The sequence below is a fragment of the Lathamus discolor genome, chromosome 2 (genome assembly GCF_037157495.1).
Source record: "Lathamus discolor isolate bLatDis1 chromosome 2, bLatDis1.hap1, whole genome shotgun sequence".
NCBI classification, from domain to species: domain Eukaryota; kingdom Metazoa; phylum Chordata; class Aves; order Psittaciformes; family Psittacidae; genus Lathamus; species Lathamus discolor.
The window spans coordinates 79,411,271-79,483,359 of NC_088885.1; the positions used below are offsets into that span (position 1 = coordinate 79,411,271).

The 72,089-nt window shown below is 38.5% G+C and overlaps 1 long non-coding RNA gene across 1 annotated transcript; it reads right to left on the bottom strand.

Moving 5' to 3' along the window:
• Nucleotides 1-2,614: 2,614 nt before the first annotated feature.
• LOC136009270 (uncharacterized) lies at nucleotides 2,615-33,113 on the bottom strand. Its single transcript, XR_010610452.1, has 3 exons — nucleotides 33,062-33,113; nucleotides 4,134-4,239; nucleotides 2,615-2,672 (listed from the first exon to the last, which is right to left on the bottom strand). It is a non-coding gene; the product is annotated as an uncharacterized LOC136009270 (long non-coding RNA).
• Nucleotides 33,114-72,089: the final 38,976 nt, after the last annotated feature.

The window sequence follows — 72,089 nt, forward strand, 5'->3', positions numbered from 1 at the left end:
TTAAGCTTTACACACTGCTCATTATTATAACCACTTTGCCATAAAGAGGCAGTCTTTAGCTATGAGAATAATCCAGGTATAAGCTGTGATGATATCTGAATTCTTAATGAGCACCACATCTTTGTTTGCTCTTCTCCTTCCCTGTCATCTGAGTTACATCACAGTAGCTTGAAAAGCAATTATAAATAAAGATTTACAGAATTAGGTCTTTCATTGCTTCTCATCAAGTTATATTTGCTCAAGAGTAACCGGTAACTGTGATCTAAGTAATTGTGTTCTGTATTTCGTTGAAATTGTTTAAGTCAATATTCCTGAGTACTGAAGGATAAGGCATATTTCTAATGTATTAATAAATTTGCTTCACTTTTAGTTTCTGTGCCCAGTTTTAGTTCACAGAACTGTATCATAATTATGCAGCTACACAGACAATTTTAGTTATAGTGAAATGGTTATTTCAGAAATGATTGATAACCTATTCAGTACTTAGCATCCGTGTGCTAATAAGAAATTTGAATATTTAGCTCCTGATTTTAAAAAAGAAACATGCATTTCATGCATTTTGTATGACTATCATCTATTAATTCTTATTTTTTAGCCTTTAAGCAAGTAGGTAGAGCATGAATAAAATACAAGATTCTAGTAATTCCTACTTGTATTTACATATTCACCTCTGCCTGCTATAGTACTTCAAATAGGCTGGCATTTTCCTCGAGCAGAGATTTGATGTGAAATCCAACCTGTGACTCTACCGCACGTTATCTCTTGGGATTTCTGTTAGGCCTTCGACATAGTCCCGCATAGCATCCTTCTCTCTAAACTGAAGATACGGATTTGATGGATGGACTGTTTGGTGGATGAGGAATTGGCTGGATGATTGCATCTGTAGTGTAGTGGTCAATGGCTCAGTGTGCAGATGGAGGTCATTGACAAGTGGTGTTCCTCAGGAGTCTGTACCGGGACCAGTACTGTTTAATATCTTCATCAATGTTATACTGGGTTTAAGAGCAACCTCAGCAAATTTACAAACACCACCAAGCTGAGTGGTGTGGTAGACATGCCTAGAGTTGGCATGCCATCTGGAGGGACAAGCTCAACAAGTGGGCGCAAGTGAAACTCACGAGGTTCAACAAGGATGAGTGCAACGTCGTGCACCTGGGTTTGCACAACCGCCAGTATCAATACAGGCTGGGGGATGAAGGGATTGAGAGTAGCTCTGAGGAGGACTTGGGGATATGGGTGAATGAAAAACTGGACATGATGTGGCAGTGTGCACTCACAGCCCAGAAAGCTAACTATATCCCCAGCTTCATCAAAGGAAGTGTGACCAGCAGGTTAAGTAAGGTGATTCTGACACTCTGCTCTTGTGAGACCCCACCTGGAGCACTGCGCCAAACTCTGGAGCCCGCAGCATGTGACCTGAGTCCAGAAGAGGGCAACGAAAATTAACAGAAGGATGGAACACCTTTCCTATGAGGACAGGTCATGTGAGTTGGGGTTGTTAGCCTGGAGAAGGTTCCAGGGAGACTTTATTGTGGCCTTTCAGTAATGGGGCTTATAAGAAAGATGGGGACAAAGTTTTTAATTGGTCGTGTGGGAAAAGAAGTAATGGTTTTAAACTAAAAGCACATAGATTCAGACACAAGATAAGGAAGAATTCTTTTACTATGAGGATGGTGAAGCACTTGAACAGGTTGCCCAGAGAAGTTGTCCCATCCCTGGAAACACTCAAGGTCATTGAACCAACCTAATCTTGGGTGGAGTTGGACTAGGTGACATTCAGTGGTCCCTTCCAATCCAAACCATTCTATGATTCTATGATATATGCTGTTTTGATAGATAACATTATTATTTAATAAAATTTAGCTCTCTTTATGGTTATTTTCCTTTATATTTGAGCTAAGGAAAAAAAAAAAAAAGGCAAACCAACTTTCTTTAAACAGAGAAAGATCCCTATTAGATACTATTCCAGGACGGCTTTAGGAAATCTTTACATTTTAAATCTTTTTTGACAGCCTCTTAGAATAATTTGGCTATTGGTAGGGTATAATTATATCAGTCTTCCATCAATTTTCACTTACACTGCTGCAGTTCACCAGAATTAAATGGATTATATGTGATCATTAAGAACTGCTAAATTTAATGCCATATTGGGAGGTAAATTACCTTAGTCATATTTTAAATCTCAGTAAGAGCTTTAGAAATGGTGCAACTTGAACTATATAACTCAGCATTGGAGACAGCCGAGTGTTTTCACCTGTAACCATGACTGGGTCATTTGAATTCTGTTTGTGCCTCTGAACTGCATGCCAAAGTTTCTGGAGTCTTGTTCTTTTGGGTGATTTACGCATTTTAATGTTCTTTCTAATACCATTCCTCTGCTGCCTCTTTTTTTTTTTCCCCAGCTGCTTCTGATATATTTTGAACTTGATGGGATGCAAAACTTGAAATGGCATATCATAGGGGAAAGCGTTGCAATGCTTTTCTTTAGCATTTTCAGACTGGACATACTAATCTCTATTAGCAAGAATGCTTATCCCAGTGTAGCAGATGCTGTCATCTGATTTCAGACAGAAATTGTATTTCATTCAAACTGAATGGTCTTTGAGTAAGAGATGCCATTTTTCTCCTCCTTCTGCTTCACAGCAGAAAACAATTCTTTCTACGGACATTTTCTGGAAAAAAAGAAAAAAAGAAAAAAATTAGCTTCTCTTGATTTTACTCTTCTTTTGTTAGATTGAACCTATAACAAGTATGGCGATACTTTGTGAATCTGAGAGCATAAACGATCTTGAACTTCAGCTTTGCCTTCGCACAGACATTCTGTTACAAAAAATATGATTAATTACAACTATCTTGTGCATTTCAGTGTAAGCGCCACTAGTTTTGTAAAATCCTCTAACCTACCTATGGAAATTAAATTAGTAGAAAGCCGAAAAGTGTAAAACCAAAAATCTGAAAAAGATTTAAATTCAAACAAGACAGTGAGAGTAAATAACAAGACATTTCTGGGAGAAGAATTCATATAGGGAGTTTATATAGCCGATTTTAGATTAGCATTCTAAAACCCTGTCTATATTACCTATATTTTCATCCTAAACTTGCATTCTTGTATCAAATTCAGAATCACAATTCAGCCCTACAAATGGGAAGGGAAAATTGAATCTCATTCATTTGCTGATAAGAACCCTATTCCTTTTATATATGACATTTTTCCTTCTTTCTAATTCACTAATATAGAAGGATTCTTTCATTCAATTAAATTAAATAGGGAGTGATGCTAATAGGCTTAATAATACTTTGAAAAATGCTTGTTGATACATTATTCTAATATCTTGATAATAAAAAAAAAATAGAATAATTTTGGGTTGCTTCTGTCCTGGGTTCAGCAGTAGCAGTCATTTTTTCTCCTTAGTAGCTTGTGCAGTGTTGTTTTTGACTTTCGGCCTGGGAACAGCACTGATATATGCTTCTCATGTTTGTTTGACCAGAAGTTTAAATAAAATATTCTGGTTTAACACACCATCCTGTCTCAGAACATAAACAATGTCACTTGTAAGATATTACTCTAAGCTGCACAGAAACAGAAGACACCTTTGTGGGATCAAGGTGGGGGAAAGATTTCCAGAACTGGAAGTGGTTCTGATTATACAAGCTTTAGGTGTCACCAATCACAAACCACACCTACTTGTCAGAACATAGCAAACACAAGTGTGTGAAAGCACAGAGCCTCACAGTGATACAAATTTCAGTTTGAGCTACACTACCTTGAGAACCCTTGTGATTTTTTTAATATTTCTACTATTATCATCTATAATTGGATGTATGGTTACTTTCCACAGCTGCTTATTTAATAGCTACATTATTTGTTTACTTTTCACATCCTTTATACTTCAGCTCCAGAGAGAATTGTGAGTTTGAACCAGTCTGTTTCTGACCATCACTATTAATCCTTAAAACTGGACACAGGTGCCCTTTAACAGCCCTCCAAAATCCTTACTGTTAGGAGTGGGAGAGAGATCTGACACAGGTCTTTCTGAAGCAAGGCTTAGCACCAGCATAAAAGTCATAGTCTAAGGCTAGGCTGTTTTGGAGCACCTTGCTCTATAGACAGGCCATTACTGTTGAAAATTTACCTTGCTTTCTTTCAGGTTCACCTGCGATAAAGGGGATTTCTCAACCTTGCCACTGTTTTACTTCCATTTTCCAAGTTGTTATATGGCTTCTCAGGTTGCAAACTTCCTATGATAGTTGAAATAATGTAGTCAGTTTTAGTAAATACTTGTTAAGCAGATAAAAAAATTGCGGCAATGCATCAGTCAAGAGCTCTCCAGAGGAGTTTAATAAGCACACCATCACTGATTGCTAAGACACCTTTACAATATTGATTAAGAAAGATTACAAATAATCTCTAAAAAATATACCTGGTTACTATTTGTGAAAATTCCATTGTACGCCATGTAATTTGAAATCCCTTTTTCTTCCCTTTGTTGCCTAGAAGTTTGATAGTAATCCTCATCTTTTTCTGAATAGCCTCTGAACTTTAGAAAGCATCAGCAATCTGTTAGCATAGCAATTAGTGTAAGACCAAAATCAGTGGGTGACAAACAGCTGTTGCTTGTAGGAGGAATTACCCTGAAGCTTTTATTTCTACCAATATCTTCTACAAATTTCTAATGTATTTCCATATGGGATTGCACTGTCATTTCAGAAAGCTGACCTGGAATGTCAGAAGCCAAAGCTGTGACCCATGACAACATCTCAACATGAGCAAAACAGAAATGAAGTATTAATGATATTACTGTCCACACTGTCCAAGGTCATAATTGAACATTAGAAATGGGTTTTCAGCTCTGTACTTGATGATGTTGTTGTAGTTGAAGGGTTGTTGAGATTCACAAATGTTCACACTTTCAATATTTTTCTGCATGATTTGAGATTCTATATATTCACAAAAACTCTAAGTGCCTAACACTTTTACTCATGCAGTTATTTCAAAATTGTTTAATGATGCTGAGTGGAACTACTGGCAGAGGACAGCTTGTTTATTTATTCTTAACAAAACTATTCTCATGCTTTGAAATCGGGTATATTGCACTTTTCTGTGATAGCTTACTGTTTAACAAATGTCTGTTTTTTCCCATTTCATCTTCTATTTTGAAAAGGTACTAAAATGTTTCCTGAAATTAATGTCTCATTAGAACCTTGGCAGGTAAAAAAAGTAAAGTGTTGTTATAGTTCTGTTCTAATAGCATAATGAAAACTATTGCAGAAAAAAAACTGGTCAGTTTAATCCACCGGTATTATGATTCTGAAGTGGCAGATTTTGAAATATTCTAATCATCTCACCCATATGTTTAAATGTTCTTTGGCTTTAGGACAGAAAAAATACATTGCAGCTGAAATACTGCTAAATAGAATGATCGGAATATTCTTCATATAAAACCTGAGCCACTGACAGTTAGAATTTAAATTCCATCTCTGCCAACTGACAGTCCATCAGAATTATTTAGGGATAGAGTCTGTCTGCCTCTGTATGGTATTGAAGCATTTATAGGAATAATAGAAAGGAAAAAAGACTGATCTTTCCCTACCACTTAAGTCACTATTAAGTCTAGAAAGATCTGCTGTTCCTAGAATCAGGAATTCTCCTGTACTACGACTATTCACTGTGAGGGTGGTGAGGCACTAGAACAGGTTGCCCAAAGAAATTGTAAATGCTCCATCCCTGGCAGTGTTGAAGGCCAAGTTGGAGAGTGCCTTGGGTGACATGGTCTAGTTTGAGGCATCTAGTTTGTGGCATCCCTGCCCATGGCAGGGGGGTTGGAACTAATGATCTTAAGGTACTTTCCAACTCTAACCATTCTAGGATTCTATAATACTATGAAGAAGTAGGCTGTAATTTGACAATATTCCATGGTCTAAGATTCTTTTACATACATTTCCCCATAGCTACTGTCCAAATACTAGAAAAATACAGGCAAAGACCTGTTTTATCCCTGTTATACAAAGGGAAGAAACATGCTATATTCTGTCAGTATGCAAAAGCATAAAAACATGTAAAATAACAAACAAATATTCAAGGATATTTTAGAAACACGATGTTGTTTAACCAAACATATAAAAAAAGAATTATTATTCAGTTATGAAGTTGTTCTATATATGTTTTATATTTGTAAGAAACCTTTTTGCAGCTATTTCTTTAATGTTTGTGTTTTGTTATTACAATGTAAATCAGTTTTATTGAAATGCAAATAAGATTTTATTAGGAAACAACACAAAGTTTAAGTCAGTAGCAGTGTTATTTCTTTTATTTGAAGCCATACTAACTAATCCTCACGAGGACTGGAATTTTTTTAGACTGTGTTACTTGTACACTTTTTCCTCCAGCAATACCCATTACTGCAAGAATGAGATTTTTAATTCAACAAACACTGTGTAAAAAGTGAACAGCATAGTGCTACTTTGACCTTTTCAGTGTTCTTTGTTTTAATGGGTGCTGATGTACCCTGCTTCCATTGCTTTTACAGTCTCTAAGGATAAAAGAGAAGATGGTCAACCAATCAAAATACATTACCTTTAAAATATCTGAGTGCATTTGAAGGCTTTATGGGGTTTCATCTTCTAGTTATTAATTTTAAAGATAAAGAAAAATTGAACAAACTCTTACTAAAAAGGCTGTTCAGGTTTTTGTTGGAAAAGGTTCCTTGCAAATAATTTGCAAATTAAAAAGCACTTTCTTGCAAGAAACATGTTCATTGTAACGAAAATATGAATGAATTTGTTTGAAAGAGAAATGTGTACAGAGAAGTGAAAAAAATAAAGTTGAAGGTTATAAAATATGAAATGACAAAGTGAATCTCAAAAGCTTTATTTCATGGTGGTTGAAAAAGCCATTTTAAGAGTAGTCTGTCAGCTTGAAATACAATTAAAGCTTACGTTGTATCTATGGCATTACTCTGTTACTATAATGTAAGGAAGAACATTTCATGACTATGTATCTCATGTTAAATGTCCCTTTTTTCAAAAATTAACAGATTAATAATAGAACAAGCTTTATTTTTGAGAATGAGTTTCATTTCTTCTTACGTCAAGCATTTAAAAATATATCAGATTAAATGCATTTTGAAAGTGCCTGATTTTATTCATTGGCTGCAAAGCTTAGATACAGTTGCCAACATTTCAGGCATTAAAATTAGGCATGAAAAATTAGGATGAATGATAACTTTTTTATAATGAAGTATAGAAGATTAGAACATAGGTCATCAAACCCAGGTATATTTCCATTCTAATATAAAAAATATTTGTTTTTCCCATTAATTTCAGTGGAGGTGTGTTTCAGAACCTCACCACTATAATGGATATAAGACGTTCTTCTCATGTCCTGCCAATGTTTTTTTTGACCAAATTTTCTCAATAAATTCTCACGTCAGTACAGTCTTTGCTTTCCCCAAAACAAAACATGAACATACGAAACGCCTTTGTTCAAGTCAGCAGTCTGCTTTTTCTGCTTCTAATGCTTAAACATACTCTGAAGTGTCTTCTCATTGTACTTTAGCTGTGATTCACCAAAGCCACTCAACATCGGCTCAATGACCAAGCGGATACCAGTGACAAGTGACATTTCTCAGGGGTCAGTATTGGGACCAATGTTGTTTAAACAAAGACAATATGGAGAGTGGGATTGAGAGCACCCTCAGCAAGTTTGCCAACGACACCAGCCTATGTGGTGCGGTCGATACACCGGATGGAAGAGATGCCATCCAGAGGGACCTTGACACACTTGAGAGATGGGCCAATGCCAACCTCATGAAGTTCAACAAAGTCAAGCACAAGGACTTGCACCTGGGTCAGGACAATCTCAAGCACAAATACAGGCTGGCAGAGACTGGCCCGAGAGCAGCCCTGAGGAGAAGGACTTGGGGGTGTTGGCCTATGAGAAGCGCCACATGAGCCAGCAATGTGCGCACGTAGCCCAGAAAGCCAACCATATTCTGGGCCACATCAAACGAAGTGTGGCTAGCTGGTCAAAGAAAGTGATTCTCCCCCTCTACTCTGCTCTTGTGAGACCCCACCTAGAGTACTCTGTCCAGGTCTGGGGCCACCAACACAAGAAGGACATAGACCTGTTGCAGTGGGTCCAAAGAAGGGCCACAAAGATGATTAGAGCATTGGAGCACCTCTCCTATGAAGACAGGCTGAAAGAGGTGGGCTTGTTCAGCCTGGAGAAGAGAAGGCTCTTGGAAGACTTTGTAGTACCCTTCCAGTATCTACAGAGGCCTACTAGAATGCTGAAGAGGGACTTTTTACAAGGACATGCAGTGATAGGACAAGGGAGAATGGCTTTAATCTGAGAGAGGGTAGATTTAAGTTATATATAAGGAAAAATTTCTTTACTGTGAAGGTAGTGAGACACTGGAACAGGTTGCCCAGAGAAGCTGTGGTTGACACATCCCTGGAAGTCTTCAAGGCTAGCTTGTATGGAACTTTGGACTATCTAGTGAAAGGTGTTCCTGCCCAAAGCAGCAGGGTTGGAATTATATGATCTTTAAGGTCCCTTTCAACCCAAACCATTTTATGATTCTATGAATATTGTTGATGTCATTGTCATAGAGTATTATCAATAAATATTTTTTGTCAATGTGAATCCTTTTGAGTGTTCTTTGATCTACCCTATTCTAAAAAGCACTATCATTGTATTTCAAAATAGTCTGCATATAAATTCACCATACCGCACACAAGTTTTCACATTTTGCAACAAACTAATCATCTGGCACTTCTGAGAAATAACACCATCCAGAGATGAGCGAAGGGCTTCCTGTGTGGAGCGCTCACAAATTCCTTGGTACCTGAGCAGTGAATCAGACTGAATTTTTTATATATATGCATATGAAAATTCAATGAAAATTCCATTATTTAGTTGTCTTTGATTATCATACCATTGCCAGAAATCTCAGCTTAAATCTTAACAATGTATGATGCATCTCCAGTATGTGGCAAAGACCCCAGTAAGACACTGGGTGGTTTTAAGCTCTTTATCATATATCTAGCAAAATTTTAATTGTGTAGAAATTTCTCTATTAGCTAGTTTACCTTTTGATGTGTAAAGATTCTCCACTTGAACTCTATGAAACTAAGTGAAGCCATTAGACTTACAGTAAAAAGATATACAATCTGATCTTATCTATTCCTCTTGAAACAGAGCTATAATTAATTTCTCTTAATTGCCATTTTGAAACAATGCAGGAGTGCCACAATAGTTTCACACTAAAGGCTCTTAAGGTCATTTGCAATATTTATTTGTACTAAGAGACTGTGTTACCTCACAGCAATTTAAACTTTGTTGATGTCATCTACCTGGACTTGTGCAAAGCGTTTGACACTGTCCCACACGACAACCTTCTCTCTAAATTGGAGAGATATCAATTTGATGGATGGACCACTCGGTGGATAAAGAACTGGCTGGATGGCCGCACACAAAGAGTTGTGGTCAATGGCTCGATGTCCGGCTGAAGACCAATAACGAGTGGTGTCCCTCAGGGATCGGTGTTGGGACCGGTCTTGTTTAACATCTTAATCGCTGACATGGACAGTGGGATTGAGTGCGCCCTCAGTAAGTTTGCCGATGACACCAAGCTGTGTGGTCCGGTTGATATACTGGAGGGAAGGGATGCCATCCAGAGGGACCTTGACACGCTTGTGAGGTGGGCTGATTCCAACCTTATGAAGTTCAACCACGACAAGTGCAAGGTCCTACACCTGGGTCGGAGCAATCCCAAGCACAGCTAAAGACTGGGCAAAGAAGAGATTCAGAGCGGCATGCAGAGAAGGACTTGGAGGTGCTGGTCGATGAGAAAATGAACATGAGCCGGCAGTGTGCTCTTGCAGCCCAGTAAGCCAACCATATCCCGGGCTGCATCTAAAGGAGTGTGACCAACAGGTCGAAGGAGGTGATCCTGCCCCTCTACTCTGCTCTTGTGAGACCTCACCTGGAGTATTGTGTGCAGTTCTGGTGTCCTCAACATAAAAAGGACATGGAACTGCTGGAACTAGTCCAGAGGAGGGCCACGAGGATGATGAGGGGACTGGAGCACCTCCCGTATGAAGACAGGCTGAGGAAGTTGGGGCTGTTCAGCCTGGAGAAGAGAAGGCTGCGTGGGGACCTAATAGCACCCTTCCAGTATCTGAAGGGGGCCTATAGGGATGCTGGGGAGGGACTCTTCATTAAGGACTGTAGTGACAGGACAAGGGTAATTGGTTCAAGCTTAAACAGGGGAAATTTAGATTTGATATAAGGAAGAAGTCCTTTACTGTAAGGGTGGTGAGGCACTGGAATCGGTTGCCCAGGGAAGTTGTGAATGCTCCATCCCTGGTGGTGTTCAAGGCCAGGTTGGACGAAGCCTTGGGTGGCATGGTTTAGTGTGAGGTGTCCCTGCCAATGGTGGGGGAGTTGGAACTAGATGATCTTGAGGTCCTTTCCAACCCTAACTATTCTATTCTATTCTATTCTATTCTATTCTATTCTGTTCTGTTCTGTTCTGTTCTAAACTTCTCCTTGTTAAATGCATTGACATTCCTTTAGAACCACTGTCAAAATGATTCAAGCTTTTACCTTACCTCAAGTGTTTCTGGTGACATTACCTGTCCTGTTAAAATTTTAAAAGAATCAAATCAAACCTTCACACCTACACTGCTATAATTAAATATAGAAACAAGTATATATTATGTGAGTTCTACCACTGCTACATTACATAACTGATGATTCTATAACAATACCTGTTCCATGCAGGACTAAAATATGCTACTAGTGTCAAGAAACCACATATGGGAGAAATTTTTAAGCAGCCATCTCCTCAAGAATAAAGCACTTCCAGAGATGTGGCAGGATCCCTGCACAGGGATAGGGCAGAGATGGGTAGGATTGCTGTAGTACAGTAAATATATTGCCATCACTAGCAGAAGTTCCCTGGCTCTGCAGTGCTCTGGAAGGGCAGGGCCTGGGACCTGGGCCTCGTCTGGGTGGGGCTGACTGCCCTGGCTGCCTGAGAGTAGGTAACTCTCATCTCCTCAGGGTGCACTGAGGCTGTGCAGTACCATCAGTGGTGTAGCCTGTGCTGAGGAAATGTATAGAAATAAACCTAAGTGAGCCCAAGACTAAGGAATGCAATTCCTAGAGCATCAGACTCCTCTCTGTGAACCACTGAGGATGCTGAAATCTTGTAGTCCTCCTCTTCACCTGAAACTGCCCACTTGAGGACCCAAAGGAACACCCAAGGGGTGAGCATAACACCCAGAAAAAGTTATAGATGTTAGCAAAGTGTCTGGTTTAATAATTTAAAGGCTACTATTGTCTCTTTCTGTATTAGTCTGGGTTATGATTATTAGTGTTATTGTAATTAGAGTGCTGATAACTGTTCATTATATTTTGATTAGATTTATTTGCTAACAAATATTTGACTCCATACAGAAGTTTTATTCTGTTTTTGCTCCTGTCAAACTAAGTGTAACGATACTTCTCATTCATAAGTCACACACACCTAGGTGAACAGAAAAATCAGCCTTTACTACCTTCTTTCCATGTGGTGTGGTTACTGTCTGTCTGCCAAACCATCACATGCCCTTTTTGGAGTCTTCAGCTACCAATGATTTAAATTTGCAAGAAACTGTTAAAAAATCATATCTGTTAAGAAGTTCAGCTGGAACCAGGGGTAGGATGGGAGAAATATATAGTCTAAAGGGAAAATATTTCAAGTATTCTATGCATAAGATGCATATACATATATTCCTGTATCTGTAAAACAGCTAGTTACACTACACTTAATAATCACTATCACCCTGAGAATGTATCCCTGGAAGTGTTCAAGGCCAGATTAGATGAGGTTTTGAGCAACCCGGTCTAGTGGAAGGTGCCTCTGTCACTGGCAGGGGGGCTGGAACCAGATGATCTTTGAGGTCAGTTCTATGATTCTATGAGTCTATCAATGTTTCTCCTATGTAAGGGGCAAAAAATAGTAAGTTTTTTTCTGTAAGTAGGCCATGAAGCAATTAAAATAAAAAAAAAAAAAGATTTTATGATTCTATGAAGTAAGAAAAAGGCAATATCACATTAAGTATGATATAATGCAGCAGAATACAATAGAAACTGGGGTACTCAGTTACAGGAGTTACAGCTTTCACTTAATATGAATTATAATTTTAGTTTGTATATTATGCTGAAATTTCAAAAAAGTATAGTATTCTTATTAATCATCTGAAGAATTAGGATTGCCTAATATTTTTTAAGGCTACTTCAGTAGCCTCAAACAGACATGATGGATGTTGTCCAATATGCTCAGACAGGTTGAAGACAAAATAGGGGGAAAAAAATCAACCATAAGACAATTCTTATGCTTGGCCTTCCTTGCAGACTAAGTATATAGAACTGTGAATTGAAAAATGCAATTAATGCAGCAAAACACCACAAAATAAAAAAGGTATCCTACAACTGTTATATGCATGAGCTGCTTAGTCTAAAGCCAGGCTGGACTGCTACACATTTTAATGGAATACAAGGTCGACTAACTTTTTTATTCAATACCAAGTAGAATTCCAGTTTTCTTGTGTCTCCTTTATCTTAATGTGAATGTAACACACACCAAAGCTGTCTTAAAAGATCAGTGCAGTTCCCCGAAACGAGAAGTAAAAAGAACCATCTGTCCAAGTCTCTGTTTTCCTTTTGAAATTCATTGTCAATTACTAATACCATAGGATCTTTGAGTTAGGGTTTAGCCTGGGGTTTGATTTTTGAGATTTACCTGTTTTCCTCACTACAACACTTTATGTCAAAAAGTCACAGATGGTGCAGTAATGCTTTTATATTCCTGTAGTGTCATCTCAGAGACAAAAATAGCCTTAAAGAAAAGTTATGGGCCTTTTGAAACTTATTAGAACTGAAATACTTTGCCACCTCCATTAAGTTCTTCATATCAGGTCCATAGTTAAAGTCAAAGTCATGTCTACACACAATTTCAGGGACTGCCAGTTATTTCTCCCCGAATCAGTGGTTACAGTAGAGACTTGCGCAAGAGTTACTGCATTAAGGGTTGTCATGTATCTATTGACTTTATGTTTAAATGGAAGAACTGAAAACTGTTACATTTATTAAAGTGTAGTGGAAGAAATGAAAGCAGTTTGACTAGTCTTTCACAGAAACTGGGCTTGTGTTATCTCATCACCTTTTCTAAAGTATATCCTTAGAATGTAAAGTGTCTCTACTGTGTTATAACTGTTATGACAGCTTTCACAAACTACATTCAAGAGCTAAACAGAACGGGAACATTGGCCTCTCATATGTTCTGCATCTTTGGCTTTGTCCTCTACATTTATGCTTTAGATATCTAGTTTTAATGTGATTTGTTTCAGATTGCTCAGAGACAACATAATATGGGTAGCCCATGTCTGGTGCTCTACAAAGCCAGAGAAATAAATCTTACCTATTATGTTTGTTCAACACTGAGGATTTAATACTTTTAAATAAATTAAATAAATATTTTTAATTAATAAGCAATTTAAAATATTTTTCAGACATAACTGTGTTTTGTAGTCAGATACTGAATGACACCCAATTTTTCTGCATTTGAAACCATGGTTGAAGTTGTGCCTACTGACACTGAAAGCTCAGCGTATTATAGAATCATAAAATCATAGAATAGTTAGTGTTGGAAAGGACCTTGAGATCATCTAGGTCCAACCCCCCTGCCACAGGCAGGGACACCTCACACTAAACCATCCCACACAAGGCTCTGCCCAACCTGGCCTTGAACACTGCCAGGGATAGAGCATTCACAACTTCTCTGGGCAACCCATTCCAGTGCCTCACCACCCTAACAGGAAAGAATTTCTTCCTTATATCCAATCTAAACGTCCCCTGTTTAAGTTTTAACCCATTACCCCTTGTCCTGTCACTACAGTCCCTGATGAAGAGTCCCTCCCCAGCATCCTTGTAGGCCCCCTTCAGGTACTGGAAGGCTGCTATGAGGTCTCCACACAGCTTTCTCTTGAACAGCCCCAACTTTCTCAGCCTATCTTCATACGGGAGGTGCTCCAGTCCCCTGATCATCCTGATCATGTGGCCCTCCTCTGGACTTGTTCCAACAGTTCCATGTCTGGTTTATGTTGAGGACACCAGAACTGCACATAATACTCCAGGTGAAGTCTCACAAGGGCAGAGTAAAGGGGCAGGATCACTTCCTTCGACCTGCTGGTCACGCTCCTTTGGATGCAGCCCCGGATATGGTTGGCTTACTGGGCTGCAAGAGCACACTGCTGGCTCAAGTTCATTTTCTCATTGACCAACGCCCCCCCAGGTCCTTCCCTGCATGGCTGCTCTGAATCTCTTCTTTGCTCAACCTGTAGCTGCACCTCTATTTTGGCATTGGATTGCTCCAAACAAAAGCTAGCAGTGCAGTTGGCTAACGTATGTTGCAATGATAGCATCAATTTGCCTTTGATCACTGTTACTGAGAGTACTCTTCATGGGTTTGTTTCTAGGCTGGATATTAACCAGTTTTGTCTTTTATATGTCTATATATAATAGAACTAAGGGGAGGGGATGTATTATTAATTTATTGTTATGCAGGTGTGCTGGTTTTGTCTGGGATAAGGTATAGGGTCAAATTTCTTCATGGTAGCTGTCACGGAGCTATTTTTTTGATTTCTGCTAAAAACAGTGTTGATAATTCAAGGATGTTTTCATTACAGCTGAGCAGTGCTTGCACAGAGTCAAGGCCTTTTCTGCTTCCTACACCATCCCACCAGTGAGTATGCTGGGGATGCAACAAGGAGTTGGGAGGGGACATATCTGGGGCAGCTGACCCCAAACTGACCAAAGGGATATTCCATATCATATGACATCACCCTAGAAAGCTGGGAGAAGAAGGTAGAGGTGACATTCAAAGTCGTGGTGCTTGTCTTCTCAAGTAACCTTTGCATGTGATGGGAGCCCTGCTTTCCAGAGATGGCTGAACATGGGTCTGCCAATGGGAAGGAGTGAATTAATTCCCTGTTTTGCTTTGCTTGTGCATGCAGCTTTTGCTCTCCCAATTAAACTGTCTTTATCTGAACCCACAAGTTTTTCCACTTCTACTCTTCTGATTCTCTCCCTGATCCTACTAGGAGGCAGTGAGTGAGTGGCTGTATCCTGCTTAGTTGCCAGCTGGGGTTAAACCACATCAGTAGGTCTGAAAGTAAGTAGTGGTATCCACTACTTACAACTATTGTTGTGCTAAACCACAACAACAATATACAATGAGACTATTTAGTTTAGTATAGGGAAATAATTCAATGCATTTCATTCATTCATATACTGCTGGAATTTTATGGTAAATAATTATACACCGCTTTTATTCTGCAGCTAGATAAGTGGTTATGTTTATTTCTGCACACTCAAGTGGAAAATGTGCAACCTGAACCCTATCCGGAGTATCTCCATGATGTCCTGAATATGAGTTTCTTTGATAATAGTAATGTTCAAGCGTAATGTTCAAGCACCTTGACATATGTTGATAAATGTTTATGACAGTGAATATGATTTTTATCTTCTTCCAGACTCAGGTACATTTGGTCACTACTTAATGTTATTACATCAAAGTAAGGCATCAGAGAATGTTTGATGATGTCTATCTTCTTTTCCGATAAAAAGGCTAGTCAAATAGATTGCAATAGTATCTCTAACACCTAATTTAGAAGTTATCCTTTTAATACTTGATATGGGATAAACCTCCTGAAAAAAAAAAGATTAAATTACTTTCAAAACTGCACTCATTCTAACACGTAGAAGGAAAAGAGAACCTGAAAAGGATACACTGAACATACCTTAACATACAATAAGGTTGTTCCTCTCCCTTCTCTTCCTATGCCACTCCACAACTCTCTTCAATAGCACTCTTAATCAAAAAAGACAGGTTTTGGATAAGATTATTATTTTTGGAACATTGATTCTTTATTGATTGTTTATCAAAGATGTAAGCATAACTGAGCATTAGTACCCACTCTCCTGGGTGAGTGACTCACTGTCATGGATGCTCGTAAACAACCTAAACAAAAAAAATCTAGCACTTTTTGCTTTAATGTTTTTAAGTGTCTTTATTATCACAGAATAGTTGAGGTTTGCAGGGACATCTGGAGGCTACTTTATCCAGCCTCTATCATGCTAAAACACCTCTGGTTATGGCATTTCAGCAATAATATATATATGAATCCAGGCTCGACTTCATCATCAAATGATCCATCTGAATTAAGATTATTTCATCTGTAAATACACACCCTCCAATATTTTAGATTCACTTCTAAATTATGGTAGTTCAGATTTTTCAAACTTTCCATTGCATTCCTGAAATACTTACATTATTTTATGCTTTTTACTAATTTCAACTATTAATTTATTAATCCCTAATTAAAATAAATCAGTATAAACTAATGAAAAGTGATACATTGTCTACAGGATTTTAAAAATAGTTCTGAGAATTTAAATATTCTATAACTTTATGTAATATCATGGAATGTCTTTAAAAGGCTGCCCTGTTCTGTTAAATTGTGTGCTTGATTTTTAAAACAAATACCTCACATTAGCAAATATATTTCCAATAAAGGCCTTTTCAAGTCAAAGCTCAGAGAATAAAGTACCTGATTCTGAGAATAATCCTAATGTAGAGTTGTATGTATTTACTCTACAGTTGTTAGTGGTTAACTCAGGCCTCTGAAAGAAGTTTTCCACTAAATCACCATCTATTTTTCTTTTGTTTCAGAATGAAAATTAACTGCTGAGAAAGCTGTGTCTCATTTCCATTATTAAGGGGCTACATCAGAAGTAGCATATTGTCAGTAGGACAGGACAATTTCTTGATATAGCACTGATATGATCTGTGGTTCAACAAAATTATTGAGTTCACCAGAAAAATTTTTCTTGGTATGTTTAGTTTGTATTTCCCTAGAATAATATCTTTGACCTCACAGTATAGATATTTCTCAGAACCCAACATGTCTGCCAAGCTGCGACTGAATTTGAGAGGACTGGATGCTTTATTCTTAAATCTTTGAAAACAGAGTATCTCCGAAACCTGATTCTTTTAGAGTTCATATGATCATAGAATCATAGAATCATAGAATAGTTAGGGTTGGAAAGGACCTCAAGATCATCTAGTTCAAACCCCCCTGCCATGGGCAGGGACACCTCACACTAAACCATCCCACACAAGGCTCTGCCCAACCTGGCCTTGAACACCGCCAGGGATGGAGCACTCACAACCTCCCTGGGCAACCCATTCCAGTGTCTCACCACACTTAGAGTAAAGAACTTCCTCCTTATATCCAATCTAAACTTCCCCTGTTTAAGTTTTAACCCGTTACCCCTTGTCCTGTCACTACAGTCCCTGACAAAGAGCCCCTCCCCAGCATCCCTACAGGCCCCCTTCAGATACTGGAAGGCTGCTATAAGGTCCCCACGCAGCCTTCTCTTCTCCAGGCTGAACAGCCCCAACTTCCTCAGCCTGTCTAAATCTCATGGTGGTTAAAGAAACCTCTGTTTTGAAAGATTACTGTAGTTCAGATGCTCTTGAAACTGGAAGTTTCATATCAGTACTTCCCATCATTATGCAACAATATAGTGCAAATAAATGTTGCAAAACTCTAGCCATCATGAAAGAACAGGGCTTTTCTTGTCAAGTATCAATACTTCTTTTATCCAAATCAAAGATGTAATCAATGGCTTTGTTGCCACTTCTTAGAGGTAGGCAGTTATCAAAGTCTTCATTCTTAGCTAAAATATAATTATGACAAATGTGAAAAGGAAGTATGTTATTACACAAGCAAATCTAACACAGAATTTTGAACATTAAAAGATATCTATTTGGTTTTCCTCAAACAACATTTTTACAGGTGTAATGAATAAGTGCAAAGAAAGCTTCTAATTAAACTCTAAAAAAAAAAAATTCTATTGATTTGTTTAAGTTGTTAATAAAAACATAGTAACTGCCACACCAGGCTATCTGCCAGATCCAGAAATGTTATATTTTATGTACCCAATATTTCTTGTAAGACTGCAAACTGCAGTACATTATATCTTGATTTTTGATGCCAGTGTGAATTAGTTTATTGATCTGTGCTTCAGCTCATTTTTGAACTCTATTTCTGCTTGTTCCCTGGAGGGTCAAATGTTTTAATCCAGAATCTAAAAAGTATTAATATTAAAAGATATTGCAATCTGTTTCACTACACTATGCATTTGGTATGTCCTACACATATCCTATATTAGATGCAGTCACCTCTATGTAACAAAATATAACATTGACTATATAATAACATTAAGTTACATTCAGTTAAGCAATAATGTGAACGAATTACTGTTTTGAAGTTCATATAGAGTTATTTCCTGTAATTTACATTCAATGCTACATAGAATATATGAAGAATCTACTTGATCAACGTTTCTTGAGGACATTATTTCTAATGGTAGCCGAAGTTTTAATGAATTAATTTGACCATCATTATGGGTAATGTGTTGGAGACACATTAATCTAAGTGATATCTTATCATATCCTATGCAGAACTAATTTATCTGAATGGGAATTTGGCAAATTAATTCTAGTTCCAAAATGGGAATGGAATTGATGCCCAGTTTTGAATCAAACAATAAATACATTGCCTAGCATACATTTTTCTGTTCACAGTTCGTGAATTTTTTGGGGGGTGAATATTTCTCACAGACAAATATACTTAAGTTCCTGCAAGTGTGCAAGTATAAACAAATATATGAGGCTATGAATTTCATGTGTAATAAATTATTTTTTTTACTTGGAATGAAAAGCAAAATGTGGAGATCCCATGGTTTAAGCCCAGCCTGCCACTCAGAAACCATGCTGCTGTTAGCTCACTCCCCCTCTTCTTCCTCCCCTCTCCCGAACGGATGGGAAGGAAAATTGAAAGAGTGTAACTGCCACGGCTTGAGATAACAGTCCAGTAACTGAGGTATAATACAAATCACTACTGCTACCGCCAATAATAATAAAGATAAGGGCAATAACAAGGGAAGAGCATACAACCGCTCACCACCTGCCGACCGACACCCAGCCTGACGGAGCACGATCTAGCCCTTCCCGGTAACTGCCCCCAGTTTATATACTGGGCATGACGTGCTGCGGTATGTAATACCTGTTTGGCTAGTTTGGGTCAGGTGTCCTGTCTCTGCTTCCTCCCGGCTTCCCCTCCTCCTTGGCAGAACATGAGACTCAGAAAGTCCTTGGTCAGAGTTAACATTACTTAACAACAACTAAAAACATCAGCGTTATCAGTGTTGTTTCCAGTCTGGAAGTCAAAAAAAGAGCACTGCACCAGGCACTAAGAAGGAGAAAAATGACTGCTACTGCTGAACCCAGGACAGGAGATTACAAAAGATAATCAGTTCTCTAATTATGTAACAGTTTCCAAATAATTAATAGTGCTGCATGTGTAGTATTTAAATCAGAAAGTAATAACCTGGTTTAGAAGTGTCTCCTGAACTAATGGTCTAGCACAAAGCTTTTTGTTCCTTCCAGCAGATTGAGATGTTTCACCTTTTAGCCAGCTAACAGTTCAGATTTCCCAAATTCATAGTCACCACAGGCTTTCAGCTCAGAGGTTTCCAGTGAAGTAGTTTGTGATGGACAGATAAAGGGCCTCTTACCATATACGTCTACATTTTTCTTTGTTTGCCTTTTCAGTGTTCTTTAGTGCATGTTAACATGCAACCAATGTGCAGCTTCATGGTCTCTTTAGACCTTGAAGAACTAATGTCATAGGTATGCAAAGAAATTAGCCTGAGCTTCACAGATTCTTTAGACAGAAGTAAAAACACTTGCAGAACACTACTATCTACAACAGAGGCTTTTCTATTAAAAAAAAAAAAAGAAAAAAAAACCACCAACAACAAAGCCTACAGTTTATTTACACTATATTCCAGTTTGCTTTACGTTTGTATATGAAACAAAGTATAAGGTACATCTCCATTACAAAACAGAACTGCATGGTAGGATTATGTTATTATCATGGGTTTAGTTTTTACAAAATCATACACTTAATGGAGATATCAGAACACGTATTTAGGATCAAGAAACTATTAGTTTTGAACATATTTTTGCATGGCTGCTAGCCTGGGCAATCTATGACAGCCATTGGAGAGTATGAGCACTTTCCAGCTTCTTGTTCTTTGTAGAGCTCCATATGTGGAGCACAAAATGGGAAATTAAAGTTCATTATGCCAAAGGAGAGAAAACCTTCCTTCTTCAAATAATTTTTAAACACTAACAACTCTGTTGACTCCATTGCAATCAATTGCTAATTGGTTTTTAATGGAGTCATTCTTCCATATGGAGAATTGGCAGACACTCGAAAATCCAGTTTCAGAAAAGCTTGTTAGAAGGTCATGAATATCAGACAGGATGATCAAGAAGGAAGGAAACAGAGGAATAATGGACTGCCAGATCTCAAGAGCTTTCATGTTTCTGTTTCATTTCCTGATCCCGTTTTCAGTCTATTCTACCACCAGTGACAAGGGCTCTAAAACTGGGACTTAGCAATTTATACACCCAAGCCCTAAGGGAACACTCCTTCATCCTCAATGTGCATGCGGAGTCCCTGGGTCTTCCCCACGCTGCCCAAAGCTCAAGACCCTCTTACAGCCCCTTGAAGTGGCTCCCACCCTACCTATGGCCTAGGATCTCAGGTCAGCCCCATGGAGTCTTCAGTCCCTGCTTTGGCAATGCACAGCAGTGTGGGTCTCCAGCTTGCCTAGGATTTCCAGATAATGTTGAGAAATTGTAAACCCCCAAGAAGAATCTGACATATAACAGTGATGGCCTATGCCAGTCTGTCAAGGCCAAAGGTTTTTCAGTACAACATGGGAGACCGCAACCAGATAACCAAACGATTGTCGCCTCAGTCAGAACCTTCTTTGGTGTGATGGCTGACCCTTTGTTGAATGATTGTAGGTTAGAGTTCTTTTCTTCCAAGCTACTTATCATTGTAGTTGACACAAATGCAAATTTTTCCTTTTGTACAACTGCAGTTTTTACTAAGTACTTGGCATGTACTCGTGTTTTTAAAAATCTTTTTAGTGATCTGCTGAGCTTGTTTTTAAATTAGCAAGATGATTCTACATATGTTATACTGATCTTATGAAAAAACTTGAACACCATAAATTAGAAATTACTTATTTCACATTCTAGTATGGTAATGCTCTTCCGTTTAAAGTGTATGTAATTTCAAAAAAAGTTTAATTTCAAAAAAGCTTCCTTACATCAGAATTTCTACAGCGAATACACTAGGTTTTTCTGATAATTTGCCACAGTAATTCTGGCCTGAAGTTCATAGATGTAAGCATGCTTACAAACAGAATTAAATAATAATAGACAAGGAATGCTAATAAATGTTAACTGAAGGGGAAAATGTTGCTTAAAAATTCATTATGATCAAGAGCAGCAGTGTACCTTTGTAGATAGTTGAATTTCAATCACAGCATCATAGCTTTCAACTTCCCGAAATGTGGACTCAAACATAATTGTCACCACATAGACTACTTAATTCTACTTCTATCTTATTTATCATTCAGTTAATAACCTTGGCAACAACATGGGGAGGACTGAACAGGCAGCCACTATCTCACTAAGGATTTCAAAAGGGAAAAGGGTAAAAAAAGGTGATTCTGAATTAATTACAAACATGAAATATAGGCCAGTTTTAATTTTTGCATTTCCATTCAGGTATTTCTTACTGTAATTATAAAAACATTCTTCTAACAGAAGAAAGTCAGGCTAGAGAAACTTTCTAGAGTGAGACAGACTAAAAAACTGAATGCCTCAGTAGCAAGAAGACTGTAGTACAAGCCAACAGCAGGCCACTCTTCAAGGACAACTAAAGGGAATCATTTTCCCACAAAACCTAGACAGGACACTGGAGTTTCTTAACAGTAAAGCTGCTGAAAATTGTTGGACATGAAAAATGAAACTAAAGTAAAGCATCCACCCTTCAAGGACACAGTGAGGAGGGGAATTTTTCCACAAGCCTTTCTACTTCAGCTACTCTGATCTTTAAAAATTAAAAATTGTGTGATTCTAGCTTCTGGGCAAATTAGCATTTTTTTAAGGTTCAGACGGTTGATGTGCTCTGGGTGATGACTTAAGCGAAAAGGTCCAGAGTAATGCACCTTACAGCTCTGGCTGACAGGATTCCGTAACAGCATGGGGAATTCACGTTACTGCATTGAGAACACGTATTTGTTATGAATAAAGGAGAGTTATGCTACAGAACTTTTAGTATTATGATTTATTAAATATTATTTGTGCTCTCGATTACAGACAGTCCCTGCTCTTGGATATCACTTCAAATTAAGAGTCTTCACATGCTGAAACAAGCTAAAATCATTCGTTTCAAAAACAAATTGTACATCATCCCACAGGCTTTTTATAAAAGAAAGTTATTTGGTACCTATTTCTAAAAATTAGCAATTTTAAATACATATATACACACATACACAGAAATATGTTTGCAAAATTACCAAATTTCATATGAAATGAGAATATTTATTTTCACACAAATTAAGAAAAATTTTATTTCACGAAAAAGCTGTGTGAGGAGAAGAATGTATAAACAGTTCTGCAATATATATATATATATAATTCAGTTAGTAAGAACATATGAGAAAGTAAATAGATAAGGTTACAAGTAATATTCTTTATATATTAACTAATTTTCTACTTGGGTGGGACTAAATTAGCTGTTTTGGAATGCATCCTTATCAGTTATTCATACTCTGGAGCACAGACCAACACAAATAAACTGCCAGAGAAATATTTTATGTAATAAAACCTTTGGCAGCTGGATAGAGAAATATTTTATGTAATAAAACCTTTGGCAGCTGGATAGTACTGTGATTGGAAGGGCATATAAAAATCTGTGTAACAGGCAGCAAAGACAGAGAAAAGGACATGAGCAGGAATCCAATTAAGCCAACTTGCAGCATCCGAGATGAAATGTAAGCATCAACATCCACTGAAATTTTCAGACTATAAACTACATGCTTTGTTCTCTACATAAGGTAATTCATGATTCATCAGTTTATAAGTGATATTAACTTCCTAAAATAATGCGATACTCCTTATTTTTGCTCTGAAGAATTTTCCTATAGCAAAACTTTTGAACTGTACATAAGTAAGCAGATATTTAAAATATAGTTAAATTCAGTATATTTTACTATGCATGTTTTTGTATTTGTATGCAGACATACAAATACTTATTTTAGACGGTAGTTGCTCTGTCTCAGTTTTGTGCTTGTCTGCTAACATTTTCAAGCTTTCCATCACACACTACTGCTAAATATATTTTTTTCTAAGAGGCTAAACTGATGTTGTATAATCTGGCTGGATTATAAACACATTATTTGGGTTCAGCATTGCTTTTTCATACCCATTTCCAAGCCTTAGATGTATTTGCTGTCATGGACACAACAAAATCAAATGGCTTGTCTATAAACTGCTTCTTCCAGTCCTTCTGTCAATCAATGACCAAAATTAAGTTCACAATCATAGGCTCAAGAGATCAGCTGTTTTGGATAAAGTGTCCATTTATCATATATTTTTTGTTTTCTTTTGTTGTTGTTGTTTTGGTTTGGTTTTCATTCTGATTATAGCAAATTCTGTCATCATCACAGGGAGAAAATGGTATTAAAATCTTAAACTAAACTGGGGTACACCTGAGCAACTTAACAAACTGTCATGGAGTTAGTTCCAAATCGCATCAACACGAAGAGTCTGGTGTACGTTTTATCTGCTGTTTGTATTATTATGCTAACTTATGTCTGAGTCTGCTAATTGGCTGTAAGACATTAAGTTACTGACATTAGACATGCAATGAGAAGGTCACATTTTTATCTACAATTGCTCTGTAGTTCAAATTGTATGGAAAATAAAAAAATAAAAAATCATGTAATACTTACCACATTGATCAGAAAAACTATTCAATTCACCAGAGTCCACATACTTTGGATAACTTTTCAGTCAAAGAAAAACTTGTGAGCATTACACAGAAGTTAGAATACGTAATAAAGCAATGAAAGGTGCTTTATCCATCTTTTATTCTACACACTATGAATTATAGTTTTGATGAAACACAACACAAGAAAGAAAATACTACTGTATTTAACATATGAACATATTTTGTAGCTTTTGGTCAGAAGGGGATATACGCCTGAGAACTGAACGGAGTCGAGAGAGTCAAACTGACCAAGACTACCACGTCAACAGCTGCTGTCTACTCTGTTCTTCATTACTAGCTTGCGGTGTTCTGACATTTGGATTTTGGATTTCTTCATTTCATAGGTATTCATTTTCTGGTTTGCAATTTTTTTTTTTTTTTTTTTTCAGAAAGGGCACAATCTTTTAGTTTAGCAAAACAACATATGTTTGTGTAAAAAAAATAAATTAAAATTTTCAGGCAAAAATAGCAGAGCTACTTCATGATATATTCTCATTGACAGATTGCTGCCAATGTTTCCAAAGGCATATTACACACCACTGAATCTTTTGTAAAAAAAAATAACCATTTGAAGTCACCAGCAATGGAAGATGTCACTCCGCTGTAATGAAATAAACCTTGAATTAGACAGAAGATGTTGTGAATAATATGAATCCAAGGATGTACCTTGAACTGTGTAAGGCTTTGAGAAAGTTGTTTGTGACATTCACATAAAATACAGAAATATAGTAGATGGAAATATGCAAAGTATAAACATAGCTCTAAACTTCAAGATTACATTAAAATGCTGAAACAGAACATTTCTGAAGATGATAGGAGGCTGGAGTCAAACACATTAGGCAACAATGATACAGTATCAAATTCATTTCTACAGGGTTTTAGAAATACTGTACAGAATCAAAATGAATTTCAGTGAAAACAGAAAGAAAATACTATCTTCAAAGGAGAAATCAATATTAAAGAGAAGCTTCTGAAATAACAATATTACAGGGAAAAATTAGAAAAATACAGAGTAAAACTCCGTCACACTTTGCATTACTAAGGTCGTAGCTGGAACATGGCATTCTAACACTGTTCAAAATAAAGCTTTGATTTAAAATCTATATTTTTTTTTTTTCCTGCAGAGGTGGACAGAATCATTTGAGAATTGTAAGTCGTGCTTTAATAATCTTGTTTAGACACGACAGAAACTAAAAAAGAAAAAGGAAACAGAAAAAAGATTGCAGCTCTTCTGATTATGAAAAGCTGCTTAATACAGCTGGTGCAGAGAAAAGTTGGAGAATCTCTCTGTAATTCAAAAATAAAAGAACAGCTTTTTTTTTTTTTTGGTGGGTTTTTTTGGTTGTGGGTTGTTTTTTTCCCCTTACGTTTTCTAATTTCAGAGTTCTGAAGAAGACAAAAGTTCTCTTAATGGTGAAAAATAAGAACAAAAATTTCTTATTTCTGCCCAGTGTCAACCTTGGTTTTTAGCCAAAATATAAGATGCAAGAGAAACTAGACATTACAACACAGGGGACAGAAAATAAAAATTTTAAAAAATCAAACCAAAATCAACAACAAACCAGCCAGCCAAACAAACAAACAAAAGAAATTGAAACAAGGGATTGAGAGGAAAACATACATTTTCTCAGGACAAGATGTTGCAAATCAGCCAGTAAAAAGAATCAGTATACATGCCCAAAAGATGAGGAAATGACAATGCTGAAATCCCTTTCTCTACTGACTGATACTTCTTTAATAAAACTTGAACCTTTTGCAGAATATACCATCACACTTGTTTATCTTAGCCTAAAATTACACTAATAATTTTTCAAACCTTAAAACTCAGTATCCTATGAGATTCAATCCTCCAAATTCAGTAATAATATTGTAAGTTATATATATCCTTGATAATCATCAGTAAAGTATACCAATAGTTTCCTTTCATATTCTTTAACACATTGAATTTGTTGAGAAAAAACAATAACAAATATAAAATACTAGTATGTGCCAGGAATATTTCTCTGTTTAGGTATATACGTACTATTGGCTCTCAAGGTATTGGTTGAGACTAGGATATGTTGATGGGCTGGCTTCATATCTTATTGAAGACTAATATGACCACATTCAGCCTACACGTACTGCCCCACAGGTATCAAGCAGCTTCAGACCAAACTAAGTCTCTTTAGGTAGAGTATCACTGCTTACTTCCACAAAGGAGGCACCAATTATATTTAGATTTGCTGATAGAATAGTTGAGTTTAACTTAGAAAACTTTATTATACCAAATTAGTTAAGATATTGCTATTATTATTCTGGGAGACATTCTTCGCCCCAGACAGTTTCTCTTATGCTGCTGTATAGTAGCACAAAAGGTGTAAAACTAACCTGCAGGCCTCCCCTCAGGATGGAAACTTTCCAACCAAATACATCACCAGTCAGCTTGGGAGACACCATTCAGCTGATACAAATTAATACATGACCCAGAGTTTGAACTGTGCTACAGCAGGTAGTTAATGGGCTGCAAAAAGAGGACTGGAGATAAGGGAAGATAGCCAGTGGGTGTTAATTGCAATCAATTTAAATCTACCTTTGGAAAGCAAAATGATATCAGCTTTTTTTTTTTGATTGGACATCTCAAAATTGAAAAAAAATCAAACCCAATAACAACAAAACGAAAGCAAAAAAAAAAAAAAAAAAAACCACACCAAAACCCAACCAAACAAAAAATCACACCATGTTTCAAACTTTTTTTTTTCTGACTTTTCTTATCTTCATTCTCATTCTTTGATTTTAAATGTTGATCTAAAGGGTTGGAATTTAACCACTGGTCTTTGTTACTCAAAGTGGTTTAAGGCACCCAATGAAGTTCAGAAGTAGCCTTGGTTGACCCTGTTGTTTGACATGGGGATCATAGCTGCTTCAATGACTGGTGGAGGAACTAGCTATCCACTTCTGTATAGAGGTGGTTTTGTTTGATAGTGTCAATAGGAATCTTACAAGTGGAAATATCTAAAATTCATTCAGAAATATTTTTTTCTACAGTACCCTTCAATTCTATGGCACAGAAGACAGAAAGCTTTGCATTAGACATTGTTATACCATTAAAATTGAATAATTTATCATACCATAACAATGCACTTTTTACTCTCATGTTTTCTATACCAGTTACAAAGCTGTTAATTTCACAGGAGCTGGGTATTGCTTACACGGGTATAAATGAGACTAGAATTAGTCTGTGTATCTGCAAAGCATAACTGAGAAATTAATCCAAATTAGCTTAGTAAACATTCAAGAAACATAGATATGTAAAAAATATAGTAATATTAAAATACAAAGTAAATCTAGCATCATTCTATGTCCCTTGTGTCACGTATACAGAATTATAGAACACGTGATCTCACAGGAATTCAAACACATTAATTACTAAATAAAAACAACAGAAAATAGGCTGCAATAGCTTTATTTTCCTAAAAATCACACATTCTTTTCTATATTTAGTTAGAAGTACCAGTCTATTACAATTCATTGCCATGCGCTGTATATCATACATAATTCTGGGTGATTAAATTCCTGAAGCGTGCAATACAACAAACTTAATAGATTTTATGCAAATCGTTATATAACAAAATAGGACCATATGGTTCTCATCACCTCAGAATCTTTCCATAACAGTTTCACATTGTGTTTAAATTAAAAAAAAAAACAAACAAAACATAAAGGTACTTCTGTGGCACCTTACTTATTTTAATGTATTCTACACCACTGTTTTTCTTGCAGTTTTCCTATGCCATTTTATAGCATTGAAGTAAAATATTTGTGCAAATTTTCCTTAGATATTTAGTTGCTTACTATTTTTTAAATTGTGTTGTGGACCTACATAGGTGTTTGTTCCTATTTTTCCATCAGAAGGAAATCTATTGCTATCAATAAAGTACATAATTGATCTCACAGAATTGCCTAGAGGAGAAAAAGTAAGCTTTAAACTGGGATTCTTAAACTAGTATCTTTTGAGCTCTATTGCTATACATCTCTATGACATGTTTCCCTTAAAACTCACTCATTTTATATCCTCCCTGCCACCAGCAGTGTTGGAAGATGAATGATAGAGCAAATGAAGCTGAAAGAACTTATGAAAACAAACAAACAAACAAAAATCATAAATAAGGAACTGAGAAAAATAAGAGTAATATATCTTTCTTTTCCCCTCAGAGATTTTAATAGCATATCTAAGGATGGTCTCTCTTATTGCCATGTAAAGTAAGCATCTTTGGATATTTTATATCTCTTGCAGTAAATGTTCCAAAACCATGTCTGATACATACCCATGACTTTGAACTTGCACAGTAACTAACAGTTTTGTAATAAGCAATGAGTAAGTAAACAAGAAGGAAACAGGCTATCAAAAGCTCTTGTAAAACATTATTCTCAGTCCTGGTTTGAACAAGGGTATATAATATTATAGATTAATCTTTTGGAGTTCTATTGACTTATACTATCATACACTGCAACCTTTTTCAGGAAAAAAAGTAAGTCTTCCATCCACTATATTTGTCAAGGCTAGAAACTCCTGTTTTTATGGGACTCTGTAAGCCTACTTGATCTATCTTTTAATTTTTTCTTAGAAGAAATAATGTAATTCAGGGAACTAAAATACTGGGAAGTATACTCCACTGGAAATGGTTCAACAGGTGCAAGGACTATAATGAACATAGTCGAAACTCAGTAACTTTCACCTCTTTTCCTTTTACCTTCTCTCCTTTCTTTTTAATTTTAAATTTCTAAATCCCTTAGCTAAAGGTAATAATATTCCAAGATACATGATTATATAATAACTAGGAAGAGGAGAAAGTTGCACTCCAAGCTTTGATTCCAGCCAGATGGCAACCCTGTTAATAGTCTTGCTACCTAAAACAAACATGCCTGATTTTGTAGCATAACTTTGATGCAATTACTTTCATGAGTTTTCATATTTTATTAAGATTTTGACTGAAATGGTATTATGTATACTGCAACAGAAGCTGTATTTTTTATCCATCACATCATAATTCAAGAATATTTTCCCAGAGGCTGAATCTTACTGTCCTGGGTTTAGCAATAGCAGTCATTTTTCTCCTTCTTAGTAGCTGGTGCAGCACTGTGTTTTGACTTTCAGCCTGGGAACAGAGCTGGTAACACAAATGTTTTAGTCTGACCAAGGACTTTCTGAGCCTCATGCTCTGCCAGGGAGGAGGGGAGGCCGGGAGGAAGCAGAGACAGGACATCTGACCCAAACTAGCCAAAGAGGTATTCCATACCACAGCATGTCATGCCCAGGAGGTAACGGAGGGTTACCGGGAAGGGCGAACGCACTGCAGGGTTGGAGGAGGTATCGGTCGGTGCTTGGTCGGGTGGGGTGGACGAGTTATTGGTCAGCTAGTGGTGAGGTGTTGTATTCTCTTCCCTTGTTATTTCCTTTATCATTATTATTATTGGTGGTAGCAGTAGTGATTTGTGTTATACCTTAGTTACTGGACTGTTCTTATCTCAACCCGTGGGAGTTGCATTCTTTTTGATTCTCCTCTCCGTCCCTCCGGGTGTATGGGGAGGGCAAGAAGTGGGGGAAGTGAGAGAGTGACTGTGTGATTTATGGCTGACTTTGTTTAAACCATGACACTCACCATCTTAGGTTTTCTAAATCCTACAAGAAAGTGGGGAAAGTTATCACCAACAGTTAATCAGCACAAGCTACAGAATTTAAATTCCCTTGTTTTCTGGGAAAATAATTACTTTTTGGTTTTCTCAATATAAAGGAATAATCATGAACAAGTTCAGGGAAATCCGTAATCCCAAGAACTAATCATGCTGTAAATTCTCATGAGATCATGCCCTGTTTACTGTGTCCCAGAAGAGATACTACAGTCCTATTCCAAGGGTATGTTCACAGTTAATAGCAAGTTAAATTATTGGTCAGCACAAAACTAACAGTATTATTAGTAATAGAACAGCAGGAGAAAAAAAAAAAAAAAACTGGTGGAGAAAAACACATAACCAAGTAATTTTCTGATAAATAGCAAGATAACTCTACTCCTCAAAGTAGGAAGAGGCAAAAAAAACCCCAAAACATGGCCTATCTCGGTATCAGAATTCCTTACAGACATTTCCTTCCAGAAATCTCTTAAATCTGCACCCAACCTGGATCCCAGAAACTGTCCTCTCAATTGTCAGAACTAATATTTTTCCATCCATCTTTCCTTCTTTCCCTCCCTCTATTCATTATTAGGGCCAAACTGTCCAGCTTCCCCTTAACAATTGTGTGAGTTCAACTGGTGGTACTGTAAAACAAACAAAAAAGTGTGATGTTGTATAAAGTACATTAGGAAGATATCTAAAGAGATACTGATCATGTAGGAGTTCAACAGGTACTTTTATAGTTTGGGTATAAGTGATACTTTTAATTAGAATTAGTGATTTTTGTAAATCTGTTTGATAGGATTTTATGCAGCATTTAAGTCATTCAATGAGTAATACTTCCAGTAATTGTTTTTAATTTATTGATTGCAGGAAACTGTTGCTGTGAGAATCTGGTAAATGTGGAGTATGACAGATAACTATTAAATTCTTTTTCTGTTTTCCCAATTGAAAATGGCATGTACAAATTGAAGTTTATACTTCCACTCAATCATTTTAACCTGTATACCCACTTAGGTTTTCAAATATATGAAGAATGGCATGAGGTTAAGATAATGGTAAGGAAAAAGGGGGGAGATGGACAAACTAACCTATGACTGGGCTTAAAACAATAAAACATGCTTGTTCCAATGCTCAGACTGCCCAGCTCAGTACAAAAATCTGAGATTGATTATCTGTGCACTTATGTACCTCAATTTGGTCAAGCTACATTAAATGAATCCTTCTCCAGCCTGCTCTTGGCATTAATCACATATTCTCTATAACTGATTTTTATTCTTAGTTTATATATGCCCTCTGCCTTAATTTCATTTTAATATGTCTTTTTAACGAATATACAGGAGTTCACATGTGTTCATAGATATGTACACAAGACATAAATAAAGATGCACAATCCAACAGGCTTGTTTTAAAAAATATGCATATTGGTCACTATAATTTACAGCCCTAAATCTAGTAAAGTAATCAAATGTATCTCAGCAAATGCCATGCTAGAACAAATACTTCCATAGCTTTGCAGGTCATGCCATTCAATTGCATTTAGGTCCCTCATGGTTCTTTCCATATTTTGTTCACAAACTAACACTTTTGCAGAGTTTCCACTCATTAAGTCCCTTAAGGACACTAACTTTGAACATTTTAAGGTTAATGGTTAAAAAAAATAAACTAGTACTTCTTATGAGTCACAGTCAAAGGTGTTATACAGTATTCATGTAAGCTAGAAAGAAGAAAAGGGTAGATTTCTCAAATCTTTTATATTCATTTCTTCTGTTAAGGCTTGGGTTTCCTAATGATATTTACATGGTACCGTAACTCGGGAATTTCAATTAAAAATAAAAAAATAATAAAAAAAAAATCTGCAGTGGTTTTCTATTCTGATTCACCTTTCTACCACAAACTTGAATCTGTTCTTTCATTCTATATGCATATTGCTATATGTAACTGAAGCTACTTTCAGTGAGGAGGATACAAGTAGTTCTATACTTGCATATACATATACATGTGTATATATATATACATAGGTATATCTATATATGTACATATATATAGCTCTATATATGCAAGTCTCGTAGCTTTTCTTTTCAGCTACTTTACAAACAATCGAAGTTGTTGGGCAAGTCTTGCTCTTCCCTTGCAGGTTTTAAAAGAATAATTCTCAGTCATTTTTGCAACAGTGGCAAGTGTCAGAGATCTGCACATGTAAGTTATGGAGGCTTGCACAAAATGAAGTTAGCAGAATGGTAGCCTCTAAAGTCTTAACTTGCCTCTGTTCAGCATAAGTGGACTGTAGTGGTTCAAAGTTTCGTGATTTAGACAAATGTTTCCAGTATCAGTAGACAAATAAGAATACTGAAAACAACATATGATTTCTCATCTGCCAAAACCTTGCTTCAGAGAAATCTTCTTAATTAATTAGTTGCAGGCCAATTATATTGTATTACTAGCTGTAATGGTACGGATGACAGAACTGTATTTGTGGAAACACATCAAATGTGCTTCCTGTCCACACAGTTACTAGTAACAGTAACACACATTCATACCACAAACAACATGGAACATTTATCAAGTAAATTTTCAGTCTATGTGAGTACAATTTTGCATGGCTATCTATCTGTAACTGAAAAGAAGCTGATTCCATGAAAACATCTGACCAACTTAAATAGTCATGATATTAACAAATTAATTGGTAATGATGAAAGTATACATGTTCATCTGAAAAAAAAGCAAGACATAATTGAAACTAAAAATAAAAAGTTAGAAAACAAAGAGTTGATTTACAATCCAGTTATGAAAAGCCAGAACAGATTATCATAAACAAAAACTAACTAGACTGCAATAAAAATTACACTAAAACCAGGGAGAAGGGAAAACAAATAAAATACAATAGGCAAGAAAAACAAAATAACAAGGTAATACTGAAAGAATCAGCATCAGAATCAGCATCAAATAAGATGAAATGTAAAAACTGAATGACAGGTGACAGCAAAACACATCTATATATTGGACCCATTAAGACAGAATATAGAAGATGAAAAGATTTCTTCTTGATATTTTCCACAATAAATAATATTTTATGGCTTCTTTTTTTTTTTTTTTTTCTCTCTTTTGAATTAATAGTTCCAGACAGCTGAAATCTTTGAAGAGGAACTGCTTTGGCTTTAAGTGAGTGTATGTCGTAGTTTAAACCAATCCACACAGGTTGTCCACTCACCCCCCCGACCCTCCCCACTCCCGGAGGGATGGGGAGGAAAATCAGGAGAATGTAACTCCCACGGGTTGAGATAAGAACAGCCCAGTAACTAAGGTATAACACAAATCACTGCTGCTACCGCCAATGATAATATTGATAAGAGAAAATAACAAGAGAATATGATACCACCGCCGAACGAGTTCGACCCCCCCGAAGAGCGAGAGCCTGCCCCTTCCGGGTAACTTCCAGTTCCCCCTCCGGGCATGACGTGCTATGGTATGGAATACCTCTTTGGCTAGTTTGGGTCAGGTGTCCTGTCTCTGCTTCCTCCCGGCCTCCCTCGTCCCCAGCAGAGCATGAGACTCACAGAGTCCTTGGCCAGAATAAACATTACTTAGCAACAATTAAAAACAATCGGTATTATCAGCTCTCTGCCCAGGCTGGAAGTCAAAACACAGAGCTTGCACCAGTTACTAAGAAGGAGCAAAACGGCTCCTGGTAAACCCAGGACAGTGTACCAAAGACAGCAGAAGTTTCCAATCTCTTGTGGTTTTTATAGTGTGTTAATTATGTAAACAGAACACATTGTGTGTTAATTATGTTTACAACATAAATAAAAAAACTGTGAGGATGCGGTGGGCAGAGTATAAGTCTGTTTCAAAGCTTTTATCACAGCAACTCCACTTAAAAGGTTCATTTGCAGCAGAGGCAGAACTATTCCTGTAATTTTAGTTGTTTCCCATGTTGCAACACAGTCCCTAAGAAAAACAAACAAAAGAAAAAAACCAAACAACCAACCAAACACAAGAAAACACAAAAAAAAAAAAAAAACTCAAAAAACCAAACCAAACCAAAACCCAAAACCACAAAACCCCAAACATTTTGATTCTTAGGGTTTTTACCAGTTCTAAGGTTTGGCTTTTGCTCTGATGCCTGTTGGCTGCAATCTCCCTCTTCATTTTAGGAATCTCACATGAGACATAATACAGGATTAGGGCAGAGTGAAGTAAATACAGCTGTTCTCAGAGAAGGAGCATGCCCTTTATCCCTCCTTCCAGAAGACTGCCTCTTTTTTTTTAATGTAGTAGAGCAAACACAAGGTGAACAGTCTTTTTTGTTTTTTAAACAGAAGATCAGTCCCATAGAAAACATATGGAAAACTGTGAATAAACAAGTAACTGTCCTTCTACAAGCCTGAACTCATTTTGGTGTGGGAGTTATAGCAAAACAACAATTATAGTAACACACCAACTTATGAGGGAAGGACCCATTATGCTTTAGGTAAACTCTCTTAAGGAGAAGAAATGCATGCAGATACACACAAGCTCTCTGATGCCTAGAACTGGTGTTAAATATAACTGCTTAGCTGCTTTACAGAGTGGCTGTATCTCAAGGAGTCTGGTTTTGCATTTTGAATTGCACCTGTCAGTTGTATTAACATAGCAGTAGGCCTCTGAGTACCTGTATATGGACTGTGTTAATAAAACTATTAATGAATATAGTCTTCATGCAATTTCTTGTAATGTATGTGCTTTATAAGCAGAAGTCCTTTGTCATAGCATTTTTCTTGTGGTCTATCAAATGGTTCATATTCTCCTAATTATGCATGTAGCATTGCCGCCTTATGGGTTTATCACGACATATTCTCACTTTCTCTTTCCTTATTTAACATTACTGAGTACAATATAAAGCTCACCACAAGGAGCAAATATTCTTATTTAAGAGAGAGGCGAAGCAGTTAACAGTCAAACAACAAAACCAAAAAAGTTTTCTAGTTCAACAGATATAGAAAAGTAGACAAGACTCAAATGTAACAGTTTATGGGAAGGGATTCTATTTTCTACAGTAGTTGACACCTTTCACAACTTCTGAAATGTTATGTTTTACTCATTGTGAAAACTGCTAAATTTCTGAATACATAGTTTATGGCACTGATATTTTTTTTAAAGCTGCGGTTACAGGCACCATTTTTTTTCTTTGCATCGTATTCACTCTGATCAGGTTTAATTCTGAAAGCAAAGTTTTTTCCTGCTCATTATAACCATGTAGTCCTGTACGACAGTATTGAGATTGCCTAGTAGCTGTCTATAAGCTTTGTATGGAATTTGCAAGGCCTCAAGATCAAGGTGCCTTTTTCACCTTCCTGCAGCTTTGTTTTACTTGGTTTAGCCATGACAGTAATTTTTCTATTTCACCACATATCTAAGGTAATTTGTTTTGCTTTTTTTATCCTTGTGTGATACAACCATAGCTTTATACAGACAGATGTAACAAACAGATAGTCTATGATGAGTGGCATGTTTGCTACTCTAAAATAATAATAATAATAAAGCATAAGGAAATACGGGCCTGGAAAAATATCAGAGGCTTTGAGAACATACTCACAACGAGGTATGGAGGAGTACAGACATGGACACAGGTAAGGCACAGGGTCAGCAGTGGAGCCTCCACAGCAATAAACAACTTTGAGTTGCTTATTATTGTCAGTTCAGCAGTCAGTCATAGAAATGCAGACCTGGATCTAGGCAAAATTGGTCTTAAGTGTAACAAGGAGAACCAACAAACTATATATAGTTTACATAAGGGCATTTGGATGTCACATGGAGTTGCAAAACAAGGAAGAAAGAGGAAGGTGTAAAAGCATGTTAGGAAACATAAAAATGATCCCAAGTAGATCCTATGATGAAGACAAAGAAACCATCAACATGATCATATTCCTCCTAGAGAATGATGCCAGATGCTGACAACTCACCCAACACCGCTAATCACCACCACCATTTAAAATGGACATAAAGTTTCTCACATTTTTACTTGGCTGTCTATTGAATGGGTGTCTGAGATATCAAGAATTTTAAAATTCATGACTTCAGGTGCCAAACTTCTTGAAACCAAAGTATCTGTTCCAGGAAAGTAGCAGTCTAGAGTTCTAAAAGAATTTAGTGATGTTTTTGAATGGGAATGAGTTTCAAAAATTTTCTGCAAAATAAATAAAAAAAAAAAGTTTAAAAATAAAAATAAGGTTGAATATACAGACTCCGAACTCACAGCTCAGACATCAGTCCAGGGTTCCTAGTCCCATGGCACAGCAATATGGAAGCAAATGAGAAACAAGCTGGAAGCCCAGAACTCTGTGAAGGTTAGGAGCTATGGTTCCAATGTAGACTGGCAGGAACCCCAACTACCCTTGTCTCATTGGAAACTCAGCATGAATAATGCATTCTCACTCTTCTCTCACCTCTTCAAAATATATAATCATTTTTCTGAATACAACCTATAACACTCAGAAAGTTTCAGATAACCCTACCATGCTGGAAACTAGAACAGTAGTAATACCATCATTACCACACAGCATTGTAGTAGGCTGACTCCAGCTGGAATCCAGGTGTAAGCCAAAGTCACTCTATCACTTCCCCTCCACAGCTGGACAGCGGACAGAAAATATAACAACAGGCTCCTGGGTTGAGATAAGGACAGGGACTCAGCAATTATCATCACAAGTGAAACAACCTCAACTTGGGGAAAATTAGTTTAATTTACTACCAATCAAATCAGAGTAGGATAACTAGAAATGAAAACAAAACTTACAAATACCTTTCCCCCACCCCTCCCTTACTTCCGGGCTCCATTTCACTCCCAATTTTCTCTACTTTCTTCCCACCTGAGCAGTGCAGAGGGACAAGGAATGGGGGATGTAGTTGGTTCATCATCTCTGCTGCTCCTTCCTCCTCAGGGGCAGACTCATCACACTCTTCCCATGCTCCAGCATGGGGTCCCTCCGACAGAAGACAGTTCTTCAACATGAGTCCTTCCTATGGGCTACAGTTATTCACAAACTGCTCCAGCATGGGTCTCTTCCGTGGGATGCAGTCCTTCAGGAACATACTGTTCCAGTGTGGGTCCCCCCATGGGGTCTCAAGTGCTGCCAGCAAACCTGCTACAGTATGGGCTCCAATCTCCATGGGACCACAGGTCCTGCCAAGAGCCTGCACCAGCGTGGCATCCCACAGGGTCACTGTCTCCTTTGGGCATCTCTTTGCTCCACCATGGGGTCTTCCATGTACTGCAGGGGAACATCTGCTCTACTGTGATCTTCAACAGGGGCTTTAGGGGAACCTCTGCTGTGGTGCCTGGAGTGCCTCCTCCCCTCCTTCTTCACTGACCTTGGTGTCTGCAGAGCTACTTCTCTCACATATTTTCACTTCTCTCTCCAGCTGCAACTGTTGCTTGGTCCCCTCTCCACCTTCTTAAATCCGTTATCCCAGAGGTGCTACCATCACTGCTGATGGGCTTAGCCTTGGTCAAGAATGGATCCATCCTGCAGCTGGCTTGCATTGGCTCTATGCTGAAAGATTCCAGCAGCTGCTCACAGAAGACATGCCTGTAGCTCCCCCCAGATAAATAACCTTGCTACACAAACCCTATATAAGTATTTTATTGCTTTCACAAATTGAAATTTCCCCCTGGCTATTAAGGAAGTTTTACTGCTGTAAATATATCTATTATAAAATTTATAAAATACCATTTTTGTGTTATCTGATTAATAATGCTGGATTAACAACTGCCATATGTACTTGAAGATCTATACAGGATGTACGCAGAGTCTTACACTTAGAATCAAAGTTGGTTTAACACCTCTGTTCTCTAGTCTTCTTACTTGTGATTGAGAGTGTTTGTTAAACCCTGATCTAAGGGAGGATTGTGACTGGGGTTTGATGTACCATGGGAGTAACAGCAAGGAAGCAACCTGATTTATGGGTAGTGTGTTCTGCTAACACAAAAAAATAATAGCAGTCATCTGGGTGTTGCCCTCAATTAAGTATTTTAGCTACTATACATTTTTCTTCACGTTTTACAATATTACCAGACTGTCTCAAAAGGATATGAACAGACTAGCTCAGGAAGAAGACACAGTTATACAAGTCATACCTGTCACAAGTTTAAAAAAACAACCTCATGGAATTGCTCAGGAAAAACATTACACAAAACAAAACATTAACAACATTTCTTTTAGAATATGATGGGGTTTATGAGTTTAGATACAGACAGCACAGGAATTCCCAACATGTATCACAGGAAAATAAGAGGATTTTGTCAGTGACACTGCATTTGCATCTTCAACATAGGAGGGCACAACTTTGAATCAAAATTGGGAAATGAGGGAGAAAATAATTTAAGTAATCACATTATGGGATTTGGGATTACATCTTCAGCCTCATGTGGAAAGTTCCAAACAACACATGCCTGATGCCTCTACAGTTTCCCAGAAATAACATACAGCAACTCTGTCATGTCCAGGACACACAGATCTCACTGCAGCTGTGCAGACCACCTGTGTGGCACATGCACAGCAGCAATCAGAAAGTGTTTTACACTGGTACTGTTAATGAAGATTGGTAACTGTTGCTACACTGGCAAATCTTTGCCCCTTGTAAACAGACTTACCATATGTTGAGACAGAACTGCACTGGAATAAGAGTCCCCTAAAGCAGATAGGCTATTCCGTTGCCATGTTTAAATCAGTTAAAGCTATTATTCTAGTACTTTTTCATTTTTAGGAGTATCCAGGCTTTGCACAGTGCATGTAAGCAACACCAGCGGAAGAGGGCAGTTTCTATGTTCTAACAGACACGAGGATTGTGCCTTGAACCCTCGTATGCAAGGGAAGGAAAAAGATCTTAAACCTTTATTTATACCTCCACAATGCCTGGAAGAATGCAATATGTAATACAAACATACTCTGTATGTACATGCTCTGTGTATATATACATATAATGTATATATATATACATACATCCTGTGGTCTACATTTAGAAGGAGTTATAAATATTTTCTTTGTAGAAAAAGTAAATGACAATGGCAGTTAATGGCCAAAGCTACATACTGAGTACACTACAAGGCACTGGAAGTTGAAGATTCAACCTGGGATGCCCTGGTTGTTTTAATAAAACAAAGTCTCCAGTCTCCGCAGAGTTTATTATGGTGCAGTTGGAAAGAAGGTACAAGTGGTGTTGATCTCTGCATAAAAGTCAGTAAATGGTAATAGTAGTTTCTCCTTGGCCAATTTAATCATTCATATCAGCCTATAGCACTGATTCAGAAGATTTTTGAGAACATAATGATAGGAATTCACTTATGGAAATAGGATGTGAACAGTGAAATAATATTGAGGAATTCTGATAAATACTTTGCATGAATGGGATACATTTTCCTTCCTTCAGATTTCATGGGTTTGATTTATAAAAAAAAAAAAAAAAAAAAAAAAGAGACCATGCTTTCATCCGTAAATAATAAAGCACATCTGTAATTAATTTAAAATATGTAATGCTCCAATTACATTAGAATAAATACTACTGTACTTTCACATGTATTACCTGAGGAGGTCTGTCTAAAACATTTAATTCTACGGAAGTACTGGTTACACTCACATGTCTGTAAACCATCTTTTCATTCCTCATTTCTTTTTCCCTCTATCCCCGAGACCTTTCCATCAAATAGATTACACGAGTATATGATTATCTAGTACTTCCATTCAAGCAACATATTGTAAGTGTTATCTAAGACAGTTTGTAAAAATGAAAATTAAGCAGCATTCTCATTTGCAGTTGATTAAACTGCAGAACAGAAAAGTGGTATTACTTTGTTCAATATCCTAACTTAAATGTGTGGCAGAAACAGGAATCGTAAAATCACAGAACAGTCTGGGTTGCAAGGGAGCATTAAAGGTCATCTAGTCCAACCCCCCTGCAATGAGCAGGGACATCTTCACCTAGATTAGTTTGCTCAGAGCCCTGTACAACCTGACCTTGAAAGTTTCCAAAGATGGGGCATCTACACCCTCTTTGGGAACCCTGTTCCAGTGTTTCACCACCATCATCGTGGTGAAACTTCCTTTTATCTAAGTTGAATCTACATTCTTTTACTTCAAAACCATTACTCTTTGCACCGTCACAAGAGGCCTTACTGAAAAATCTTCCACTTTTTTATAAGCCTCCTTCAAGTATTGAAGGCCACAGTAAGGTCTCCCTGGAAACTTCTCTCCTCCAGGCAGAACAAGCCCAACTCTCTTAACCTGTCCTCATAGGAGAGGTGTTCCATCCCTCTGATCATTTCTGTAGCTCTCCCCTGGACCCACTCCCAACAGGTCCACGTCTTTCCTGAGGACTCCAGAGCTGGACACAGTAGTCCAGGTGGGATCTCACAAGAGCGAAGTGAATGGTCAGAACAACCTCCCTTGACCTGTTGATCACATTTCTTTTGATGAAGCCCAAGACAAAATTGGCCTTCTGGTCTGCAAGTGCACATTGCCAGCTCATTTCCAGTTTTTCATCCACCAGTACCCCCACATCATTCTCCACAAGGCTGCTCTCAATCCCATCATCCCCCAGCCTGTACTGATACAAGGATTTTTTCTGACCCACGTGCAGGACTTTGCACTTGGCCTCATAAGGTTTGCATGACCTCACTTCTAGAGCTTGTCCAGGTTCCTCTGGCATCCTGTCCCTCAGACCTGCCAACAACACTACTCAGCTTGATGTTATCTGCAAACTTGCAGAGGATGTACTCAATCTCACTGTCTATTAGATGAAGATCTGGACACTGAACCATTAGGTTTCAACCTCTCGATGTTACCATATAGCAAATTTCTCATCCACCAAACAGTCCATCAAATCCATATCTCCAATTTAGAGATAATAATGTTGTGGGGGACTGTGTCAAAGGCCTTACAGAAATCCAGAGATGTCACCTGTAGCTCTTCCTTTGTCCACTTATGTAGTCACTCCATCATAGAAGGCCACTAGGTTTAGTCAGGGAAGACTTGTCCTTCGTGAAGCCATGCTAGGAGTCTCAAGTCACCTTGCTGTCCTCCATGTGTGCTAGCATACCTTCTAGGAGGATCTGTTCCATCATCTTCCCAGGCACAGAGGGGAAGCTGACAGGTCGGTAGTTCCCAGCATCCACCTTTCTATCCTTTTTAAAGATGGGTGCAACGTTTCTCTTTTTCCAGTCACCAGGGACTTCACATGACTGCTATGGTGTTTCAAATATCATGGAGGGTAGTATGGCAACTACATCAGCCGGTTCCCTCAGGCCTCTGGGATGCAACCTGTCATGTCCTGTAGATTTATGTATGTTCATGTTCCTCATGTGGTCACAAACCTGATCTTCTCTTATAGCAGAAGAATAGAAGATACAAGAATAGAATTCTTCTGTTATATAGAAGAACAGAATTTCTGCCATTACTGTCTTACTGTCAGTGAAACACATATCCTGAAGAGTTATACTTCCCAATAATTTTGATTTGATTGTCCTTAAAATGATAATATGGGGAAGAACCTTAGTCTAGAAAGTAATCCAGTGAAATATTAAACAAACATATGTGCTACAGAATGATGTAGACTCACATTGAGAAAATACTCCTGTCATTAAGTACTTGTCTCCCCAGCTATGAGAAAATTGAAAGAATTACCTGTGACTGTGCCAAAGAATTTTAATCTGGCTTCATAAAAAAAAATTAGTATGATGACTATGTTCCTTGACATGCTTGGGTCATATGACATGCGTATTTTATGAATGGACAAAAATTCATTGTTCTGGAGAGTTATCTGATTCATGGAGGGTTTTTTTTTTTTTTTCTTTTACTGTGCCACACCACACTTGTAACTTCAAATAACCTATTTGACATTTTACTCGAAGTAATTTTTTGTTGTGACATTAATTTCAGTTCTTTCTTCTGCTTGAAACTCATTATAATTTCATACAGGAATACCTTGAGTTATATGCTTGTTTGTCATTTCAGCACCCGATATTGTAGAACAACAACAACAAAAGCATGTAAATATATTACTGTACTTAATTTTAGCATCAGTACTATCCCTCAGGTCAATTGTTGTTCTGCTGTGACTGAATCAAATTCTAAGGGAAAACTGTACAGTCCAGGGATTATCTTTGTGGAATGAACATGTTCAGATACAGTTCTGAAATCAATGAACTGGAAAGATGTCTGCTCATGCTGGGAACACAACTTAACTATACGGTAATAAACACACAGGGAAGGTGTCATGCAAACAAAGCTATAGCCTGCAGCAGTAAATGACAGTTCTCTGAATCAGTATCTTTGTCCTTGAGCTTAAATTTGGATATGCTTCAAATCTTTCTGATTAAATGTTTGATACTGCACTGTGAAGTTAGCAGATAAATGACTTTCTGGTTTTGCTTGATAAAAATGACAAAAAGAAAAAAAAAAAGAAAGTGCTATGAAACAAGAAGCGTGTGTGTGGGGAGGGGAAGTTCACTTTACTACTTTTTTCCCTTTGGAAACAAAAAAAATGTTGCAAAAGTTATGGTATTCCATAGAAATGTCAGCACTGCAATCTGTCTGCAGAAGTCTGCGTAATTGGGAGAACTTTCACTAAACACAATGTAAAAGCAGAACCAAGTAAAAGGTCATGTATTATTATTCACTGTGTAGTGCAAGGGGGAAGAGCAATTAAAAAAGCCAGAGGGAAAGGCAAAAGCAGCACCAGTGCACCTAAAGCTCTTAGCTAAATTTTAGAAGTGTCAGAGTGGGAGGGTACCATATGTACTGGTCCCTAAGGCTAGCATCTTTAATTTCTGGATGTGATAAATCAAGGTAAAAACAAGAGTCACAGCCTAACCTATCAGCAAAAGAAACAATGAACTAGTTAGGAAAAAGGCTATTATTAAATGGAAATCCAGTAGGATATTAATAATAAGGTATAATAAATCATTCAAACCCCTCCTTCCAACAGACCACCACCATATACAAGCCCTGCTACATTATTGTTACGGATAAGAGAAAGCTTTTTTTTTCAAAATAAGAGTGCATCTGGCCAGATTCACCAGTATTCATCTGTTTTGCGAATTCTTGGATTACAGTTCTTTTCATTTTTTAAATACAATTTAAGAAGCTGAGGTATGCAGATTGCTGCGTTTTGCTTATTCCTATGCTGACATTTATTTCATTCAGGGTAGTTAGTTTTTTACCGAGGTCAGAGTAATCCATTGCTAAAACCTGTTGTGAACAGTGATGTGCCTGACTGTACAAACTCATTTCATTTTCTGTTAATCTTTTTTAGCCAGTCGGATAAAGACAAGAACACCAGAAAGGCAATTTTCTAAATGATCATTAAGACATGGAGCTACTAGCTAAATAGAACTTAGAAATCATAGAGACTGGACAGATTAGCTCAGTTTTCTGAAGTTCACTTAGTCTGGAGTTTCAGTAATGTGCTGTAACAATTTTGGAGGTGCAGGACTGTTATATACAAAATCCTGTTTTGGGCAAAAAGGAAACAAAACTTACAGGTTTGTATAATGTATTGCTGGTATAACAGCAATCTTAACTATATAGTCAATTAATTCTTTTTAGTCAAGATCAAGTTATTACCAAAAATAAAAAAGAATCCTACTGTTACTGTTACTGATCCTGCCCCTCTACTCTGCTCTTGTGAGACCTCACCTGGAGTATTGTGTGCAGTTCTGGTGTCCTCAACATAAAAAGGACATGGAACTGCTGGAACTAGTCCAGAGGAGGGCCACGAGGATGATGAGGGGACTGGAGCACCTCCCGTATGAAGACAGGCTGAGGAAGTTGGGGCTGTTCAGCCTGGAGAAGAGAAGGCTGAGTGGAGACCTCATAGCAGCCTTCCAGTATCTGAAGGGGCCTATAGGGATGCTGGGGATGGACTCTTCATCAGGGACTGTAGTGACAGGACAAGGGGTAACGGGTTAAAACTTAAACAAGGGAAGTTTAGATTGGATATAAGGAGGAAATTCTTTCCTGTTAGGGTGGTGAGACTCTGGAATGGGTTGCCCAGGGAGGTTGTGAGTGCTCCATCCCTGGCGGTGTTCAAGGCCAGGTTGGATAAGGCCTTGTGTGGGATGGTTTAGTGTGAGGTGTCCCTGCCCATGGCAGGGGCGTTGGAACTAGATGATCTTGAGGTCCTTTCCAACCCTAACTGTTCTATGATTCTATGAGAAGGTATCAGTACTAATAAACAGAACAGATGTACATTCTCTTCCATATATCTTTTTTTGGTATTATGTTCAACCTTCCACAGCCCTCCTGGGTCCTTGGTTTGATACCTTGGGTTGGTATCTTCAGTTTGGCTGTGGTATGCAGCAGGTTATTAGCATGTGAAGTCCTCTGCCAGGAGGGGTATGATGCTGTCTATTTCTTCTGCACCTGAGGATTAAGTTTGGATCACTTTGGTATATTTGCTAATGTACTTTTGCAGCTCCATGTTACATCTGAATTTACAGCACATGGTAAATTTTACATATCTTACATACTTATGTTTTTGTACTCCAAGACTGGTTAGTCTTAGCTCTAGGTCTGCTTTTCTTTAACTGACATTTTTCTAGGGTTTTATAGCCCTGAGGCCTCCAGTGCCTACCTTGGCTCCCTCTCTTTTTACCTTATGCCTGCACTTTTACATGGCATCCTGTATTTCAACTTTCCAGGCACCCACTACTATTCCAGGGCTGTATTCCTCTACACTATACCACTATATTAGAGTTGTACGCATTTCATTCTGCACAGAGTAAGTACTTAGCACTACTATTTGCATAAAAATATGGTTGTATCTGATGAAAATATGCAAAAAATTAAAAAAAAAAAACCAGAAGTAGTTACCTTGCTACTAAAAAGAACAAAACAACAAAAAACAACAACAACAAAAAACCCACAAACAACCCCCCCCCCAAAAAAAAAAACAAAAACACAAAATCATAGAATTAAGCAAAGAAACACTATATCTCCATGAGGTTCAACACAAGTTGAGATAAGGTAAGTACGACAAGCCTCAGTTTTGCAAACTCAGTACAAAGGCTGTGGTCTGTTACTAGAAATGTTGGTATACGCACTATGCTCAGTTTTTTGCACTTCAAACATTCTAAATGGTCTGTCATGGTTTAAGCTCAACCAGCAACCCAGAACCACACAGCCGCTCTCTCACTCCCCCCCTTCTCTTCCTCCCCCTGCTCCCAGAAAGATGGGGAGGAGAATCGAAAGAATGTAACTCCCACGGGCTGAGGTAAGAACAGTCCAGTAAATAAGGTATAACACAAATCACTACTGCTACCACCAATAATAATGATAAGGGAAATAACAAGGGAAGAGAATACAACCGCTCACCACCTGCCGACCGATACCCAGCCTGACCAGAGCAGTAAAGCAATCTGGGCCTTCCAGGTAACTGCCCCCAATTTATATAATGGGCATGACATGCTGTGGTATGGAATACGTCTTTGGCTAGTTTGAGTCAGGTGTCCTGTCTCTACTTCCTCTCGGCTTCCCTCCTCCCTGGCAGAGCATGAGACTCAGAAAGTCCTTGGTCAGAGTAAACATTACTTATCAACAACTAAAAAAATTGGTGCTATCAGCGTTGCTCTCAGGCTGAAAGTCAAAAACACAGCACTGCACCAGCTACTAAGAAGGAGAAAAATTACTGCCACTGATGAACCCAGGACATGGTCTATAGCAGTAATTATGTCAGACCATCATGTGTACCCTTTGTGTTAGACACAATTATCGAGCAAGTCAGTAGTTTTTTTAAATCACAGAATGCTTTGGGTTGGAAGGGACCTTAAATAACATCTAGTTCCAAAATTCTGTTATAAGCACGGACACCTTCCACTAGACCAGGTTGCTCAAAGCCCTGTCCATCCTGAACACTGCTAGGGAGAGACAGCCATAGCTTCTCTGTGCAACTTGTTCCAGTGACTCACCACCCTCAGAGCAAAGAATTTTTCCTAATATCCAATCTAAATCTACCCTCTTTCACCTTAAAGCCATTCCCCCTTGTCCTGTCACTACATGCCAAAATTTCCTCTCCAGATTCTTGTAGGTCCCCTTTAATTATTATCGCTAGGCAAATAACTAGGCATGGCTCTTAAGCAGGCCACACACAAATGAAAAATTCTTATATTCCAGTTGTCTGCCAGGTTGGTCAGGGTTCAGGCATATGCTGTGACCAGAAGCAGAACATGAAATCATCAGGTCTCAGTTGTCATGAATGAAAGTAAAAAAATAACAAGCATAACCTACCAGGTTTATATTTTTATGCATAAATATATAATAAATAGGATAATACTGAAATATGTAATAATTTGCTGTAGTTAGTCTAAAATATTAATTCAAGTCTATATAGCTTTAATGTAAAAATTACACAGTACGTGGATTATTGCTTCATTAGCTTTGATGTTAGTCTCAGTAGCTGCAATTAGAGCATGTTTTGTTTAATCATTCATTAACTTATCTGTTATGCTGCCATTAAAATGATAAAAAGACACTGAATTCTTACAAAATCGTCATAGCTCCTTACCTTTAATTGAGACTTAAAGGAAACTTGCCACTGCCTTTTCATTAATAGTGCATATGGATGATAAGATTAGTTTAAGTTACAATGAGTTTTGGGGGGGAAGGTTTTGTTAGGTTTTTTTAGTTATAATAAAATATACTGTTAAAATATTTAATTGTTTAATAAACTCCAAAATAAACTTTTGGGTAAGTATATGGCAACAATATTTTATTTCGTTTTCCTTTTTCCTTTAGCTATAGAAAATCTTAATAAAATATTGTTAAATAAAAAAAAAATGCAATGAAAAAGAAAATTTCCTTTCTTCCTGGACATTATCAAGACATATGTGAAATGCAAGAATGACATTTTGCATAGTTTTCAGTAAACTGCGTTGCATTGATTAATATGGCTTACTGCTCATTGTAGCAAGTTATTTATGGTGTGATGAGATCAACTCCCTACTATGGAGATTACTCTGTGCTATGGTATTTTACTCTTAATATTTTTCGAAGCATTTCATGGCCTGTTACAGGGTGGCAACTGTTTTTGTTTTGTTTTTATCCAGTGACAAGGTGGGTAACTAATTTTTCTTTGGTTATCAAATATTTTATGCAGGAAAAATTTTCTAAATAAATGACATCATATAGCTTAAGCTCTGTAGAAGTGGAAATGATAAATGTAAAGCCTAAACAATCAGGACCAGAGCATGATGATACTTGCCTCGTGCACAATAAACTTCACTGTAATAATGAAATCAATTTTTATACTTGTATTTTAATTAACAGTGAATTAAGAAACGAATAAAACAGGAGAGTAAATAGTAATACATAGAAATTTCATGTATATTTCAATGAGTCTGTCAAGCAATAAGTCATCACAAAATTATTTTTTCTTGTATTATCAGCTTTTAGTCATAACTATTTCTGCAAGAAGAGACAGGCTGGTGCAAAATGTGCTGAAAGAACTACCAAAAACCCAATATGACTTCACAAAAAAAAACCCAACCCAACAAAATGCAAAACTTTAATCAGTGATAAAATGCATATCTGCATTTCCCTTTCAGAAAAGGAAAATCTTTCAAAGATCTGACATAATGCTTTGTACTAATCCTAAATCATCCCCAGTTGAGAAGTATTTTCTTCCAGAAAGCAATAAAATAATATACTTTGGGGTCTTTGTGTCCCTGTGTTGAAAACATTAGTAATATTTCAAGCATCTGTAATCCCAGAGTAATATTTTAAAGATGTTGTAATATAAGAAAAATAATATATTTAATGATTTTGCTATGCTAGTTGGATAGTAGGAGAAGTCTGGAAGATGGGTTACAGGAACACAGACAGGAGATGCAAAAGAAAATAGAGTTATGATATATTTGTGGTTTAAAGTAAGGAATATCAGGACTGGTATTATGATAGTAATGATAGAACACAGGTGATTGTATGGTTGGGTTGCATAGATTACTATCATATTTACTGATTTAATCATACTTTTATAATTTAGTTGTATAAGAAGATATTTGGATGCCTACTAGAAATGAATTTAATATCTACACATTGTACCCCACACTACTCACACTGAGAATGCAACAATCCGAAAAAGTCTGTCTACTTTTCAAGGAGTTCAATTAAGTCCATGTGCAGCACTTAACATAAACAGCAGACAACTTTATGTTCATGTAGCTGCTAAATTAGGACCTTTGGGCTTCATAGTAATTTTACCTTTTCTTTGAATCTCAAAAGTGCTTGTATTGAATTGATCCTGTGGCAACACTACATATTAATATTACCTAACAACGTATGATTGCAAATGCATTCTGAATTCATATAATTGTTTGTATTATGTATTACACTAACACTACCAAAGACTATAGAGATTGATAACCTCTTCTCCCTGCTTCTGCAGAAATTTAATGTCCTTTTGCCAATAAAAACCAAACAAAAAAACCCATAAAAATAAAAATCTTAAAGAAGTTGAGATTGATAAAAAATAAAATAACAGATTTCCAATACCTAATAGAACATCCTGAAAGCCTATTTAATTTTAAGATTACATTTTGTGTTCTAAGACTACTTAAGGACCATGAACTATAAGCAATGGATTTTTCCTTCCTTTTAGTTAAACTAGAATTTGGCTGAAGTTCACTGTCTAATTTTGTTTTACTTAAAAATGTGCCTTTAATGATAAAAAGAGCTACCCAAATAGAAATGGAGCTTTAAAACTATTGGCGTACAGTAGGAAAGGGAATTTTACAAACTCTTTCCATTTTAAATGGTTGCTGTTTTATCATGAACAGATCTGCTCCATACTAGTATGTAAATCAGATGCAACAATTAATTCTTGCACTTCCCCTCAGAGAAAACCAAGAGCTGACGTTTGTCAGGATCATTAAGTATTCAATGAACTCTTCAAACACAAAAAGGAGGGAGTCTGATTATTGTAAAATACTAGTTAACGATGACATCGTATTAGTAATTGCCAGAAACTATGCCTACGTTCATGCACACTGCTTCCTTTATACGACAGTATCCATGAGAATATTACAGACCAAAACAATAAAGTGTGTTACTGATATATCAAATGTATTATAAATTTAAAATCTGTAGCACATAGTGCTTTCCACCTGTGTACTCTGCTCAGTGATTTATCTATAAGGGTCATTGCCAATATTGCTGCTATATTTTTGTATTTCTATTATAAGTTGATTCATGACATTAATTTATTCTTCCCCCCCCCCCCCCTTTACTCAATCCCCATCCTATGTCGCTAATCCAAAATTCAGTAAAAGGCAGAACTGATTCTTAGAAACAGGGATGTAGTTCACACAGTATTTGCTGTTATAGATCTCATAATAAAATCTTTCTCTGACCCCTGCTCAGTTATAATCACAACATAAGAACACAGCTAGGCATTTATTTTATACATGTTATTAGTGCTGTATAAGCCTCTTCATAGCAGTAAGGAATCTTGCTCAGCCAGGTCATTTAGTGAAAAAAAAACAAACCACAAACCAAACGCCTAAATTGAAACGAAATACCACAATATTTCCATAATATTGTTTTCTGTGACATAGGAAGTAGGGGGTTTTATAGACATCTCTCTGCATTTTATTTGAGATTCTTGTTTTGTTAACCAGGGATAGAATTACTAGGTTTTGGTTGGTTTTTTTTTCCCTCTAAAATGAACATCATAAAACAAAGTGACAAGTGCAAGGTCTAACACTTAGGTCGGAGCAATCCCAGGCACAGCTACAGATTGGGCAAAGAAGAGATTCAGAGTGGCCCTGCAGAAAAGGACTTGGGGGTGCTGGTCGATGAGAAAATGAACATGAGCCAGCAGTATGCGCTCGCAGCCCAGAAAGCCAACCGTATCCTGGGCCGCATCAAAAGGAGCGTGACCAGCAGGTTGAAGGAGGTGATCCTGCCCCTCTACTCTGCTCTTGTGAGACCTCACCTGGAGTATTGTGTGCAGTTCTGGTGTCCTCAACATAAAAAGGACATGGAACTGCTGGAACTAGTCCAGAGGAGGGCCACGGGGATGATGAGGGGACTGGAGCACCTCCCGTATGAAGACAGGCTGACGAAGTTGGGGCTGTTCAGCCTGGAGAAGAGAAGGCTGCATGGGGACCTTATAGCAGCCTTCCAGTATCTGAAGGGGGCCTATAGGGATGCTGAGGAGGGACTCTTCGTCAGGGACTGTAGTGACAGGACAAGGGGTAATGGATTAAAACTTAAACAGGGGAAGTTTAGATTGGATATAAGGAGGAAATTCTTTCCTGTTAGGGTGGTGAGACTCTGGAATCAGTTGCCCAGGGAGGTTGTGAGTGCTCCGTCCCTGGCGGTGTTCAAGGCCAGGTTGGATGAGGCCTTGTGTGGGATGGTTTAGTGTGAGGTGTCCCTGGCCATGGCAGGGGGGTTGGAACTAGATGATCTTGAAGTCCTTTCCAACTCTAACTATTCTATGATTCTATGAAAATGGTGAAGAATTAATCAAGTGAACTGAACGAAGAAAGCATGCCCTAAGAACTTTATTTGAAGATGGCACATTAAACTGCATTGAATATTGAATTTATCTATATGAATACCAATGAAAAATATTCACATAATGTCATGTGTTTTGTAATTTTTTTTATTTTGGATCATGTACATTATCTACCGGCAAGGCTGGGACTTCTGCTTTTAAAGTCAGATACCATGAAAGAAAAAGAGGAGATAAAAATTTAAACTAATATTAAAACCTTATTTCAGAAAATACATTTTTGTTTATTGAAAATGCTATTGGATAAACCTTTCAATTGTTAAAGTTGAATCTCACTGAATGTGGAAGATATATCAGATGACTCAATGCTATAAAATGTGGGTTTTTTTTCTGAGTCATGTTAATGGTTCAATATTTTTTGCTCTTGTTTATATTATGAATATGAATTGAGATTAATTTAATTACATTAACAGACACTGAATTAAATTTGACACTGAATGCATGTTGTCATGCCATTCCTATGGTCTTATGGTCTTTCATCTAAAAGCATTGTGATTTTAGAGTGTTACGATAAATTACAGCTGAACAGCTGCACATTTTTTCTGGCAAAGTTTGGATTTGTGTAGCTTCTTAAAAATTGCTTACAGTTTTTAGAAGTAGAAATGCTGTTGTTAAAAAAAAGCTTATGTTGACTTACAAGCATTTCTGATAGGTTCTGATAGGTATGATTTTGACTGCAAATCAAGAAAACTAATGCTATTATCTGTACAGGAAACCACACACTAGCAGTTGACTGTTGCTTCTTGGTTTAATATCTAAAGGTCGATACAGATACACTGTTTTGAAGTAGATAAAAAACTTCACAGTCATTATTTTGTAGCACAGGTAAGTGACTGTGTTTATATGCAAAGCAGAAAAGCACAGGACATTTGTAGCAGAACTGAGAGCTCTGTCAAATATGCCTAAAATATAAAAATGTGGATATTATTACTTCATTTGTTTGGTAAAATATCTTATTATAGGAAACCTGTAAGTATAATGAATCACAAATCTTTAAAAGTATAATACTTAAGGGATTGCTGGAGGCAAAGAAAGAAGTCCTGCTACTGGTACATCATTACTGGACAGTTTCTGATTAATGACTATCAGTTCTTGTAAAAAAAATTCAAAGAAAGAAGAATGATTCTAAGAATCAAAAGGGAAAAATACTCATCTATGATGAACACTTGAAGTTCAGTGCCATGGAAAAGACTAAGGATTTTTTATTAACGTAGTTGGTATTGTATTACATAATAATCATTTCCCTAATGTAGTCTGGGGAGTTATCTGCCAGCCATAATAGTTTAAAGACTAAATCATCATTAGTCAAGAGGTTTAATGTGCATGAATTTCAGATGGTTTTATCACCCCTTTACTGCATAGAATTAAGGTCATCCCAAGAAATAGCCAGCAGAAGTTTAAACCTCAATACACAGTTTATTTTGTGTAAGCCACACAAAATCAGAATTATCTGTTCAGCATAACTAGTTTACAACATTTCACAATGGCTTTTGGTCCTCTTATCATGACTGCTTTTGTACACTTCAGCAATACAAATCTTGACAGCTCTATGCCATTCAAGTTATGAACTGTCCAAAGAGTAAAAAACATTCTTAAAAATAATGGAAGATTGCTTTGGCAGTACCATGGTTTATGATCCTTCTGAAGAGCAGAGACCATCCCCTGGGTTTTAAGTTCATTTCAATGTGTTTGTGACAGGTATATATAGGCTAAATACAGGTAAATGAAACAAACATTCAGAATAAGCAAAACTTCATAAAATTCTAATAATTTGCCCGTAATTATAATCTTAGGTGCCTTAGGAACACAAGTCACTCCTACAATGTTAGTAACATTTGTAAAACATACTGTGCGGTAAAATATTAGTTTTATCTTAAAGTAAAAAAAAAAAAAAAAGGTATTAATATGGAGTGCTGAATGCATTCAACAGAGGAAAGGAGATGTGTTTTCCCACTTTAATGTTAGGTTTGAAATAGGACTACTGTTCAAGGAAAGCAGATTGCATGAACATTTAATGAGAAAAAAAAATAAAATCAAATAAAACCAAATAAAACTAATGTTTTCAGCACAGACAAGAACATAAGAATAAAATATGTCCTGCCTATCCTGCAAGTAAGTATTTTTTCTACTTGAAATTTCCTTTCAAGAATTATCTGGCAACATTCATGTGAGTTCAGGTGTTCTGACTACAAGACAGGATTACAATGTAATGAAGTCTCAGAACACGATGAAGAAAAATTGGACTCAAACACTTGATGTTTACTAAGCAGCATGAAAGTAAAAAGTCTTGGGTAGAGCTGAGGCGCTTGAGTCCCAAAATACAATTACACAATTCTTTTCAGAGTTGCTTTCAGTCTGACTATGTAACATCACAACTTACTTTCAAGCTCTGAGGAAACAAGTTTGTCTGATTAACATAGACAGGACTGGACAGCTCTTTTACTGATTTGTGACTAACCCAGAATATAGGAACTAGGAATTTTTCATGTAAATATTTAGAGAACCTTGATCTAACAGAAAAGTGTAAAGCTTAAGAAACCTAGTCTGGCAGTGAGTTGCAGATTTTTCTTCAGAGATTTGAACTTCTTCATTTTAAGAGGGAAATTAGATGTCTACTTGAGGATCCTAACGACTAAGCACAAAAATGACAGCTTCTTCCCACGACTGCATTTTTCTAGAAAACAGCCTTACACAATTTTTTTGAAAGAGCCATTGCAGGAGAGGCTTCCAAATCCCTGGTAGGGTTCCAAATCCCTGGTAGGGTTGCTTAAGACTCAGACAAGGTGATACAGCTTTATGCTTACAGTTTTCCTTCTACCTACTTTAAATGGCTCACTGTTCAACCTAAGGATATCTAGAGCTGCCAAATTAAAGCAGTCTCTCTCCAGAAACTGTGCAAAACTTAAGGAACTTTATTTACCTAGACACCAGATGTGCTCAAGTAAAATAAAGTAGCTCATGAATTTTTTTTTGTGCCCACCCACACTAAGCATGTTAGATTTACACATACAGGGAAACTGGTCAACAGGATTTACAGCAGAAAATGCCCATCTTCCACTCCATGACTCTCCAGCTATAGATGTACTTGAAAATTTTTTATTATGACTATTTAATTATTGCAGTTGGCTGTGATACAGAATTAGCTCTAGCTGGTGAAGGTGTAGATATAGGCAACTGTTGAGCAGTATCTCATCGGCTCATTCCCTGGTTCAAGATAATAGTTCATATTCTGATTAATTTTTATCATTTGAGAAAGGAAAGGTGTTGCTACTTGAAGCCATTACTTTTACTGGTATATTGAGATTTTTCTTTTAATTTAAGCTGATTACAGCAGTGCTAAACCATTTGATTTTGTTTACTACAGAGATAAAAAATAAAGGTATGATTTCCTGCATGCTTCCTCACTTTAATTTTTTTTTTTTGTTTGTCCTACACATGTCAGTGTTAGGTGTGCCAAGGATTAAAATCAGAGTACCATCATAGGTTTGTGTCTTACTTCTAATCCCACAGAAGTCAATACAAAAATTTCCTATGAGAGTCCAAAGACAAAAGAATTAAGTTATTTAAGGGAAAAAAGAAACATTGTGTCTATTTTCATAATTTTTGTATTCTAAATGATTACTTAGTAACAATGTAAGGAGTATTAATAAGTCCTAGCCTATGTTGTTCCATTAGGGCCATACTCAAGATATTAAACAGCAGAAGGAAAGCAGGCAGGCAAGATCCTCTGTCACAATCCATAAAAGACTGATTCCTACGTACATGCCTGCTTTGTTTTCTAATTTCTCTAAGAACCTAATTTTGCTGAAATAGCCTGCTGAAACTTTTTAACTGTGAAAATGTATGTCTAACAGCTGAAAAAAGAAGGGTAGTAAACATGAAATTTCCTTTTTTTTCTCCTTCTTCTCCAGTTCCTTCTCATTTCTGGTAATTCATGGTTCTGGGCTCTCCTCACTAAATGTCTTCTATTGAACTATTTTTCTGTAAGCTTTACATACATCTGTGTGTGTGTAGCATTTAACATGGCTTTCACAGAGTGAAATCGTTGCAGTGATTTTGGGGAAGACTGCTGTAAGATATAAGGCAACTAACACCTAACTGCTTACTGTAGGCTAGATATCATTTGGTCATTCTTTCAGGGCATGACATCATAACCATTTGTTTCAATTGCAGTGTCTGCTTGTGTACCATAGGCATGTGTTCCCATCACCAGATTCAGCACGTCAATACAAATCTTGAAAGCTCCTATGGAAAAGCAGATTTGTGAGCTGATGAGAGTTCACCATGCAGCTGTGGCTGCACTGAATTGGGGTGCTACTAGGACAAAATCATCAGAAATGTCAGCTAGCAGTGTTATTGGGGAGGAAGTAAAGGGAAAGCTTGCAAAAATTGAGCTGTAGTCATGGCTGGTTCTGTTAATTAGGCTTTCTCTTAGTCTGCAGTTACTTTGCTGCGTTGTCTCCACTCGTTTGTGCGGTATGAGGACTGCTAGTTGGAACTGCCTGCAGAGATCCCCAATAGTTTCATTACTTTTTAAGTAAAATCACTTAATGGAATACATTGAAGAATTTGGAGCCATGGTTATTTCTCTCCTTCAAACAGAGGACAAACAGGATGAAGTGGAGTTAGTACCAGGTTTTAAAGCAGACTGAGAAAGAAGGTGAATATGGTGTCGAGGAGATTTTAAAAATTAGTGTGTGGTTTCTTCTTAGCTCCTTCTTGGGTATTTGAGTTGCGAATTCTGTTAGCTTTGTAAGGAATGAGGGAAAAAAAAAAGATGCAGAGAAATAGAAATTTAAAAACAAAATAAACCAATCCAGGGATATATAACTTTAGTTTCAGCCAAGTTATAAACTTTAGGTACTAAATCTCTAATTCTCAGTCCAGCTGTCATTTTCTATTTATGTAACAAGTGTCCTTCCAAACAAAGAAGTCACATTTACTTTAAGAAGAGCTAAGGTGGACCACACAGTTACACAGGTTTAAGATAGCCCCCTATAATGAAAGAATTTGGGTCGTCACTTCTGTGTTTTGTGCTGGTTTACATTGGGCTGAAGGGCTATGTTTCATCTTCTAAAGCATCTGTCATTTTCCACTGTCAAAGACTGAGGCTTATTATCAATAACATAAAACAAAATCAGTGTTCAGTTTGAAAGTAGAGGGGAAAAAAAACCTGTTTACACTTTCTTTCAAGTTTCTTGAAAAATCAACTTTACACTTTTAGTTCTAAACAGATTTTAATTGCCATGTTTTTCGTTTGTGCAAGCAATGGATTTAGCTGGCATCAAACTCAAATTGGAGTTTCGCTAGGATACTGAAACAAACATTCTACAATTTCTCATAATTAGCATTTCCACCACAATCTTTTTGCATGTTTGGGTGCTCAGTGTTATTTTCTTGCACATTTGATATTTTCAAGACGTTTCTCCAGGGTATTCATCAAAGAAAACATTTTGATGAATTTTGTCTGGATGAATATACTGTGTCTTTTGTGAATGCTTGCATCAGTTTGTGATACTTCACCCTCGTAATTGATCTGGTGTTTGCAAACCATAGAAAATGCCTCAAAGGAAAATACTTTAGAGAAACAACCTTGAACATTGTCTTAATTTGTCTGTTTATGAGCAAGGTTTTGAATGTCTGTTTTCCTTTCAACTGGTATTCTCAAATTTTTTGAAGTTTTACAATAGCACAGTTGATCAAAGTACATTGGGGCCAACAAACAGGAAATGAGAACAAATCGGGAGATAGAGAATATAAATAGGAAACAGTGATGTGAGAGGTGGTAATAGAAGAAAAATTAGAGGGAAATAAGACTGTAGAGATCCCTTTTCCAATATCATTATTTGCTCTCAATATTTTCCTATAATAATAATATAAAATGATGAAATACCATGCGCTACTTACATGCTTAGTACAGTATGACCTGCCCCACAGACAGATCAATCAGACGTCATGAAAAGTAAGTAGTGAAGTGCAATTTATCTGCTTTAAGTTTTGTGATGCTCTTCTTCTAACATTTTTGAGTCTAAGTATTCACGTAAGTTCAATTCCATGTTGTGCATTAAAACAACAATAAATCCCACAAAACACTTTTGATTTTAACTGACTGGAAGTAGAAAAAATGTAGCAGTAGCTAAAGCTTCAAAATGCCCTTCCAACATGGTAAGGGTGACCCTTTAATACAGATGAGAGCATAAATTATTAACAAATATACAGCTTGGTAGGTATGGAGAAGAAAGAATCTAATTTTGTTCCATTTTAAATAATGTTAAATATGCTCGATTTAGACGCACATTGAAAAAAAAAAAAAAAGTTTACCTGTGCTGAGGTGTCCTTGATATAACTTTAAAATATCAGATACCATGTTCCCTCACACAACAGCAACTCTACCTGATGTATTAACAATCAACAGAATATTGCAATTTATGATAGATACTTACTACGATAATGAGCTCATTTTTAAGGAAAAAAAAAAAAATCAAACTGATCATTGGCAAAATATACTGTATGCACCCAGATTATTCATACAATAGAATCAGAGAATCACAGAAGAGTTCCAACCCCCCTGCCATGGGGCAGGGGCACCTCACACTAAAACATGCCACACAAGGCCCAGTCCAACCTGGCCTTGAACACCGCCAGGGATGGAGCACTCACAACCTCCCTGGGCAACCCATTCCAGTGCCTCACCACCCTAACAGGAAAGAATTTCTTCCTTATAACCAATCTAAACTTCCCCTGTTTAAGTTTTAATCCGTTACCCCTTGTCCTGTCACTATAATCCCTAATGAAGAGCCCCTCTCCAGCATTCTTGTAGGCCCCCTTCAGATACTGGAAGGCTGCTATGAGGTCTCCACACAGCCTTCTCTTCTCCAGGCTGAACAGCCCCAACTTCTTCAGCCTATCTTCATACGGGAGGTGCTCCAGTGCCCTGATCATCCTCGTGGCCCTACTCTGGACTTGTTCCAACAGTTCCATACCCTTTTTATGTTAAGGACACCAGAACTGCACACAATGCTCCAAGTGAGGTCTCACGAGAGCAGAGTAGAGGGGCAGGATCACCTCCTTCAACCTGCTGGTCAAGCTCCTTTTGATGCAGCCTAGGATACAGTTGGCTTTCTGGGCTGCAAGCGCACACTTCCTGCTCATGTTCATTTTCTCATCAACCAACACCCCGAAGTCCTCCTCCATGGGGCTGCTCTGCATCTCTTCTCTGCCCAAACTGTAGCTGTGCCTGGGATTGCTCTGACCCAGGTGTAGGACCTTGCACTTGTCATGGTTAAACTTCATAAGGTTGGCATCAGCCCACCTCACAAGTGTGTCAAGGTCCCTCTGCATGGCATTCCTTCCCTCCAGCGTATCAATCAAACCACACAGCTTGGTGTCATCAACATTCTTGCTGAGGGTGCACTGAATCCCACTGTCCATGTCACCGACAAAGATGCTAAACAAAACTGGTCCCAACACCGATCCCTGAGGGACACCACTCGTTACCGGTCTCCAGCTGCACATTGAGCCATTGACCACAACTCTTTGTGTGGCCATCCAGCCAGTTCTTTATCCACCGAGTTGTCCACCTATCAAATTGGTATCTCTCCAATTTAGAGACAAGGATGTTTTGTGGGACAGTGTCGAACACTTTGCACAAGTCCAGGTAGACGACATCAGCTGAACTAACCCTGTCCATCAGTTCCGTAGCCCCATCACAGAAGGCCACCAAATTCGTCTGGCAGGATTTCCCCTTAGTGAAGCCATGCTGGCTGTCACCAAGCACCTTGTTGTTTTTCTTGTGCCTTAGCATGCCTTCCAGGAGAATGTGCTCCAAGATTTTGCCAGGCACAGAGGTGAGACCGACTGGTCTGTAATTCTCCAGGTCATCCATTTTCCCCTTCTTGAAAATGGGGGTTATATTTCCCTTTTTCCAGTCGTTGGGACCTTCACCTGACTGCCATGATCTTTCAAATATGATGGACAGTGGTTTAGCAACTTCATTTGCCAGCTCTTTCAGGACCCACGGATGGATTTCATCAGGTCCCATAGACTTGTGTATGTTCAGGTTCTTAAGATGGTCTCGAACCAGATTCTCTCCTATAGTGTGCCTAAGGTCTTCATTCTCACAGTCCCTGTGTCTGCCTTCCAAGACTTGGGTGGTGCGGTCAGAGCACTTGCCAGTGAAGACTGAGGCAAAGAAGTCATTCAGAACCTCAGCCTTCTCCAAATCCAGGATAGCCAGTTCTCCTCATAGCTTCTGGAAGGGGCTTATGCTGTCCCTAGTCTGTTTTTATTCACCACGTACTTGTAGAATCCCTTCCTTTTATCCTTAACATCCCTAGCCACATTTAATTCTAACTGGGCCTTAGCTTTCCTAACCTGGTCCCTAGCTTCCCAGACAACATCCCTGTATTCGCTTCCCAGGCCGCCTGTCCTTGTTTCCACCTTGTATAAGTCTCTTTTTTCCTTCGGAGTTTCTTCAGCAGCTCCTTATCCATCCAAGGAGGTCTCCTGGCCCTCCTGCTGCACTTCCTTCTAGTTGGGATGCAGCACTCCTGAGCTTGCAGTAGGTGATCCCTGAATATCAACCAACAGTCTTGGGCCCCCCTGCCTTCTAGGGCTGTAACTTACGTGTTACCAAAAAACAAAAGAAAATAGGTTTGAGTATGTAAATAAATGTAAACGTTAAGTTTGCACTTTTAGTTTTGAGTTGTCTTGTATGCTAGCTTTCACGTAGTACTTTTTTCTCTTTGTCAACTTAATAACTGGCTTGAACAAGCCAAACCCTTCTCTGCTAAGCAATGCTACAGGGAATCGGTAGCTAAGAAACAGCTGCATGTGTAGATCTTTATAACAGTTTTTTGTGCTGATGGATAGGTGTACGTAGTTCATCTTTGCTTTGATGTAAGACAACCAAGCAGGACATAATGGAAAACTGCATAATCTCTGGGGAAATCCATCCATCAATATCTGTTTTGGCTCGGATCGCAGACTATTCTAGGCTGCTGATTTTTGAAGTTAAAAAATTTTATACACTACTTTATAAGAAGAAGGTGTTATTTCTTCGTGATTCAGGAGGAATACATCAGGCGGTTTTAGCATGTCAAAAAGGAATAGAAATTCTTAGTAAAAAACATGAAAATTATATCATACAATTGAATCTAATTCCTAAAATACAAAATTAATTTCTTCCAATTAAGTAAGTTTGCATATTTAAGTATTACCTCAACTATGTAACATACTTGACATTCTTTGTTCTCTTATTGTCATTGTTCATGTGCATTATCTGTTAACAGACTTCCATAACAGGTCCATGAAAGCCTGAACTCTTGCAGAGGCAAGAAATGCTGTGAATTTTTCCCATCAGATTTGCTAATGAAAAATGTTCATGGTGGTGTAATCAGGTCTACATCACTGTCTGATAGAAGTAGCTAACTGTATTAATCCAGTATAATTTTCATTGCCATACAAAACTGCTGCCTTTCCAAAATGATTATTTATAGTTATAGTATTTATTCATAGAAAGAAAATATATACTTTTTTTTTTTTTATGTGGTCCAAGTTGGAGAGAAAACACGAGTTTTTTCTTGCAAACCTATACTGAAAATATTTGGTTAAGTGACACACTAAGTGTCCCTTTGTACAGGTTCTCTACTGTCTTGATGCAAAGCTGTGAAGAAATATTTGACAAGTAATGTTAAGTAGTGCCATGTCCACAATTTGCTTTACATTCTTGGAATCACAGAATCACAGAATCCCAAGGGTTGGAAGGGACCTAAAAAGATCATCTAGTCCAACCCCCCTGCAAGAGCAGGGTAACCTACAGTACATCACACAGGAACTTGTCCAGGCGGGCCTTGAATATCTCCAGTGTAGGAGACTCCACAACCCCCCTGGGCAACCTGTTTCAGTGCTCTGTCACTCTTACAGTAAAGAAGTTCTTCCTGATGTTAACGTGGAACTTCCTATGTTCCAGTTTACACCCATTGCCCCTTGTCCTATCACTGGATATCACTGAAAAAAGCCTAGCTCCATCATCCTGACACCTACCCTTTACATATTTGTAAACATTGATGAGGTCACCCCTCAGTCTCCTCTTTTGCAAGCTAAAGAGACCCAGCTCCCTCAGCCTCTCCTCATAAGGGAGATGTTCCACTCCCTTAATCATCTTTGTGGCTCTGCGCTGGACTCCTTCAAGCAATTCCCTGTCCTTCTTGAACAGAGGGGCCCAGAACTGGACGCAATATTCCAGATGCGGCCTCACCAAGGCTGAGTAGAGGGGGAGGAGAACCTCTCTTGACCTACTAACCACTCCCTTTCTAATGCACCCTAAGATGCCATTTGCCTTCTTGGCCACAAGAGCACATTGCTGGCTCATGGTCATCCTCCTATCCACCAGGACCCCCAGGTCCCTTTCCCCTTCGCTACTTTCCAGCAGGTCAACCCCCAACCTGTACTGGTACATGGGGTTGTTCTTCCCCAGATGCAAGACTCTACACTTGCCCTTGTTAAATTTCATCAAGTTTCTCCCCGCCCAACTCTCCAGCCTGTCCAGGTCTCACTGAATGGCAGCACAGTCCTCTGGTGTGTCAGCCACTCCTCCCAGTTTTGTGTCATCAGCAAACTTGCTGAGGGTGCACTCAGTTCCCTCATCCAGGTCATTGATGAAAATATTAAACAGCACCGGTCCCAGCACCGACCCCTGAGGAACTCCACTAGTCACAGACCTCCAGCTAGATTCTGCGCCATTGACCACAACTCTCTGCCTTCTTCCTTTCAACCAGTTCTCGATCCACCTCACTACTTGATCGTCAAGCCCACACTTCTTTAGCTTATCTATGAGGATGCTGTGGGAGACAGTATCAAATGCCTTACTGAAATCAAGAAAAACTACATCTACCGCTCTACCATCATCCCTCCACCTAGTCACTTCCTCATAGAAGGCTATAAGGTTGGTCATACATGACTTCCCCCTCATAAAACCATGTTGGCTGTTCTTAATGACCCCCTCATCCTTGATATGCCTAGTGATGGAGTCAAGAATAAGTTGTTCCATCATCTTTCCAGGGATGGAGGTAAGGCTGACCGGTCTATAATTACCCGGGTCCTCCTTCTTGCCCTTCTTATAGATTGGTGTGACCTTTGCCATCCGCCAATCCTCAGGCACCTCTCCCGTTTCCCACGACTTACCAAAGATGATGGAGAGTGGCCTAGCAATGACCTCCGCCAGCTCCCTCAGCACCCGTGGGTGCATTCCATCCGGACCCATCGATTTACAGATGTCCAGTTTGCATAGCTGATCCCTAACCCAATCCTCATCTACCAAAGCAAACTCCTCCTTTGTCCTGACTCCTTCTGGGGCTATAGAAATCCGGGGCCCTCGGGGAGAGTCTGCAGGAGTAAAGACAGAGGCAAAGAAGGCATTCAGCACCTCTGCCTTCTTTATATCCTCTGTCTCCAAGGTACCCACTTCGTTCAGCAGTGGGCCTATATTGACTCTTGTGTTAGTTTTATTTGCTATGTATTTGAAGAAACCCTTTCTATTGTCTTTAACCCGACTAGCAAGATTGAGTTCCAAGGAGGCCTTAGCTGTCCTAATTGCCTCCCTACATCCTCTAACAACTGTCCTATATTCCTCCCAAGCGGCCAGCCCCTCCTTACATAATCCATAGATTCTCCTTTTCCACTTGAGTTTGCCCAGCAGCTCCTTGTTTAACCACGCCGGTCTCCTAGATCCCTTACTTGATTTCCTACTCATTGGGACGCTCCGATCCTGAGCTTGGAAGAAGTGGTCCTTGAATGCTAACCAACTATCTTGAGCCCCTTTACCGCCTAGTACACTTTCCCATGAGACTTCCCTTAGCAGTTGACTGAAGAGGCCAAAGTTGGCCCTTCGGAAATCCAGAACTGTGGCTTTGCTAGATATTCTATTCCTCCCACACAGGATCCTAAACTCCACCATCTCATGGTCACTGCAGCCAAGGCTGCCATTGACCGTCACCACTTCAACCAAACCCTCCTTGTTGGCGAGTACTAAATCTAGCAGCGCTGCTCTCCTAGTTGGTACGTCCACCATTTGCATTAAGAAATTATCATCAATGCACTCGAGGAACCTCCTAGACTGTGAATGACTGGCTGTGTGAGTCTTCCAGCAAATATCGGGGTAGTTAAAGTCCCCCACGACGACTAAGGCATGTAGTTGCGAGGCTACTTCCAGTTGCCTGTAGAAAGCCTCATCAACTCCTTCATCCTGATCAGGAGGTCTGTAATAGACCCCCACAACTGTATCACCCATGCCAGTCTGCCCCTTGATTCGTACCCACAGACATTCCACTTGCTCCTCATCCGACCCCGGACAGAACTCAATACATTCTAGTTGCTCTCTCACGTAAAGAGCCACTCCACCACCTCGCTTCGCTGACCTATCTTTCCTAAAAAGGACATAGCCATCCATGACCACATTCCAGTCATGTGAACTGTCCCACCATGTCTCTGTAATTGCCACTAGATCATAACCTTTAGCCCGCACACAGACTTCTAACTCCTCCTGTTTATTCCCCATGCTGCGTGCATTGGTGTACAGGCATTTCAGGGAGCCAGTCCTAGTACCCTTTTTCCCCTGCGGGACAAAGTCTAAAAAGCTATCCTTTCCCACAAGTGAAACAAGAGATTGATAGTCCTCCTTAGCCCGCCATCCTTCAATCCCTAGCATGTTCCTCTTGGGCTTGTCCCCAACAGGCCCAGTTAAATCCCCTCCCCCCTTCATAACTAGTTTAAAGCCCTGTCAATAAGCCCTGCTAACTCCTGCCCCAAAACCCTTTTTCTTCTCTGGGACTGGTGTATCCCGCCTGTCACCAGCAAACCAGGTGTCCCATACAGCAGCCCGTGACTGAAAAACCCAAACCCCTGCCTTTGGCACCAGTCACATAGCCATACATTAACCTGCAGAGTCTTCTTATATATCCCTTCACCCTCGCTTGCAACAGGTATGGAGGCAAACACCACTTGCGCTCCAGACCCTTTAACCAGCCGTCCCAGGGCCCTGAAGTCTCTCTTCATTGCCCTTACGTTCCTCGTAATAATTTCGTCACTGCCAACCTGAAAAACCAGCAGTGGGTAGTAGTCAGACGGCTGCACCAGTTCAGAGAGTTTCTTTTTAACATCTCTAATCCGAGCCCCAGGCAGGCAGCAGACCTCCCTGTGGGGTGGATCCGGTCGACAAATGGGCCCTTCTGTTCCCCTCAGAAGGGAGTCACCCACCACAATTACTCTTCTTTTCTTCTTGGTTGGGGAAGTTCTGAGGCATGGGGGTGAGTGACTAGCCCTAGGTGACTCACTAGATAAATTTGCCTCACCATCTCCATTCACCTGGCCCTGAATTTCCAAGACCTCGTACCTGTTATTCAAGGGCAATTGGGAGGGAGGAAGGGATTGTGAGGGTTTTCGCTTACCTCTCTGAGGAGGAACCTCCCTCCATCCATCCTTGTCCATTAAGCTCTCTCCTTCTGTCTGATGGTAGGAGGGAAGGGGATCCATAGCTTGTTGAACCACTTCCCTCTGCCCTTGCCTTAGGGTGTGGTTCCACCAATCTATTTCACTTTCACACTCTCTAATGGCTCTCAACCTTTCAACATCCTCCCTCAGTTCAGCCACCTGCCTGAGCAGGTCATTTATTTGCTCACAGCGAACACAAGCAGTGTCACTGGCTCCCTCCAATACAAGTGCCAGGCTCAGGCATTCGCGGCAGCCAGAGACCTGCACAGCTGCATGTCTGCAGGAAGGCTCAGTCTGGATACCCACATTAGTACTCACTACAGCTTTCGATCGTGTTGTAACCATGATCTATCTGGTCAATCAATCCGTCTACGTCTCTCAGCACTCCTTCCCCCTCCTGTACTCCAGGCGAGTCCTCTCGATGAGGCGGATGGAACGCTTCCCTACCCACTCCCCTGCCCGCTCTCCTGCCCGCGCGAACTGCCGCGCAAACTGCCTCGACCCTCTGCCTCGACGCTCTCTGTTTGCCGGCTCTGTCTGCCTCGACCCTCTGCCTCGACCCTCTGCCTCGACCCTCTGCCTCGACGCTCTCTGTTTGCCGGCTCTGTTCGCCGCGCTCCTGGTCGCCGCGCTCCCTGGGAAGGTTTTTTAGCCACTCCCAGCTGGTGCCACTCCTCCTGGCTCCGCCCCCTGTGAGTCAGCCCCTCGCGGGAGCTGAGCTTCCGAGTCCTGGGCAAGTCCTGTTGAGGACTTGAGGCTCCCTCCTCAGTGGCTCTTGTCGCTCTGAGGTGAGGCTCCTGGACGCTGATCTCTCCCCTCTCCGCTCCGGTGTTGCAGGCGTCCTCTCTCAAGCTACTCACCTCAGCAACCTCCCAGTATATGAAAAGACTAACTGGGAAGAGCAAAAGTAGCTGTACAATAAAGATTTGCAAGTGATAAGTAATTGAGCTACAAAAACCCGAAAAATCCAGCTTGCTAATAGGCACTAGAATGGAATTAATATTAGTAAAATAACCTCTTTATTTCAGTGAGGGCATATGTCAATCACATATGTAATGTTTTGAGACAGTGATAGTACTTTCTCTCTAGCTTGTAAGTGATCCTCTTTCATGAAAGCAAAACCTGAATTCTTCCTTAAATGAGAATTGTTCAAACAAGCCACTATGCTAACATTTTAAAGCACAAAAACCTTACTTCATTATCGTGTTAAGTAACTTTTATCATATTATAATGTTTTATCAGGTTAAGTAGTTTTATTCCTAAGAATACAGACACTTGAAGGAAGGTGTTCTGATGGCAGTGTAACACATTGCTGTCTTCTTGCCAGACTAGTGAGGAGATATTTTTCAAATGTACATTTGTGTTAAAAAATAAAAATGGAAAATAAGTATTTTTCATAGTGCAAATTATTTGTTAATCATTACCTATTTATAAAGAATTCAGACAACATCCTTCCTCAGAAGGATGATGTGCTTGCTAAAAACAACTGCCTCTATTTCTTTATCAATGCTTGCATCTCCAGACAACTCTGTGCTTCTCCAGAAGTCATGACTTACTACTGCTACTCCTATTATATTCTTTTTCATGTGAGATGCATACAGCTTCCCAAACACTGCTCTTGAACACTGTTTTCTGCAATCAGTCCCTCAGAAAACCTTTCAGACCATGTATGTTAGCTATGCTCAGGCTGTAGGCATGATTGATACAATGGTACTCTGCACTACAGAAAGGTCTTCTAGGCATCTTTTTCTTGTGGAAAAGTCTTGCTGATCCTGACCCTGCGAGAAAGATTAACAGAAACAAGACAGCTGTCTCACTTTCTGCTGACTGAATCATTTTAACAGGACAAAATGTGAAAGTATGAGCAAAGTAAACACACACTGTCCACCAAAAACAGAAATCTTAATCATAAATCTTTAATCATCAATGTCATGATGCCACAGACCTATGTCCCAGTAGCTCTGTGGCATCAAGTAGGCATATAACAATGCATTTTCCAGATGCACAGTGAGTGATCCATAATTCATTTTAGGCAAAATCAGCCAAATAAGTTTAAATAGTTTACAAAGATTATTCTGAACACTTAAGATGAACTGCTTTGTCATCAGGATAGCAGGGTGATAGACTCCACGTCATCCTACTGATATAAAATGCAGGAAGACAACAAAAGGAGACCAAGATGACATCTACAGATGTCACTAAAGGCCTAAAATATACTGAACCTCTCAGTAAATGAAACAGTGTTTGTGCAACACTCTGGCCCACAGTTAAATTTTTCATTTGGATGTTTGTATTAAAAAAGACATTGTTTTACAAACAGAAGTAAGACAAATGGGTAATGTGAAAAGATACAATAAAAATACAATGAAAACAATATATTATTTAATTAATGCCTCTGTCCCAATTTTTCACCTGGAAAATGAGGGTTACATCAACATCCTTTGAACTTCTGATAAATCTGTATGAAAAAGGTCCTTAAAACACACAGTCATAGAATTGTTTGGGCTGGAAAAGACTTTTAAGATCATGAAGTCAAACCATTAGCACTGCCAAGTCCACTACTAAACCATGTCCCTAAGTGCCACATCTACGTATCTTTTAAATACTTCCATGGAAGGTGATTCCATCGCTTCCCTGGGCAGCCTGTTCCAATGATTGAACACCCTTTCGGTTAAGAAATTTTTCCTCATATCCAATCTAAACCTCCCCTGGTGAAACTTGAGATAGTTTCTTCTTGTTCCATGGCTTGTTACTCCGGAAAAGAGACAGACACTCACTTTGCTACAACCTCCTTTCATGTAGTTGTACAGAGAGACAAGGTCCCCCCTGAGCATCCTTTTCTCCAGGCTAAACAACCCCAGTTCCCTTAGCTGCCCCTCATAGGACTTGTGCTCCAGACCCTCCACCAGCTTTGTTGCCCTTCCTTTTACGCGCTGCAGCACCTCAATGTCTTTCTTGTAGTGATGGGCCCAAAGCTGAAACCAGTATCTGAGGTGTGACCTCATCAGTGCCAAGTAGAGAGGGATGATCACTTCCATGGTCCTGCTGGCCACAATATTTCTGATACAAGCCAGGATGCTACCAGCCTTCTTGGCCAGCCTAGGCACACGACTGTCTCATGTTCAGCCAGCTGTCAACCAACACTGCCTTTTCTACCAGGCAGTTTTCCAGTTGCTCTTCCCCTATCTTATAGCATTGCATGGGGTTGTTGGGACCCAAGTGCAGAATTATTACACAGAGAGAAGGCAAGGTATATGTTTCTCTTAGGATGAAAAAGAAGGGTTTTCTCATGTACTGTTCTGTACTTAGAAGTTCCAATCTATTACTCGGATCATACTCATCATCTCTTGGTGATGAAATAAAATGGAATAAGAAACATTTGAAAAAACTACTGACATACCAAAAGAAAGTGAAAGTAGGACTGTGAAGGTTATTTTTTGGGCCTTTGATTTTTTCATGATCTGCTATTGAATTTCCACCACCACCATGTATACACACCATGGGTGACATGGAAGGAAATCTGGAATATTTGGTAACTATCCGTACATCCTTGAAAGACTGTGGCTTTTTGATGTCTCCTGTAAAGATGTTACCTATACTGTTTCCACACTGGAACAGTGAATGGGAAACTGCATACACTATCTTCCTATGAGAAACCGTATCTTTCTCCTCTGCCTTATCCAGGCTGACATTCTTCATATTATAAAGCATGATAAAGTGAGAACAGGATGTGAGGTGACAGAAATATACTTAACTTCTGGAAGAGGCTTCCTGCCAGCATGTAAGTTGACTAAGGCATGATGTGATTCATCAAGCAGTAATTTTAGTGTGGATTGGATTAGTAATTATTTCTTAAGTGATAAATCGGGCTGAGTGAATGGCTGTCTCCTATGTAAGCAATTTCTTTGTTCTGTATAGAGGACAACGTTGTGAACTCCTTTGATGCAACTGAAAATTTGCTGGTTTTCCTAAATAGCAGTTCCTACAGCTGTACCTTTCATGGAAAACTCAAGGTTTTTCTCATGTACTGCTCTGTACTTAAAAGTTCCAATGTATTACTCAGGTGATAATAATCCCTTTTTTTTTTCTTAGTAATGAGATAAAATTGAATGAGAAAAATTTGGAAAAACTACTAAGATACCAAAGGAAAGACTGTGGAAACAAGATAATCTTTATCTGTATTGTTTTCTAAGAAAACAAAATGCTACTCTCTCTTATTGCTTATAAAAGCCCCAAAAGCCCAGCACATGTATCATACAGGAAAATGAAGCTGCTGTAGGCATCACTAGCAATGCCTAAAGTTTGAGTTTTACTTTGCTAGTCCTGTTCAGGTAATTCTAACTAAGCCCAAAGGAAACCTCAGATGTGAAAGTATCCTTAAAATACACTGATTTCTATAGGTGAACATCTTAAAACTGGAAGTAACAAAACTGCTATACTTAATATAACCATTAACACTTCTGATTAATTAGCCTGTACAAGTACCTGCTTTCCAACAAATAAAGATAAAAAAGGCATAGAAATAGCAAGCAAAACCACACAACACTCAGTTTATCAACACACTGATATTTTCGTTGACCTTTCTTAACCCGTTTACATAGGAGTGGGTTTGGGAGAAAGAAACAAATATTTTCTCAGGCTGTACTATACACTTTCATGAAGTAATGCCCTTGTTAGAAGGCCCTTTACAGCTTTCTTATTGGCCCCTTAGGTACTGGAAGGCTTCTGTAACTTCTCCCTAGAGCCTTCTCCAGGCTGAGCAAGCCCAACTCTCTCAACCTGTCTTCAGAGGAGAGGTGCTCCAGCCCTCTGAACAACATCATGACCCTCTGGACTCACTCAAGCAGGTCCACATCCTTGTGCTGGGTGCCGCATAGCTGAACACACTACTCTGGGTGGTGTTTCACAAGAGCAGAATAGATGAAGAGAATCGCCTTCCTCAACCTGCAGGCAACACGTCTCTTGCTGCAGCCTGGGACACAACAGGCTTTCTGGGCTGCAAGCGCATACTGCTGGGTCACATTGAGCATCTCATCCACCAGTACCCCCAAGTCCTTCTCATGTCTGCTCTCAATCCATTCTCTGCCAAGCCTGTATTTGTAGTTGGGATTGCTCATAGCCAGGTAAAGGACCTTGTACTTGGCCTTGTTGAACTTCATGAAGTTTCCCATGGTGCACTTCCCAAGCCTGTCAAGGTCCCTCTGGATGGCACCCCCTCCCTCCAGGGTGTAGATTGCACCAAACAGCTTACTGTTGTCAGCAGACTTGCTGAGGGCACACTCAATCCCACTGTCCATGTTGCTGAAAGGTGTTGAACAGGATCAGTCCCAATATCAACCCCTGAGGAACACTGCTTGCTCCATTTGGACACTGGGCGGCTGACTGCAGCTCTCCAAGTGTGACCATCCATCAAATCCATGCCATTCCAGTTTAGAGACAAGGGTGTCATGCAGGACAGTGTCAAGTACCTTGCACAATTCATAGAATAGTTAGGGTTGGAAAAGACCTTAAGGTCATCTAGTTCCAAGCCCCCTACCATGTGCAGGGACACCTTCCACTACACCATGTCACCCAAGGCTCTGTCCAACCCGGCCTTGAACACTGTCGGGGATGAAGCATTTACCACTTCTCTGGGCAAGCCATTCCACTGCCTCACCACCTTCACAGTGAAGAACTTCTTCCTTTTGTCTAACCTAAACTTGCCCTTTTTAAGTTTGAACTCCTTACCCCTTGTCCCATCACTACAGTCCCTAATGAAGAGTCCCTCCCTGGCATCTTTGTAGGCCTCCTTCAGATACTGAAAGGCTGCTATGAGGTCTTCACATAGCCTTCTCTTCTCCATGCTGAACAGCCCCAAATGTCAGCCTTTATATGACACACCATATGATGTATCCTACATCAAATGTAGACAAATTTAGAAATATGTTGCATCACTAACACTGAAGAGTACATCCCTGTGTGAAATATTTTTTTATTTAGAATGATTTTCTCTTTTTCTCCTCTTGTCTTGCAGTGCACATATACATATATTACATCTTCCAGTGAAAGTCAGGAAAGCAACTGATATTACGTTTAGAAAAAGAAATTAAGGAGATAATAGATATTGACCCTCCCCCGGAGGAATAAGATACACTTGGTATCCTAAATTTCTTTGTTGAATTATTTTCAGTCTAATATAGATGAACATGACGATCGCTGGTTCCTTACATCTGTTTCCTTATTCCAAATCAATTGCTTCCACAGGCCTAGTTTATTGCACTTCTGGTTTTGCTCTGTATGTTTTCCTCAGGAAATCAGCATAACAGAAACCATCATATTACATAAAAACAGTTTGGGGAAAATAGTTTTGTAGTGTCAGCTTCAGAAATAAAAGGTAAGCATGGAATGAATCTTGCTTTGTTTGTTGAAGGAAAAGCAGCAGTTTGTCTTATGTTTTCTTTACATCCTCCTAGTATGCTTCCAGGTTACAATAATCAATGAATCTGCTATGGCTGCTTGGTGTTTGAGGCTATCACACATGGGCAATGAGATCCCCTGGACTGCTGAGGACCAGTATACCCAAAACTGGAAAACTCTCCAGAGGTGGTATGCTGGTTTTTGCATTTGTGATCATTGAATAATTTGTTTCACTGGAAGATAATTAAGATCCTAGTTTCTGCTTTTTTTTTTTTTTTTTTTTGGAAGGAGACTGAGCCACTTAGGTAAATATGGAAAGTATTTTAGGTTTTAAATCTGAAATTAAAATTTTAAGTATCTGTGACATTATATTCTAATTCGAATTTCTTGAAGCTTATAAACCACTTTACATTCAACAGCATGCAACACTTCTGCAGACACAGTCGCAAGATATATCTGCAGTGTGAATTGGTAATGAGACGTTCAATCAGCCTAAAACAAATTCTTTCTACACAGAATATTATGAGGTGGAAAAGAATTCTGAAGTCTAGTTTCTGCTGTGGCTTTTTACTTCAAATCTGTTTTGAAATATGCTTACTCTAATGGCTGATGCACTAGCTTATGTAGTTGGCAAAAACTTCAACTTCCTAGTACTTTTACAGAATGTGTTAATACAGAGGGGAAAACCAAATCAAATTCCACTTCTTGATTTTAGAGGTCACTTGTGGATAATCATGTTAATGTCCCGAGGCCTATTTACTTAGCACTAATGATACTCTGTAGATTTGCAATTATTTTAAGACATATTTTGCAGGTTACTGAGCATGACAGCATGACTTTTTTATGTTAAAGGTACAATATGCAGATGCATTATTCACCACACATTATTCTATAAAATACTGTAACATAACTGTCTTCTATCTGAGGCAGAGTACTATTTAATCATTCAGCTTCCTCTTAGAAAACATATCTCACATGTTTAGTGTAATATTTACTCATTGACTTTTCAGCTGAAAAAAATCTGTCACATCACTCCTAGTTAAATTTTTAATCTAAGAAGATTCCTACCTGTTGTCCTGGGTTTAGCAGCCGCAGTCATTTTTTCTCCTTCTTAGTAGCTGGCTCAGTGTTGTGTTTTCAACTTTATTCTGGGAACAGTGCTGATAATACACAGATGCTTTTACTCATTGCTAAGTAAAGTTTACTCCCATCAAGGATTTTCTACGTCTCATGCTCCTTGCCAGGAGGAAGCAAAGACAGAACACTGACCCAAACTAGCCAAAGGGGTATTCTATACCACAGCATGTCATGCCCACTATATAAACTGGGCAGAGATACCCAGAAGGCCCAGATAGTTGCTCTGGTTGGGCTAGGTAGTGGTTGGCAGGTGGTGAGTGGTTGTATTCTCTTCCCCTGTTATTTCCCTTATCATTATTATTATTGATGGTAGCAGTAGTGGTTTGTGTTATACCTTAGTTACTGGACTGCACTTATCTCAACCTGTGGGAGTTACATTCTTTCAATTCTCCTCCCAATCCCTTCAGGAGCAGGGAGAGGAAGAAGCAGGGGGAGTGAGCAAGAAGCTGCGTGGTTCTGAGTTACTGATTGAGCTTAAGCCACAATACCTGTATACAGCTTTGAAACTGCACAGGGAAAAGTATTCAACTACTTCACTGTCAGGTTATTTTCACAGTGAGCAAACAAATAATAATGCTATGTGAACAACATAATATACACAACACTTTTAAAGTATTTTTATCATGTATTTATTGTATGTTGCAGTTTCCCTCATTGCCTCCCATCTCCAAAAATTTATAAATTTAGGACACGCTAGTAACATACGTCACACTGAAAATATATGGTAAGGCAATATGGTGGTTATATCTGCTAGCTCAGTGGTTACTCCCTTTCTGGTAATACAAAAGGTCCATTACATCTTCTGACTGAGGAGATACAATCCTGTCTAAACTGAA